The 69,710-nt window shown below is 51.4% G+C and overlaps 2 protein-coding genes across 2 annotated transcripts; both read left to right on the plus strand.

Moving 5' to 3' along the window:
• Nucleotides 1–4,147: 4,147 nt before the first annotated feature.
• Rnf114 (ring finger protein 114) lies at nucleotides 4,148–17,848 on the plus strand. Its single transcript, XM_052184353.1, has 6 exons — nucleotides 4,148–4,328; nucleotides 7,898–8,048; nucleotides 11,838–11,944; nucleotides 12,181–12,295; nucleotides 13,875–13,982; nucleotides 16,339–17,848. The coding sequence occupies exons 1-6, from the start codon at nucleotides 4,186–4,188 to the stop codon at nucleotides 16,402–16,404; spliced, it is 690 nt and encodes a 229-aa protein (XP_052040313.1). The 5' UTR covers nucleotides 4,148–4,185; the 3' UTR covers nucleotides 16,405–17,848.
• A 16,285-nt stretch (nucleotides 17,849–34,133) lies between these two features.
• Snai1 (snail family transcriptional repressor 1) lies at nucleotides 34,134–38,762 on the plus strand. Its single transcript, XM_052184354.1, has 3 exons — nucleotides 34,134–34,326; nucleotides 34,614–35,141; nucleotides 37,852–38,762. The coding sequence occupies exons 1-3, from the start codon at nucleotides 34,245–34,247 to the stop codon at nucleotides 38,034–38,036; spliced, it is 795 nt and encodes a 264-aa protein (XP_052040314.1). The 5' UTR covers nucleotides 34,134–34,244; the 3' UTR covers nucleotides 38,037–38,762.
• The last annotated feature ends 30,948 nt before the right edge of the window (nucleotides 38,763–69,710 follow it).

Consider the following 69,710-nt stretch of genomic DNA (forward strand, 5'->3'; position numbering starts at 1 on the left):
AGCGGCTCTCAGCCTGTGCATCCTGACCCCTCTGCTAGCCTGCCTATCAGATATTTACATTACCACTCAGCACAGTAGCAAAATTTATAAAGGAGCAACGAACTGGTTCTATGGTTGGGGTCAGTACAGCATAAGGGGCTGTATTAAAGGGCTGCAGCCGTTAGGATGGTTGGAACCACTGGCCTCTGGTCACGTCCACAACCACTGCTTCTTACAGTCCCTTTTCCTTTATGATTTCTTCAGAGTTTTACACTGTGACCAAGATTGAATACTCGCTATGTAGCACCATGCTGTCCCTGAACTCAAAGCGATTCTCCTGCTTCGGCCTGCTTAGACTGTAGGTGTGAGTCCTGAAATCTGACCATCCCTTTGGATTGAATGAAATATCTCTGACACATCTTTCAAGGGCCCTCTTTCCTTCTGGCCAGTAAGCCTTTGTTTGTTTGTTTGTTTGTTGTTTTTCTTTAAAACTATATTTGTTTGTTTTTTCTGTGTTTTGCATGCATGTATTTATGTGTACTGTGTGTGAGCTTGGTGCCCATGGAAGCCAGAAGAGTGCATTGGAACTGGAGTTAATGGAAAGTTGTAAGTCAGCATGTTGGTGCCAGGAATTGAACCTGGGTCCTTTACACGAGCAGTCATAGCTCCTCTGAGCCATCTCTCCAACCCCTAAATTTTAAAAAAGGATTTAATTTTATGTGTATAGGTGTTTTGCCTGCATGTACTCTGTCCATCACATTTGTGACCAGTGCCCACAGAGGACAGAGATGGGGTTCGGGTCCCCTAAAGCTGGAGTTAAAGTTGATTGGGAGCTGCCGAATGTGTGTGCTAGGACCCCAACTCAGGCCCTCTAGAAGAGCAGGAAATGCTACCTGTCTTTTTTTTGTTTGTTTGTTTTTTGTTTTTTGTTTTGTTTTGTTTTGTTTTGAGACATGGGGTTTCTCTGTGTAGCCCTAGATGTCCTGGAACTCACCCTGTAGACCAGGCTGGCCTCAAACTCAGAGAGCCACCTGCCTCTGCCTCCCATGCTAGGATTAAAGGTGTGCGCCACCACTGCCCAGCTTTGTTTTATTGTTGCTGTTGGTTGCTTGGCTTGGTTTGGGTTTTTGAGACAGGATCTTTTTGGGTTGCCCCCTGACAGTCCTGAAACTCACTTTGTAGACCAGGCTGGCCTCAGACTCACAGAGATCCACCTGCCTCTGTCTCCAGGGTGCTGGGATCAAGGGCGTGTGCTACCACAGCCCAGCATATTGAGTCTATTTCTAAAATTTTATTTATGTATTTATTATATGTAAGTACACTGTAGCTGTCATCAGGCACCTACAGAAGAGGACATCAGATCTCATTACAGATGGTCATGAGCCACCATGTGGTTGCTGAGAAGTGAACTTAGGACCTTCGGAAGAGCAGTCAGTGCTCTTAGCCGCTGAGCCATCTCTCCAGCCTGAGCGCCTATTTCTTCCTCTTGCTCTTCCTCTTCCTCTTCCTCTTCCTCTTCCTCTTTCTCCTCCTCCTCTTCCTCCTCCTTCTCCTCCTCCTCTTCTTTCTCCCGGAGACAGGGTTTCTCTGTGTAGCCCTGGCTGTCCTGAAACTCACTCTGGAGACCAGGCTGGCCTCGAACTCAGAAATCCGCCTGCCTCTGCCTCCCAAGTGCTGGGATTAAAGGCGTGCACCACCACCGCCTGGCCCCAAGCCTATTTCTAACTGTATGTTTGTAGTTTGTCTCACGTTTGTGAGTGTATGCTTCAAGTCAGACTGCCTGTGGAATCATCTCCCCAAACCTCGGCTACTTGACCTACATTCACAATTCCCCCCTTAAGGTTATCTTGATTTAGTTTGATTTACTTCATTGTTGGAGATGGTGTCATGCTTGTGTTAACAAGCTCACAAGAATCCTTGGGCTGGTGAGATGGCTCAGCAGTTAAGAGCACTGACTGCTCTTAACATGGTAATGGGATCAGATGCCCTGGGTCACGTGAGCTAGGCAAGTACTTCTCAAACTGAGCCGCCTTCCAGCCTGCAGTTTATCCCGCCTGCTGGAAGAGATACCAGGAGGAAAGAGGCTCACCTGAGCCTTACAGGGAGCGAGTCTGAGTCTACAGCAGGTTTTGCCCTGGAGGCATCCTGTCCTAGCACAGCCTGGATTCTCTGGAGGCTAAGGAGGCCACCTAGTTCCTAGAGTGAACGCTCACTGTCACCCCCAAAGCAGGCACACATGTTCTCTGACTCCTTCACAATACATAATCCACAATCCACCATCTTTCCCCTTCCTCCCTATAGAAACCCAACCCCAGTGCTTCAGAGTCCTCTTGGCAAACCACAAGTTCAAAGGTAACTACTGGGTAAGAGCTGTTATTACCGAGGCTCCACCTTGCCCAACCCACCTCCAAGGAGACATAGCTCCCAGGGTTGGATCGTGATCTCACCTGGGTGGCATTTAATTGCTCCGAAAACAGTTCCCAGAGGTCATGGCTCTTAGTTTTGAAGCATGGGGCTTCAAAGGGTCATTTGCAGAAAGTATCTTTGCTCTTTAAAGCAAGCAAGGAAAAGTCACGCGCCAAGTCTTGTTAACATCCCAGCATCCCTTGGCAGGAAGAAAACCATAGCAGAGGTTAGGGAGATGACTCAGTGTCAGGAACACTTTCTGCTGAGGACTAGATCTCAGTACCCTCATGGGGTGCCTCAAAACTGCCAGTGATTCCAACACCAGGTGATACAACACCTTTTTCTGGTCTCTGAAAGTACCTGCAGACACAAGTGCATATATACACATGTATGAATAAAAAAAAAGGAAAAAAGGAAAAGGAAGGAAAGGAGACAGGCACAATAAAAGCACAGTAGGCTCTGGATTCTTCATGAGCCAGGTGTCTTGTTTTCCAAAGCCGATGTCAAACGCAGGGCTACCAGCACACTGAACTGTATAGCCTGTCACACCCAGGGCCACCATCATGCTGAGTTACAGGCTCATACCAAAGTGCAACTTTTTTATTTTAAAGATTTTATTTAAAGATTTATTTTAAAGATATTTATTTAATAGAGGAGTACCTTGTTTTCAGACGCACCAGAAGACATCATCAGATCCCATTACAGATGGTTGTGAGCCACCACATGATTGCTGGGAATTGAACTCAGGACCTCTGGAAGAGCAGCCCGTGCTCCTGACAGTAAGCTATCTCTCGAGTACCCTGAAGTGCAACTTTTTAGAAGCCCCTTCTTTGTTTGTTGCTTTGTTTTTTGAGAAACGTCTCTCCATGCAATCCAGGCTGGCCTCAAAGCTCAAAACGTTCTGAGTTTTACAGGTGAGTATACCATCCTGTAGCCCAGGCTAGCCTCAAACTCACTATGTGGCCCAGAATAGCCCTGAACTTCTGATCTTCCTGCCTTCACTTCTCAAGTGCTGGGGATTCAGAGTGTGTACTACCATATACATATACATATACATATACACACTACTAGGGATGGAACCCAGGAACCCACGTGCAATGCTAGACTTGAACTCTATCCTATGTGGCCACACCCCACGCTGGACACAGTACTTTCCAGATAATCAACTCCTTGTTGATCTTGGAATCAATCACTGCCAGTACGCAACCAGAACTCTTGGCATCTACAAGATATTGGCTGATGGTTCATAGTCCAATGTCTTCCTGATATACTATACTTCCTTCACTCCATGCCTTTGTCCTATTTTGTTATTATTTTTCCAGGCCACGTAGAATCCATAGGGAAAGGGCAATAAATGTGTCTAGGAAACTGGGAAGATTAACGGAGGTGGTATCCACCTACAAGCCAGGGGGAGTCTGTGAGATACACTTGTACCCGCTTAGAGGTGCAGGCGGGAAACCCTTGAGAAATCAGATAAAATCATCTGGCCACACCTGGTGGTGCAGACTGTACCGTCGACTACTTGGTCGGCTGAGGCAGGAGGATGGAAAGTACAAAGCTCACCTGGTCAAGTCGGTGAACTAGCTAAGGTCCACTGTAATAACAATACACACTCATGGTCTGGGTTCCTGCGGGTGAGAGGCGTGGCTGCCATCCACACACCTGGTGGGCGGAGGCTTTCGAAAGCTCCGGGGATCGTGGACTCCGCCCACCTGAGGCCCTTGCGCGTGCGCAAACGACGGCGGCCCCGCCCCCCTCGGCGGCTCTTTCTCCCTCGGCGCGGCGCTCCTCAGCGGCAAGATGGCGGCGGCGCAGCCGGAGTCCCGCGACGGAGCGGCGCAGTCGGCGAAGCCGGCGACCGAGACTGACCCCCTCAGCCGCTTCACGTGTCCCGTGTGCCTGGAAGTGTTCGAGAAGCCGGTGCAGGTGCCCTGCGGACACGTGTGAGTGGCGGGCGCCCGCCGGGGAGGGGGCGCGGTGCGCGGGCGGGCGACCGGCGGCGTCTGACGCGGGAGCGCGACGGGACCCTCGAGCCTCGGCGTCGCGCCTCACCGGGCCTCCGGCTGCGCGTCCGAAGTGCGCGGGAGGCCGCCGGGTCTAGCCTGGAATAAAAGGGAAGTGCGGGGAGGCTCGGCCGTCCTCGCGGACGGGGTGTGGGGCGCTCGCGGAGGCGCGCTTCCCTCGGGTTGAATGAAGCCCGGTGTCACGGGTGTCGCAGCCGCTTAAGGAGTTGGGCGAGCGCGGCCTGGGCTTCACGGGTGTGTGACCGTGGAGCGAGCGGGACTTGAACTCCATTCTCGGCGCGTTGCAAACACCTCTCAGCTGAAGAGCCTGGGGATGCTCGACCACTTCCCTGGTGTCCTCGGCGGCCCCGCCCACTGACGGTTGCCTAGCGATCGCTCTTCCCGACTCCCCAACTCCAGCATCCTTTTTGGACGCACAGGCATCCCCTCCGCGGTCCTGGAAGTGCCAGCCTTCTCCCGGGTGAATCAACCTGCAAGCGTCAAGGCTCGCCCACTCGGGGCAGCCTCACCTCCCAGGCCATCGCAGGTGCGACGCCGGGGTCTGGGTTGGTCAGAGACGCTGCCCGTGCAGGGCAAGGCAGGGCCGTCCCAGCACCGGGGGATGCTTGCTACTTCCAGGACGCCGAGCTCCTGCCGGCTTGGGTTCGGGGACAGGTAGCCTGGACCATCGCCTGCTGCCACTACTACATGTCCTGACGTAGATGACCTCCCTCACTTCTCTCCTGGCTCTGCTTTTTCAAAAATTACACAGAGCAACATGCAGGGACACAAGGAGAGCTATGCCTTCTCTGCCCGTTAATGTAAACCAGGGTTCGGCACCGTGACCATCCCACAGTCAGTTTACTGGAGTGCCTGCTTGGCCTCTGGGGGCTGCTTTGGGATAGAGTTAAGAAGGCAATTTGACCCTCGGGTTTACAGCTCAGGAACTTGATGGTAAGTAGTGCCCAGTGAGGTGGCTCAGAAGCTGAAGGCTCTTGTCACCAAACATGATGACTTCACTTCGCTCCTGACGAGCCACACGGTAGAATTGACTCCCACAAACTGTCCTCTGATTTCCAGCTGTCCTCAGTGGGAACACATTCTTATGCACGTACACATTAATATTTTGTAAAGGAAATACAATGACTGTTCAAACTATGGTGTATGCAGTCGGCGAACATGTGGGGGCTGTTAACATTTGTGAAGAAACATGAGATTGAGACGTTTGAGGCTTCCTTGACCTTTTCCTTCGTCAGAGGGCAAGAAGCAGTACTGTCATAAGCAAACATTACCAGCCTCAGTATTCAGCAGATTGGTGTTGTTTGAAGTCAGACACACCTTGGTGAGGGTAGCTGATGACTCTGAACCTCCTTCAAGTGCTTTGGGCTACCTAGTGGATTTTTAATGTTTGCTTTTGAAGCTGGAGAGTCCTACAGCTGCGGCTGGAGCATTTGATTTTATGAAATTCAGGTCAAGCCTTGTGGCTACACCCTTTTGAGTCTGGTGGAGCAAAGATAGCTAGATGCTAAAAAGCGCTGACAGGCTGAACTAGTTGATGCCCATTTCTAGGAAGTAGAAACTGAAAGTCAGTTCCAGACATAGGCAGCTAAATGCTGCCTCCTTGTAAGGGGTAACTCAGGCACATGAGCTTGTAAGCATCTGGTAGACTGTTAAAATCAACTGCTTTGATCTGTGTGCTGGCTTGGATTCCTCAGTTGTCTTGAGTTATTCTTGGGATGTGCTATTATAAAGGGCCTGCCTGGAGCTGGAGAGATGTCTCAGTGGTTAAGAGCACCGACTGCTCTTCCCAAGGTCCTGAGTTCAAATCCCAGCAACCACATAATGGCTCACAACCATCTGTAATGAAATCTGACGCCCTTTTCTGGTGTGTCTGAAGACAGCAACAGTGTACTCACACAAATAAACAAATCTTTAACAAATAAATAAATAAATAATAAAGGGCCTGCCCACCCTGCCTTGCCTTTTCTGTGTGAGATCTGCCACATCACTGCCCCAAAGGCCTTCCTTGCAGTACTTGGCACACTCCTTGCTGTTTGGTGTCATCTCAGAGGCACTCCCTGTGCTCTACCTGCTAGGCTGTCTGTTGTTATCCTTACTCTTCTTCACCTGTGGAATCACTGTTTTCTTCAAATACAGCATCATGTTGGGTGGTAGTGGTGCACACCTTTATAATCCCTATGCTCAGGAGACAGAGGCAGGCAGATCTCTTGAGTTAAGACCAGCCTAGTCTAGAGCAAGTTCTAGGACAGCCAGAGCCAACAAACATGTCAAAAAAAAGAGAGAGAGAGAGAGAGAGAGCGCGTATAGAATTATAAGGATAGGGCCTTTATGTCTCCTTTGCCCTCAGGTAAATAAGTAGTTGTCTCCCAGCCTATACTAGAATTTTTGCCTATTAGAAATGATAAAGATTTCTTTAAAGATAATAAAAGAGGGGGTGTGTCAGTTCTGACACACACACAGTCACATACATGGACACACACATATCCTGGGCTTTTCCAGCAGATATTGTTATTGTAACCATAAGATCTGTCAAAGTGGGTAAGTAGTTTGGTAGTTTGGTGTCCTGTGCATTAGTAGCCTTCTTGTGCTGTGAGCCAGCAGGTGCCACCTCTGCCTCTGGATCCTGGTGATTGAACTTTTTGAATAGATGAGACTCTTAAGCCTGAGTGCCTTCCCTCTCTCCCTCAGTAGCTTTTGACCTGCATGATCTGCACTGTTTAATTTGCCTGCCTGTGAGTCAAGTTCCCTTGACACTTTTGAATTTGGGGTTTAGTGTTTGTTTGCTTTGCTTTTTGAGATAAGTCCCTCTGTGTAGTTGCAGCTATCCTGGAACTTGCTATGTAAACCAGGTTGGCCTGGAACTCAGAGAACCTCCTACCTCTGCTCCCTAAATGTTGGGATTAAAGTCCTGCACAACCATGCACAGACTGAACTTTTAATTTGAGGACATGGAATATTCTCTCCTTGTCTGCCCTCAAGGTTGATCCAGAGGCTGCCTCTGAGGTCTGACCAGCACTGTTCTTGGGTTCTAACTAGCTCCACTGGGTTTGTGTGTTTTCACATTGCTTTGCTCCTCTAATAGTAACATCCTACCTGATGTTTCATAAGTGCCAGGCACCCAAGTGTTTGCAGTAGTCTCCAGCAATCCTCCAGATGGGTGTGAAGATCTTCCTTTAACACACGAGAAACGGGGCTCAGGAAAGCCTACACAGACTCCCTAGTGACAGGAACTAAGCTTTGATGGCTCAAACACCATCCTTGCTCCAAATAGCAGGTGTGTGTGTGTGTGTGTATGTGTGTGTCCTCCATAATGTCCCGAACCCCAGGTCCAGTTTTTTTTCAGTTGTGGAAGGGCATGGTATTTTATTTGAAAAAGAGCGGGAAATCGCTGTCCCGGTTCATTATTCATTTGTGTCTTTTAACAGTTGATCCACTTTTGTTGTCTTGTCTCTTTGCATGACACAAGTTCTCTGTATGTCTTGTTCTAGCTTTTGCTCTGCATGCCTGCAGGAATGTCTGAAGCCGAAGAAACCTGTCTGTGGGGTGTGTCGCAGCGCTCTGGCACCTGGCGTCCGAGCTGTGGAGCTCGAGCGGCAGATCGAGAGCATAGAGACTTCTTGCCATGGCTGCCGTAAGAATGTATGTGGACTCAACATGGAGAGCCCTTGTCTTTTGATGAGATGGTAAAAGAGCTAGAGCCAGTGTCTGAAGTTAGAGCCTGAATACTGGCCAACAGCACCAGTGCATGCCTGCTGTGTGTGCCGTGGCTGCCCTGCTGGGGGCGGGGGACTGGGATGTTGGTAGGGTTTTGTTTGTTTTGTTTTTGCTTGTTTCACCTTGCTGGGTTTTGTTTTTTCATGAGTTGGTTTAGCGATTTATACATTTTATTTTTGAAATCCATAGAAGTAAACCCCCCAACCCCCATAAAAGGCCATCTTCAGCTGGGGAGTGGTGCACACCTCTAATCTAAGCACTTAGGGATAGAAGCAGCAAAGCTAGGAGCCCTAAGCCAGCCTGGGCTACTGAAGACCTACTTCAGAAAGTATTACTCTCATGTGTGTTTTCTGTTTATATTAGAATAGAAGGGTAGTGCATGATTTCTAAGTTATATATAAATGAACATCCTTCAGTATAGAGTGCTTGCCTAGCATGCAAGAAGCCCTGGGTTCCATCCCCAGCACCTTTCAACCAGACACTCTGTGTGGTTGCAGGAGGATCTAAAATTCAGGGGCGTGTGGTGGTGGCGCACGCCTGTAATCCCAGCACTCTGGGAGGCAGAGGCAGGCGGATTTCTGAGTTCAGGCCAGCCTGGTCTACAGAGTGAGTTCCAGGACAGCCAAGGCTATACAGAGAAACCTTGTCTCGAAAAATCCAAATCAAAAAACAAACAAACAAAATTCAGGGCCAACCTGGTATGCAGGAGGCTGTCTCTAAGAGAGGGGAGGGGAGGGGAGGGGAGAGGAGGGGAGAGGAGAAGAGAGGAGAAAAAGAAAAAGAGCACTCTGCCCTGAACTCAAAGGAAACTTCATAGTCTGCCACTAGAGTCATACAATTTACTCTTGTGTTTTAGCCCTTGAGAGAGTCTGGAGTGTGAGGCAGAGGCTGCAGCAGTGCCTCCCTACCAGGGGATGTGCCCTCCAATGCTCACACCTGGCTATGTTGCATGTCTACACTGCCTACTGCCGCTGGGAGCACAGATAACTAGTGCTTTATCTTCCTTAGTGGTTTTGAAATCATTACAATTTTTATTCCAGACAGTAAAAAGGTATAAACTACCACTGTGTTTTCCTCCACACATCTGTCTGGAAAGGCTGGGTCAGGTTTCTGTGTGGTGTTGCACATTGGTGACCCTGGCACTTGGGCTGTGGGGGAGGGTAGCTTTCCATTTAGAAGGTTGCTCAGCAGCCGGGCATGGTGGCTCATGCCTGTAATCCCAGCACTTGGGAGGCAGAGGCAGGTGGATTTCTGAGTTCGAGGCCAGCCTGGTCTACAGAGTGAGTTCCAGGACAGCCAGGGCTACACAGAGAAACCCTGACTCAAAAAAACAAAAACAAAAAAAAAACCCCAAAAAAACAAAAAAAAAGAAAGAAAGTTGCTCAGCACTTTCTACTTTGAGGCAAATGTCTCTGCAAATGTTCCCACACACAGAAAAGGCACCTGCTACTTACTGTGTTCTTCCCCCCCCCCCCTTTTTGGGGGGTTTTGTTTTGCTTTAAAGATTTATGAGTACATTGTAGCTGTCTTCAGACACACCAGAAGAGGGCATCAGACCCCATTACAGATGGTTGTGAGCCACCATGTGGTTGCTGGGAATTGAACTCAGGGCCTTTGGAAGAGCAGTCAGTGCTCTTAACTGCTGAGCCATCTCTCCAGTCCACCCTTTCCTCTTTTTTTATACTTATGTGTCTTTGTTATTTTGTTTTAGTTTTGTTTGTGTTTAGAAAAGTTTCACTGTAGACCAGGCTGGCCTTGAACTCAGAGTTCTACCTGGCTCTGCTCCCAAGCACTGTCTTTACAGGCATGAGTTACCACAGCTGAGACTCTGCTTATCCCTGCCTGACTTGTTGGGTTTGTTTGGGGTTTTTTGTTTTTGTTTTTTGAGACAAAGTTTTTCTGTGTGGTCCTGATTGTCCTGGAACCTGATACCAGGACTCTAGCTAGATCCACCTGCCTGGACCTCCCAAGTGCTGAGATCAAAGGCCTGGGCCAGAACCCAACCTGGTGCTACAACAACAAAAACCCAAAAAACAAACAATAGGATCTCTTACTGTTAAGACTAGCTTTGAACTAATCCTCCTGCTTCCACCTCTGAAGTGCTGGATTATAGATGTGAGTGATGATGCCTGGTAGGTTCCTTGCTCTCCCCTGCCCCTTGTATTTATTTTTTTAATATTTTTAATATTTATTTTTATATGCATTAGTGGTTTGCCTGCATGTATGTCAGTGTGAAGGTGTCAGATCCCCTGTTTGTAACTAACTACAGACAATAGTGAGCTGCCATGTGGGTGCTGGGAATTGAACCTGGGTCCTCTGGAGGAGCAGTCAGTGCTCATAATTGCTGAGTCATCTCCCAGCCCCACTTTTTGTTGTTTACTCAGGGTCTCCTGTGCACTCAGCTGGCCTCAGACTCAGCAAGTCTAGAGTGTCTTTGGATTCTGAATTCTGACCATCATAATGTAGATGGCTGTAAAATGGCTATATCTCTTCCCTCAATCCTTTCAGAGGGTTTAATAGCAGAGTACACAGTAAGGCTTTGACAGTCTGTACAGGTTTGTTCCGACATTTAAATTCAGGCTAAGTGGATAGCTGAGTCCATGCCCTGGGCTGCCTTCTGGTATCAGCCGACTGCCTCCTTCCTCTCTCACTTTTTTTCATTTCAAATCACAACAAACTAGCCTCAATCTTTGTCGTCTTTCATGGAGGATTTTCCCCTCTGTGTGCTTTAGTTGTCTCCATTTCCAAGGTTAGCAAAGCTGTGTGTTACTGGCACTGGGAAGGTGGAGGCAGGGGTAAAGGTTCAAAGCCAGCCTGGGCGATATGAGACCTGTCACAAAACAATAAAAATTGGTGGTTGAATGGTAGGCATGCCCCGTATAATCTCCCTCCTCCTTTCTTCAATTTGTATATTTTTTCCCCATTGATCTATTCGCTTTACATCCTAATCAAAGGTCCCCCTCACACAGCCTGCTCCCCTTACATAATCCTGTAAGAGCTCCCAGCCAGGTGTGTTAGTGTGTACCTGTAGTCTCTACTGGGGAGGCTGAGACAGGATTTCTTCAGGCCAGTAGGGGTAATAAATCAAGACCCTTTCACAAAACAAAAATGCAGCTGGAGGCAGACCATAATACTACTCAGTTTCTGTGTAGGCTTGAAACTCTGGTGGCTCTTCTGCCTCACCCTCCCAGAGTCCTTGAGCTTGCAGACGTGTGCCACCATGCGCAAATAAGAGACAAATTCAGATGTGAGTATAGGGCCACCAAGATGGCTTTGTAGGCTTTGCTGCCTAATCCTGAGGACCTAAGACCTGAGCTCAGAACCTGTGGGTAGATGGGTGCTGTAGCAGAAGCTATGGCCTGGCTTACCTCTTAGTGAAAGTTCTTGTCTCAGACAAGGTAGAAAAATAAGGACAGCAGCTTGGGGTGTCCTTGGCTTATACACATGCAAGTCACATACACATGCACAAAATAGATAAGAGTGTGGTGTGCTTTTAAAAATAGCACTGGGGAAATGTCAGTAAGCAGAGAGCAGATGGTAGGGAGGGCGACCTCACAGTGGAAGCGAACTGTAGCCTGGCCCCTGCCTGCTGGCACAGTCGGGAGGGGCTCGATTGTTGAGCACAGTGTGGGAGGTCCAGTTTTCTTGCCCTCGGCTTGGGGTCACCTCTTAAGGATTTCTTACTAATTATTGGTCCTGCTCTTTCTATTCAAGTTCATCCTATCTAAGATCCGGGCCCACGTGGCTTCATGTTCCAAATACCAGAATTATATCATGGAAGGTGTGAAGGCCACCACCAAGGATGCATCCCTTCAGCCGAGGTACTGACCTACTCCCCAGAGAGACGTGGGGTGTGTGTGGTGTTGGAGGGTTTAGGTATGTGGGTTTGGAGAACAGGGGGTGTCACTGGAGCTGGCTGCGGTTGACAGGGTCCGGGGTAGGGATTGTTCATGTCAGGCTGTGCTCCTGATTTGCAAGCACTGAGTTGTTGCTTCTTTGGAGTGTGCAGTGATTGAGGCAGTGTGGAAAAGCTCTCAGGTGCTCTTCTCACCCCCAGAAACGTCCCAAACCGGTACACCTTTCCCTGTCCATACTGTCCCGAGAAGAACTTCGATCAGGAAGGGCTCGTGGAGCACTGCAAGCTCACTCACAGCACGGATACCAAGTCTGTGGTAAGAACCGGCTCGTCTTTGACTAGGTAAAAAGTCAGCCTTAGGAGAATGACCAGGCTGTGCAGTCAAGTTTTACCCTTCGCCTAACTTAACATTTTGCCTAAATTGCTTACCTGTGTTCTATGTATGTATGATTTTTTTTGATGAGCCATTTAGGAAGAGCTTACAGATACTATGACCTTTTCCCCTCCGAATATTTCAGTGTGTGTCTTAAGTTTTTCTTTAAAAATCACTTAGCCTGGCAGTAGTGCAGCACGCCTGTAATCCCAGCACTCTCGGAGGCAGAGGCAGGCGGATTTCTGAGTTCGAGGCCAGGCAGGTCTACAGAGTGAGTTCCAGAATAGCCAGGGCTACACAGAGAAACCCTGTCTCGGGAAAAAAAAAAAAATCCAAAAAACCGGAAAAAAAGAAAAAAATCCGAAAAACCAAAAAAAAAAAAAAAAAAAAATCACTTAGACAAAAACAACAATGTCCTGTAGGCTGGGCTGGCTCAGACTCACCATGTAGCAGGGGTGAACTTGAACCTGGTCCTCCTCCTTCACCTCCTAAGCCAGGATCGAGATCACAGGCCCGAGCCTCCACGCACAGTTGCAGATGTTCTTTTCATGGTTTTATGCAGGCGTTGAACCCAGGGTCTTACCTGTTTTACCTGTTTTAAGTCATGCACCAGCCGTGAAGCTGTTAGGACAGTGTGAGTGCGGTTAGAATGTGTGGGTAGTTCAAACTCCAGCTGCCTTCAAGACTGGGCGCTTTCTCTCATTCACAGGCCAGTCATAAGGGTGCAGATGCTGCTGCGGCCTTGTCTAGCTAGGTTCACAGCTCAATCTCAGGAGTGTCTTCAGGTTCCGAAGTGAAAGGTGACTTCTAAAAGGCCCAGAACTCACGTGGCCACAGCCTGAGTTGAGCAGGGAGCATGTGAGCTTGGAGAGCTGAGATGACTTGGAGCTAGGGAGGCGGACTGGAGCTTTTTGAGTTCAAGGAAGCTGTGTTTCCCTCCTAGCCGCAGGAGGCGGCTGGGCTTGTCTGCAGCTGAGGTAGGCTGCTGCCTACTGAGACCAGCAACTGAGCAGAGCAGGGGATCAAAGGGGGAGTGAGGACTTGTGCCACCTGAGCTACCCAAGCGCTGCCTCGCTCTCTGGTGAGCCAGGGCAGCCTGTGCTCTAGGGCCTGCTCTGCCATTGCCCTCAAGTCACTCCTATAGCCAGGCTAGCCTTGATTCTCTGCCTCCTTCTCCTGCCTCCCTGGTGCTGAGGTTACAGACATGCACTCTGCCCCATGCCTATTCAGATTGCTTTTTGTGTACACACTTTTGGTCTCATCCCTGTCATCTGGTCCTTCACTTTGTTATCATGTGTCCAGCTGGGTTTGACCTTCATATTAGCACGTGCCCATTCTCATATGTCATTTGAATCAAATAGACCAGTTTTTTCTGTGTTGCTTTGTGTTTATGGAGCAGAGTGACCACGCCTGTACCTGGGCTTGTCAGTAGAGCTGTCCTATCCGGAAGGGGCTGAGCAGAGGTTATAGAGGGTTGGGCCTGCTCAGGTCCCGAGTGCAGCACCGTGCTTCCTCCCGACAGGTCTGCCCCATATGCGCCTCGATGCCCTGGGGAGACCCCAGCTACCGCAGCGCCAACTTCATGGAGCACATCCAGCGCCGCCACCGCTTCTCCTACGACACTTTTGTGGTGAGTCTGCACCACCCGGAGACAGCACTGCTGCTCAGGTTTCTGGAAGGGGATCCCTGGGACCCTACTCTGGGTTGAGGAACTCTCCGTGCCAGAGGGAAGCTGCTCAGTGTCTTTGTGGGTGGGTGGGTGGGTGCAGAGTGAGACGTCAGACGCCCTGGCGGATTCCTCTGCCTTCTAGCTTTGCCCATTTGTGCTGGGTGTGATATCCCCTTTGGAGAACTCAGTTGGAGTCCACTCGGTCAGCTGCCTGGGAAGGTAAGGCAGTGATGGAAATGGCCCTCAGAGCTTGACAAGCTGACAGGGTGTGCATGCAGCCCCAACTGATGGTTGTACCTGCAAATACAGTGTGGCTTAGAGGGAGAGCCTCTGCCCCCATGCAGGTCATGCTGGGTTCTATCCCCAGCAATGTAAAGACAGTAACACAAACCAGGGTCAGGCTAGAGAACAGCAGGAGTGAAGGACACATAGTATGTGTGCAGAGGACCCAAGGTCAACTCCAGCTCTGGAGATCTAGCACCCTCTTGTGGATTCTATAGGCACCTGCATTCTCCACTCCACACACAGGCACATAAATATATTATAAAAATAAGTTGTTTTGTAAAGATTTCTTTATTTTTATGAGTACAGTGTTGCTGTCTTAAGAGCTCACACCAGAAGAGGACATCAGATCCCAAGACGGATGGTTGTGAGCCACCATGTGGTTGCTGGGAATTGAACTCAGGCCCTGTGGAAGAGCAGTCAGTGCTCTTAACCGCTGAGCCATCTCTCCAGCCCCCAAAATAAGTCTTTTTAAAAGGTAGTCACACCTTAGCTTGCGAACACACTCTTGTTCTTGGGAAGTGGGGACCGGAGGATCAGGAACTCAAGACCAGCCCAGGCTACCTGAGACTTGTTTCAGAGCAGAAAAAACAAACATTTACTCTCAGTCTGGTAGCATTTGGAGCAGATGTCCAAGACTCACTTTTCACTGACTATAAAGGTAACATCTTCCTTAAAACTGCCCAAGCAGAGAGATTTGTCTCAAGGATTGAGTGATTGTGTGACTGTCGTGTCCACTGTACCTCTTCACTTTCTTTCTTTCTTTCTTTCTTTCTTTCTTTCTTTCTTTCTTTCTTTCTTTCTTTCTTTCTTTCTTTCTTTCTTTCTTTCTTTTTTTTGGTTTTGGTTTTTTTTCAAGACAGGGTTTCTCTGTGTAGCCCTGGCTGTGCTGGAACTCACTCTGTAGACCAGGCTGGCCTCGAACTCAGAAATCTGCCTGCCTTTGCCTCCCAGAGTGCTGCGATTACAGGCGTGTGCCACCACCGTCCGGCCTTTTTTTTTTTTTTTTTAAGATTTATTTATTTATTATATGTAAGTACACTGTAGCTGTCTTCAGACACACCAGCAGAGGGCATCAGATCCCATTACAGATGGTTGTGAGCCACCATGTGGTTGCTGGGATTTGAACTCAGGACCTCTGGAAGAGCAGTCGGTGCTCTTATAGAACAGCATCTCAGTTGGGTTGTGTTTGCATGTGTTTGTTTCTGCACCACTGAGCTGAAGTCAGCATTTGAGTATTTGGTCTGTGCCAGGGGTATGTACTGTCTTCACTTTCCATTAAGGACGGAATTTTGTTTTGATTTGGTAGTGTCTGTCTATCTGTATGGTGTGTGAGCATGTACATCTACCCATTTGGATGCAGTCTGCATGCATGGACAGAGCTGGGTATCAGCAGCAGATGTCTTATCACTCTCACCCTGTTCTTTGAAATAGGGCACCTCCACCTGGACTGGCTAGTGGGGCAAGCCTCGGACTCGTGTCTCTGTGTAGAGCACTGAGATCACAGGCGTGCACCTCAGTTCCCTCTTCTTACGTGGGTGGTGGAGAGTTAAGCTCAGGGTCTTGTGCTTAACATAGATAGCAAGTATTTTACCAGCTCAGTCATCTCTGCAGCCCCAAGAATAGTTACTTTTTATTTTTTAGACATATTTTTTATTTTACAGGTGTTTACCTGAATGTGTGTTTGTATACCACATGTGTACCAAGCCTGCCAGTGGCCAATCTTGACTCCCCTGGGACTGGAGTTAGGTGGTTATGATCTAACATGGGTGATGGGATTTGAACCTGGCTCCTCTGGAAAAGCAATTAGTTCTCTTAACCACTGAGCTGTCTCTTCAGCCCTAGCTGTTATTATTATTTAATGATGGAGACAGCAAAGATACTGAGAGATGAGTCACTTTTCTCAGTTCCACAGCAACTGGACAGGGCTCCCGGGGTCCTTAGCAGCCCTCTCCAGACCCTCTGGGAGGCCCCTGTGAAGGTGATTCTTCTGGGTGTGAGCGGCTACTTAGACTGCTGTCTGTTCTGTCCTCAGGATTATGATGTTGATGAAGATGACATGATAAACCAGGTGTTGCAACGCTCCATCATCGACCAGTGAGCCGGGTCCTGGCTGTCCACCTCACTCTAGAGCTTCCATTATGCATTAGGTGTGAGCCCTGACTCTTGTACCTCACATGCAATGCAGATCTGGAATTGAGCCATGGCACCAGACAGGGTCACTTCCTCGAGGGTCATGGGGCGCTAGGGCAGAGAGAACCCCGTTTCCTCTGGGCTCTTGCCAGCATTGTCTTCCCCACCCGTAACCTTGTTTGTCCTATGGTCTGCTTCCACCGCACCTCAGCTACTGCCTGCTTTAAGAAGAGTCCAGCTTCTTCTCCCACGGTATCTTACTCATCCTATTGTCCAGTGTTCATCTCTCAGGTCCTCCCAGCCAGCCAGGACCTTCCCTGGGCTGTGAATAGAATAGCACAATAAAGCAGGGCCTCCTTTTGTTGGCCTTGAGGTGCCTTGGTTCTGCAGTTTGCTGGGCCAGGTCTCTACTCTTCTCCTGGCTGATGTCGCAGTCTGATGGTGGAAGTTTTGGTTCCTGCAGTTTCCCCACACCTGCACATCTGTACACCTGATGGCTTTTGTCTTAAACGCCTGAAGGTGCCTTTTTAGGATAACGTATCACCATAGAATTGTAGTGAAAATGTTGAGTAGCAAAGATGGGGTGTGCTCATCAGTAAGTAGGGAGGTGTAGGGGTGTGTGGCTTTTTGTTTAATGGTGATGAGTATTCTCAGGTGGCTGGGTCCTGTGCCCTTCTGTTGAGTATCTGCTGACATTCTTTCTCTGAAGAGCGTATTGGAGGGAGGCACCGACTGCTGTGTGCTGCTTGGTAACTCGATGAACCTGAGCAGTATTGCTGCCTCCCTGTGCAAGTAAATGTTTTAAACCCTTTTGGTGTGGAGACAGAGGTGAAGCCAGGGGTCCTACCCCTGGGAAATTAAGAGTCAGGCCCTGCGCAGTCGGTCGAGGGAGGTGGTGTGTCTGCTGGAGGCTTTCTTGAGCACAGCAGCTCTAAAAGCTGGGAACCCAGCACATTTTACAAAGGACTAGGAAGAGCACCACCCCTCCATTCCACAGAACAGACCCTCTGACAGACTCAGGCTTTGGGGTAAGTCTGCTTTCCAGTCATACGGCTCCGATCCATCTGAGACTGCATGCAGCATTGTGCTTCTGACATTACACCTCCACGGTGGTGCCTCTGCATGCCAGGGCACAGCCACCTCAGATGCCAGCAGGGCCGGACAGGATCGGTTCCCAGCGTTACTGCTTCTTCACTGTACCCTCTGGAAAGGTTTGCTCAGGAGATGTGTGGAGGGAGGTTCGACAAGACCTTGCCCTGAGGAACTGAGAAAGGCACAGCTGTGCCGCAGTGCAGCAGGGACCTCCTGTCCTGCATCACACTCTGTTTCTAATATGACTTTCCAGAAAGTATGTGTGGTTATGTTCTGGCTTTTTGAAGGTGAAATATAAATAAATTTCATAATTTATCCAACCAGCAAGCTGCAGTGTTTTCATTTAAACAACTTTTTCTAAGTATGGGCCCAGCAGCCTCTAGAAGTTGTTACTCCAAGGGAGCGCTCTTGTCTGTCCCTGAGTCAGCCTGGCTTCGAGTGGAGTCTGAGACTTCAGCAGCTGAGCCTCTGAGGCTAGCCTCCTAGGCTTCCCATAGGGACCTGAATAAAGCCCAGAGATCTCAGCAATTCCTGTCTCAACCCTGACTGTGGACATGTTAGTATGAGACGTTCTGTTTATTCCGTCCTGGAGAGGACAAGAAGAAATACCTAGTTCAGATGTCTGAAAATGGCTGGTTCATTCCAACATCTCCAAGGGGCTCGATTTGCATTTCAATTGAGTCCTGGACTCCAGTTGAGTCTGACACTGGAAATAGATCCCTTGTAATACTGGAACAGGTCCAAAACTAACATATGCTTAGGCATAGTGGCGTTCACCCTTAATCCCAGAGGCAGAGGCAAGCAGATGGGTCTGAGTTCGAGGCCAGCCAGGGCTACATAGTAAGACTGTCTCCAAGATTTGAGCTGAGACCTGAGGTAACAGCATGTAATTTACCCATGAGGCACCGGCTGGGAGGATGGAGGGAGCAGGACTCTGTGGGGTCAATGGAGGAGACTGAGCATAGGTAGAAAGCAGGGTGGAGGGTCGGTTGGCTGAGACCAGAGAGCATCAGGGATTCTGATGGACGTGGCTCAGCTTAGCCCCAAGTGAGGTGCCTTGGACACGGAGAAGACCAGGAGGCAACCACTGAGGTGGTCATAATGCTGTCTGGCACCTAGAGTAGTCTTGTTGGGTCAGGTGGAAGGTGCACTATGAAGAGAAGCAGAGAGAGCGACCCCATGGCTGGCCTGTGAAGGCCAGATGAGTAGAAGTGTGGGGCTTGAGGCCCAGCTAGAATCAGGAAAGAAATCAGTCCTGTTTATTATTGCTCTTCTGGGTTTTGTTTGGTGTGTTGAGAGAATCTCACCTTGCAGTCCAGACTGCCCCTAATTCTCAGCAACCTACTGGCCTCAGCCTCCTGAGTGATAGTGTCACCCATGCCCTTCCCCACCCACCCCTGCACCACTCTACCCTTGGTCTGAGGAGCAGCCCTGTATCCGTGGTCCTCGACTGACTGCCACACATCACGGCCAGTCTTGCCAGCCTCCAGCTAGATATCCCCCACTGCATCTCAGTTCTGTTCCGGTCTGCTATCCAGTTGTCGAGGAATTCACCTGAGCATCCACTTGAGCTCTTGTTAATAGAACTTCTGCTTCTGAGCAGAATATCTTTCTCCCATGCCAACTGTCTTCCTGTATCTTAGAATACCCCAATCTCATCGGCCACCCTCAAATGCCACAGACCCTCTCTCCATGACTGACTCAGCTCAAAGGGTCCTCCTGGAATCCACCTCAGAGCCAGCACTGGCCTTGAACTCCACATGAAGCAGAGAGTGCTTATGAACTCAGTGTTCTGCCCTTGACTCCCAAGGGTGGGAATTACAGACAGAGGTCTCTACACCCAATTTGGCTTTAGTTTGATTACTGGAGACCAAACCCAGGTGCTCATTCTTTAACATTCTGTGCCCCCTCTCCCCTACCCCTGCCTTTTCTTTGAGATTATCCCATGGTATAGACCAGGCTGGCCTCAAAACCAGGATCCTTCTGTCTCAACTTCTATCATGCATGGCCATATTTGGCCTTGAGTAGGCTTGATAAAAATGCATACAGTAGGGCTGGAGAGTTGGCTCAGCAGTGAAGAACACTGGCTGCTCTTCCAGAGATCCTGAGTTCAATTCCCAGCAACCACATGGTGGCTCAAACCATCTATAATCTGTAATGACATCTGATGCCCTCTTCTGGCGTGCACGAAGACAGAGTACTCATATATAAAATAAATCTTTAAAAAAAAAAATTCTAGCCAGGTGGTGGTGGCGCAGGCCTTTAATCCCAGCACTTGGGAGGCAGAGGCAGGAGGATTTCTGAGTTCAAGGCCAGCCTGGTCTACAGAGTGAGTTCCAGGACAGCCAGGGCTACACAGAGAAACCTTGTCTCGGGAAAAAAAAATTCTAGAGTTGAAATTAACTGCTTCTCTACAACGGCTATTCCATCCTGGGTGAAACTAGGCATAGCTGCAGGGGTGGCGCTGCCCCAGGCCTCCTGGGCAGAGAGCTATCCTTGTCCTATAGCAGCACTGAGGCCGGTGGGTTGCTGCCAAGTGGGACTTGTCTACCCAGAGCCTCCTTATGGATTGCCTCTGACCTGTGTTAGTGCTGGCACTTTACTGACTTTATTCACACATTCCCCTTACACAGGAGCTCAGATGAGACCAGGTCTCCAACAGGCCCTCCCTCCCCACCCCACCCCCACCTTCAACAGCGAAGTCTTTGCTCTTCCATTTCCCAACCTGATGAAGGAGATCCTCAACTGACTTCCTTCTAGATGTGTAGGAATCTGCTGGGGTAACCCACACAAAGAACATGACACACCCCTGGGACTCTAGCACTCAGGGGAAGACTGGAAGATTGGGGGCCAAGGACATAGTTAGCTACATTGAAAGTTCCAGGCCAATCTGGGCTACATGAGACCTGTCTCAAACATCCCTCCCGTCTCAATTGTTTTTTTTTGTTTGTTTTTTTTTCCTTTTGAGACATGGCCCTCTCTATTACATAACTCTGGATGTTCTGAAACTCACTACCTGGAGTTGATGCTTTGATCCACCTGCCTCTGCCTCTCCCGGGATTAAAGGCACTCCCCACCACACCCAGCCAGGCTCCTGGTTTGCTATTTTTAGACAGGGTCTCAGGTGTCCAGGGTTGATCTAAGTAGCTGAGGATGATCTTGAACTTGGAGTCCATGCCTCAAACCCGAGTACTGAGGCCGTAGGTGTGCACCACTCGGACGGACGGACAGACAGACGTGTATGTGGGGCCAGAGAGCAAACCCTGGGCATCAGTTACACCAGGCAAGCACTCCACCGGCTGAGTTATGTCCCCAGCCCTTTGTCCTTCTGTCCTGCCTCTTGTGTACTGGATCATGTATCCCAGGATCCTCCTGTCTCTACCTCCCAACTGATTGGATCTCAGACATGTCACTCTACCTGGTTCTGAGGCTTTAGCTTTGATGGCTGCACAGCTGCATGACACTTCTGGGTACAGATGGAGTCTACTTGACTCTAAGCTCTCTGTGTGTGTGGTGAGCTCTGCAAGGCACACCGCCACATGCTGCATGTTTGCCCTCTCTTCTGTCTGCCGCATCAGTGGGAGAGAGACTAGGACAGTGAGAGGGAGAGGGAGCAACAGAAACATGGGGCAGAGAATGACTGAGCACAAGAGGGAAAGAGGAGAGGTACCAGGGGGTACCTCCACCAGGGGGACCCCAACAGCAGGAATCCAAGCAGGAGAGCGATTTGTATTTATTTTACTGGCATTGCTGTTTTGCCTGCATGTTTGTCTGTATGATGGTGTCAGGAGTTACAGACCGTTGTGAGCTGCCAGGTGGGTGCTGGGAATTAAACCCGGGTCCTCTGGAAGAGCAGCCAGTGCTCTTCACTGCTGAGCCATCTCTCCAGCCTGTGACTCAGAGATTTTTAGGAACACATCCTGCAGACGACTGTAGATGGGCCGGAGTCTTCAGAGCAAAGGTTCTCATGAGAGCCTGTTCCTGGAGAGCAAAGTGGGGCTCGGTCATGGCTGCCGAGAGGCTGGTGGGCTCCCGAGGGTCTGTGCTTGTGTACGTGTATGTGTGTGTGAGTATCTGTGTAGACGCGCGTGTGCACGTGTGTGTATGGTAGTTAAATACGGGTACAGGTGCTGAAGTGGATGTCATAGGACAGCTTGCCGCCAATTCTCTCCTTCAGTTCTAGAAATCAAATCAGGTAGTTAGGCATATATAGATTAATGCTTTTCTTCTGCTAGTTTGATTGCTTTGAAGATCTGGAGCCCAAACTGGCCCTGATTTCCTACCTCTACCTTCTAAATTCTAAGGTTACAAGTATCAAAATTACTCTGTTTTTCTGTCTCTGTCTTCTCTCTGTCTCTCTCTGTGTCTCTGTCTCTCTCAAAACAAGATCTCACTCTATAGCCTAGCCTAGCCTAGAACTCACTGTGTACCCTAGGCTGGGCCCCTACCTCTACCTCCCAAGAGCTGTGATTACAGGTGTAAGCCACAACACCGGATTGGAATCGGTTTCTAAACCAATTTCAAGATTTAGCAGATGAAGCTGTGGGAGGCCAGTTAAATGTGAGTTCCAGCGAAGGTGTTCTGTAGAACTTCCTCATTATCTACAGGAAATTCCAAATCAGCCTGTGCATCTCGCTGTATCTGGCAAATCCATAGGTTAAGTGATGGAAGGATGAAATTAGCATAGTGTTCCTTCTGGTGAGGGAAGTAACACCCCCGGGTGACCCCCCGAAGCTACACCCCCCAAACTATACCTCCCCCCAGTGGCACAGCCCTAACATGCATTTTAGGCCCATATCTCAGAGCTGGTTCTACCCCCACCACTGCATAAACTGGGGTGGAAGCTCTCGCACCTGTGATCCCCGCCCAGGCTGGGCCAGAAGTTCATGGTCATCCTTGATTGAGGAGCGAGATCTCAGAACTCAGGGCTCCCGAGCCTCTGCGCTCAGCCTCGTAGCCTTGCCCTCCAGAACACTGTCTTCTCAGGAACAGTCACCTGGCCCCAAGACCGTGCAGGCAGGCCACCTGCACACCTCAACGGGGCTAACCTGGTTTGTCACAGCACCCCAGCCCCTCAGCCAGGTTTGTGGCTTGGAGGTGACATTAGCATCTCTGAGCTGCATGCCCACTGGGAAGATCTGTAGGTCCAGCAGAGGCAAAGGGCTCAGAGCAGGATCCGAGCCAGCACCGACGACGACGACGACTGGTCTGGTGGCCTGTGCAGGGTTCTTATTGAGTCCAAAAGGAAGAGCTGAGACCTTGGAAAATCATTTCCTTCCCATGACAATCACCAGAGGAAGGAGACAAGAGAAGATAACAGACCAAAGAACATTTATATATGTTACACAAATTATATATGCATTTCATATACATGTATATGTATATATATATATATATGTGTGTGTGTGTGTACACACACACACACACACACATAGATAATGTGATTATAATACATTTTCACAAGCTATTATTTTCCCCATCTCCTTTCCTCCCTCCCTCACTTCATTCTAGGTTTTTCTTTAAGGAAGGGTTTTACTATGTAGCCCAGGTTAGCCTAGAACTTTGTCAAGCCTGCCTAAGCCTCTCTGTGTGGATTGCAACACCATGTTCAGCGTCATTTAAGAAAAAAAAACAATGTTTTTGTTTGGTTTTTGAGACAGGGTTTCTCTGTGCAGCCCTGGCTGTCCTGGAACTCACTCTGTAGACCAGGCTAGCTTTGAACTCACAGAGATCCCTCTACCTCTCCTTTCTGAGTGCTGGGATTAAAGGCATATACTACCATGGCTGGCCATTTAAAAAATGTTAAATTGTGTGCCTGTGTGTGGTATATATGTACATGAGTGCAAGTGCCCACAGAGCAGAGCCCAGGCTAGACCCTCGGGAGCTTGGGTTATAGGTGGTATATATATATATATATATATATATATATATATATATATATATATATTGCCAGACATGATTGCTGAGAAAAGAACTCTGGTCTTTCATCTCTCCACACATCCCCACCTTTGAGACAGGTGGGGTTCTGGCTGTTTTGCCCAGACTGATACCAAACTTTTAGGCACAAATACATTTCATGAATTTTTTTCCCACCATTGCCTTAGGGGGACAAAAGAGTTCAGGAATGATCTCAGGGACTTGTGCAAGGGAAGCTTAACCCCTTGCACATTCATCCTGCCTCCCTTGTGGACCAGTCCCCGCCCTCTGTGGTTCAGAGATCTAGAAAGCTAAGGGCCTGAGGAGAGGAAAGAAATCCTGCAGAGATTGAGTCTGCTCTCAGGAGAGCTTGGGAAGGCTCCACAGCCCAGGCTGAGGCCCAGAGGGCCCGTGAGCGTCTGAGAGAACATGCCTGAGCTGGTGCCCAGGAGAAAGCGGGGTTCAATCTCTCGGTGCCCCCAAAGACACACAAAAGAAAAAGTCTGTAAGCTAGACTGCTTTTTCCTCCCTCTCCTCCCTCCCCCTCCCTCCTGCTCTCCCCGCCTCTCTTTCCCACTCCCTCCCTCTTTCCCTCCCTCCCCCTCTCTCTCCCTCCCTTCCCCCCCAGGGGCTCCTAGGCCCCCCCCTTACTTTCACGCACCAGGCAGCCATTCACCTTGTGCATCTGTGCAGGACAGGCCCGCTTAGGGCAGTGTGGGGCTTCCTCTGTCCTTGTGGCCATGGGGTGGATGGTCAGCTGTGGATTTTTTGGTTGTTGTTGTTTTTGTTTTTTTGAGACAGGGTTTCTCTGTGTAGCCCTGGCTGTCCTGGAACTCACTCTGTAGACCAGGCTGGCCTCGAACTCAGAAATCCACCTGCCTCTGCCTCCCAGGTGCTCCCAAGTGGGATGCACCACCACTGCCTGGCTAAAGTAAAATAATTCTTTTTTTCCTCAAGACTTATTTATTTATTTATTATATGTAAGTACACTGTAGCTGTCTTCAGATACCCCAGAAGAGGGCATCGTTACTACGGATGGTTGTGAACCACCATGTGGTTGCTGGGATTTGAACTCAGGACCTTCGGAAGAGCAGTCACTCAGTGCTCTTAACCGATGAGCCATCTTTGCAGCCAATAAATGATTCTTTAAAAAAAAAAAAAGTAAGTAAGGCCCAGGAAGGGCCCATAGTCAGGCCTTAGGAAGGAGGAGGAGATGCCGGGCAGTGGTAGCGCATGTGTGTAATCACAGCACTTGGGGGGCAGAGGCGGGCGGATTTCTGAGTTCGAGGACAGTTCCAGGACAGCCAGGGCTGTACAGAGAAACCCTGTTTCAAAAAAAGAAGGAGGAAGAGGGAGGAAGAGGGAGGAAGAGGGAGGGGGAGGAGGAGGTGGAGTGTCAGTGCCAGGCCAGGCTACAGAGGGAGTTGGTGAGCCACAGGAGAGTCCTAGCTGCTCTGAGGATATATAGTGTCTCTGAGGCTGGAGCATACCAATAACAGGGACCTCGCGACCTGGGTGGGGTGGGGTGAATTCTGTACAGTCTTTTGTGCTTTGTTGGCTTTTCTGAGGGATGGAAATGGGTCAGTTTCTGCCCACAGGAAGGGTATCAAAGTTCGACAACTGGGAGCGCATCTGCCCACTGCTTGTTGCTTATTTGAAAACTGAAAACTGAAAATGTATATATTGTATTTATGTGTGGTGTGGGTGTTTGTGTGTGAGGTGTGTGCTGGTGTGAGAGATGTGTGCTGGTGTGTGAGGTGTGTGCTGGTGTGTGAGGTGTGTGCTCCACAGACCACGGCACTTGTGGAGACCACTGAACACTGGATTGTGGCGTCAGATCTTTCCTTTACGTGGGATCCAGGGATGGCACTCAGGTCATCAGGCAGCCAGTGCCTCTGTCTGCCAGGCAGCCGTTCACCAGACACTTCCTGGCCCACACTGTTGCTTTAACAAATCTGTGGTAGACTTCCCACTTCCAAATCAACATCTGGAAGGGCTAGAAAAGGGTCCAGGTGACCAGGGAATGAGCAGTTCTCACAGAGGATCCAAGTTTGGTTCCCGGTGCCCACACTGGGTGACTTACTGCCACCTGTGACTCCAGCTCAGGGGATGCACACACACACACACACACACACACACACACACACTCATATCCACATGCACCCTCCCACATACATACAGCCTCTCTTGAGGCTGAAGAGATGATGGCTCAGTGGTTAAGAGCACTGGCTGCTCTTGTAGAGCCCATGGGTTTAATTCCCAGCACCTACATGGTAGCTCAAAACCATGCATAACTCCAGCTCCAGGGCAACTGCCTTCTTCTGAACTCTGATCGCAGCAGGTGTGTACACGGTGCGCATGCCTATGTGCAGGGTGCAGGTAAAACACCCGTAAACATGACACAAATCAAAAATGATTCAGATAAGTAAGCCTTTTAAAAATGAGAGTAAATAGATAACATCATGAATATTTGCAAATGATAACCACAACAACAGGAAAACAAAAAAGACAGGCCGGGTGGCTGATGCAGTAGCTCGGAGGAGAAACTCTTGCGCAGCAAGCAGAGACTCCGGGTTCAACCTCCTCTGCTGCAGAAGTCAATTATACAACTTAAGACATGGGAAAGGAGGCTGGAGAGATGGCTCAGCGATTAAGAGCACTGACTGCTCTTCCAGAGGTCCTGAGTTCAAATCCCAGCAACCACATGGTGGCTCACAACCATCTGAAATGGGATCTGATGCCCTCTTCTGGTGTGTCTGAAGCTACAGTTTACTCACATACATAAAATAAATATAAAAAAAAAAAAAAAAGCATGGAAAGGCCTGCCTCTACTGCTGTCTGTACTGCTGCTGAGGACTAGCCCTCCAGCCTGCTTTCCCTCCCCAGAGAGGTTCCAGTCCCAGCAGGAAAGCTCTGTAGGTCTCTAAAGGCCTCAAGATTATGCCTTCTCATATGCAAATTATCCCCTTGTGCTGGAATCGGCTGTGCTAAGGTCCTGCTTCCTTCTGGAGTCTGGAACTCTTCTGCCCAGCTATAGGGCCTTAGAGTGGATGCCACTGGCCCTCTCGTGGGCATCTGGAGTGCTTGGTATCCAGGTCCCTAGCGGATGCTGCCTTGTTCGGATGACAAGACTGGAATGAGCCCCTTGCTCTGGGCCTGGTGTAAAGGACTTGGACCGTGACCCAAAAGTAGTTTGTATTCATGGCCAGTGACTCACTGGCTGGCTTTCAGGCAGGTGAGGAGGGTCTATTTTTCTTTTTTTTTTCTTTTCTTTTCTCTTCTCTTCTCTTCTTTTCTTTTCTTGTTGTTGTTTTGTTTGAAACAAGGTTACTCTGTGTTGCCCTGGCTATTCTGGAACTTGTTCTATAGACCAGGCTGACCTCAAACTGAGAGATCTACCTGCCTCTGCACTCCCCACCCTCCCCTCCCCGCCAGTGCTAGGATTAAAGGTGTGAGCTGCCACACCCAAGCCTCAGGAGAGTCTGTTTTCTAAAGATGGAGGTAGAAGCTGAGGCTGACCTCTGACCTCTCACTGTACCATTGTTCTTCTGGTCAAGGTCAGCTCTGCCCTCCACCTCCTCATCTAATCAATAGGCCAGGGAATTGGGCATTGGAAACTAGAAGTTCCTGGTCAGGCCCGGGTTATAGGGATAAGCCCTTCCCCCCCCCCCCCACTCTGAGGACTCCCCAGAGGCTGAAGCAGACGAGGGTCAAGGTTGCCCTGAGCAACTCAGAGATGAGAATGTTCCCATAATAAAAAGTAAGAGCAGGGAACCCTGGGAGCCAGACCAGCAGGTGATGGCGCTTGCTGCCCGGACACCCGAGTTCCTTCTCCAGCAGGAAGTAAATGTGGAAGGACATTGCTCTCTTACACACACACAGGCACACACACACACACACACACAGATACACAGGAAGTAAATGTGGAGGAAGGACACGGCACGTGGCAGGCAGGCATGTTGCTCACTTACACACACACATACACACACGTAAGCACACAGACACACAGAGGAAGTAAATGTGGAAGGACATTGTTCACTTACACACACAAGGACACGGCATGTGGCAGGCACGCTGCTTACTCTTACTTACACGCAAGCACACAGACAGAGACAGACACACGCACACATGCATGCGTGGCACGTGACATGCACACCAGAATAAAGGAAAGGGTTGGGAGTGTAAGTCACAGATGCCTAGTTTTAACTCCTAGTTCTTTGGGGGGGGGGGGGAATAAAATTTAAAATACAGAGTCTGGTCTTTCTGAGTTCTAAGCCATCCTGATCTACATATCAAGTTCTAAGTCAGCCAGGGCCACTTAGTGAGACCTTTTCTATACATAAATAAGAAGAAAAAAGAAGCCACCAACGTGATGACCAAGAGGACTTGACAAATAGTTTAGAATACAAAGAACAAGAATCAGCTCTGGACGTAAATGTCCAGAGCTGAATCCAGCTTGAATCAGACAAGCTGATTGTCCAGGCTGAATCAGACAATCCCCAAAAGAAGTAAAACTGACTGTGCACATTGCAAACGCCAGCCCAGAGGCCCTAATCTCAGGCAAGAGAGATAGAAGGGAAGGAGACAATAGCCGGTGTGGACCAAGTTTGCAAAGGAATCCTCCACTCCCTGCTGGAGGGGCCTCCCCGACTTAACCTTTCTGGAGGACATTCAGATAGATGGCAAGTTTTTATGGAGCACAGTGGCTATGCCTGCAGTAGCACCAGGTGGATGGGCCCAGCCAGTCCCTGAAATCGCCTGTTTATTTGTGGCAGGAGAAGAAAGCGCTGGGTGATGGTGGCACACACCCAGGAGGCAGAGGCAGTCCCATCTCTGTGAGTTCGAGGCCAGCCTGGTCTATAGAGTGTGTGTCAGGGCTGCACACAGAGAGCTCAGTCTTGAAAGACAGAAAAACATAGCCGGGCAGTGGTGGCGCACGCCTTTAATCCCAGCACTTGGGAGGCAGAGGCAGGTGGATTTCTGAATTCGAGGCCAGCCAGGTCTACAGAGTGAGTTCCAGGACAGCCAGGGCTACACAGAGAAACTCTGTCTCAGAAAAACAAAATAAAACAAAACAAAAAAACAACAACAGAAAAGGAAGAAGTTAAGAATCTGAAGTGGGCAGAACAAGCCCACTGCGATGACTCAGACCTACAATTCCCGCACTCAAGAGGGACAGGTGTTCAAAGCCAGCCTTGGCCTATGTTAGCTCCTATTTCAAACTGACAAACATGGGAATCATAGTGAGGCACTGTCTGGCATGGAGGTGGACATTCGTGGTGACAAAAGGATGCTGTGTTAGGCGTGGAAGGACATCTGAAGAAATGCAGCTATGTATTCAAAGCAACCCTCCTCCCTCTTGATTGCATTCAACCGTCCCAGGTTGCTCTCCTAGGACGGAGAGATGCAGGAAGGCATTTTAGCCAGCAGAGGGCGGAAGAGGACTGTGCTGCCATCGAGGGGCGGGGTAGCCAACGGGAGCTTTTTGAGAGATTATTACACATCCAAAGGATCTTTTGCAGTCCCTGCCCTGAAGAGGCTGAGCAGGAGGATAACTAGCATGAGACTAGCCTACTTATGAGACCTTGACTTAAAAACAAATGAAGTTGTCTGGCTACTGGGCCACACGTATTTAATCCTCCACTCCAGAGGGAGAGATAGGTGGATCCAACGCCAGCCTGGTCTACAGAGTCAAAAGCCACACAGAGAAACTCTGTCTCGAAAACAAAAAACAGCTGGGCAGTGGTGGCACACTCCTTTGATCCCAGCATTCGAGGGGCAGAGGCAGGTGGATCTCAGAGTTTGAGGCCAGCTTGGTCTACAGAGTGAGTTCCAGGAGAGCCAGGGCTATACAGAGAAACCCTGTCTCAAAAAAAACAAAAACAAAAACAAAAACGAAACAAAAAACAAACAAACAACGACAAAAAACCAAACCAAACCAAACAAAACAAAAACCCAAACAAACCAAAAAATCCAAAAAACCAAATGGGTTGCTGGGTGTGGCATCACAGGCCTTTAATCTCATCACTCTGGAAGTCGAGGCAGGTGGATGGATCTCGGCGGCAAGGGCAGCCTGATCTACAGAGGGAGTTCCAGGACAACCTGTTCTACACATAGAAACACAGTCTCAAAACTCTTCTTGCTTTGCAAGAAGATCCAGTCTGGCTCTTGCCTGCACCCCGAAGTCTGCCTGCACCCCAAAGTTGGTCCCTGTTACCTGGGCCTGACCCAGCGCTGGTCTCACGTCCTGGGGTGGGTTCTCCACTTCTCCAGCAAGGACTGTGAGAACTGCGGTGGGGACACCCAGGAAGAGCCACTCAGACTTAATGCCTGCCAGGGAAGGCCTGCTTCTCACCGTGCACTCTCTCTGGGGCTCAGATCCTCCAAGGCCTGGAGGAAAATGGGCAACCAGGTTCAGACAGCAGGGGCTCCTGCACCTGTTCTGACATCTTCAGGAGACAGCAGCCACCAGGGTCTCTTGTAGCCCAGGTTGGCCTTGGATGGGCCTATGTCTAGGAAAGGACTGATCTAATAGTTCTGCTTCCTCCTCCTCAGTGCTGGGATTATAGGCACACACAGCTACACCAGGCTAGCTACCCTGAGGCTGTTCGAAGCTAGGTAACTTCCACCCGGAGATGCTCACCTGGAGTTGTATTCCCTCAGCCAGCGCTAGCTAGATTCCTGCACCCAGTTATGACCACAAAAGGTGACTTTTGGGGGCTGGAGTACTGACTATTTGACCCAGAGCCTCCAGCATGTTACAGTTTCTTTTCTTCCTCTTTAAGATTTATTTAGTTCGTTTATGTGAGTACACTGTAGCTGTCTCAGACACACCAGAAGAGGGCATTGGATCCTGTTGCAGATGTTGGTGAGCCACCATGTGGTTGCTGGGAACTGAACTCAGGACCTTTGCATGAGCAGCCAGGGCTCTGAACACCTGCATTATCTCTGAATAGCATATTTTTTGTGTGTTAAATATGTCATCCCTAGGCTGGCTGGATGGACGGCTTATCTGACAAGAGCGTTCGCTTGCTGGGACAGGAAGCCGTGGCTTTGATTCCCAGTAAAGCATAAAACAGGGCGTAGTTGCACACACCTGTAATCCTAGAACGTAAGAGTCGACGCAGAAGAATTAGGAGCTCAAGACTGTTGCGGGCTACAGGGCAAGTTAGAGACAGCCTGGACTACATGATGCCTGTCCGGTATCAATCAGTCATACCAAAAGACTTTGAATTGTCTCTTTGAAGTTCAAAGACAACTTACAAAGATCTCCCCTTATCTAGGAAACAAGACTTCCTTCCATCTCCTTTGCCAGCTGAATACCTTTCCTTCAGGCGGTCTCTAGAGACCTGTGATGTCTGCTCCTGGAAAGGGGAGGATCAGATGTTTAGGGTCATCCTTGGTTACATAGTGAGTTTGAGATCAGCCTGGGCTAAAGACTCTCTCTTAAAAAAAAAAAAATCCAAAATAACAGGCAAAGAATTGGGGATGGGGCCGGGCAGTGGTGGTTCACACCTGTAATCCCAGCACTTGGGAGGCAGAGGCAGGTGGATTTCTGAGTTCGAGGCCAGCCTGGTCTATACAGAGAAACCCTGTCTCAAAAAAAAAAAAAAGTTGGGGGTGGGGCTCTGGATGTAGCTCATACTTGACCCTGGCTTTGATTTGTAGCACTACACACTCTGGGTTCCTGCATAAGATCTCAGCACTAGGGAGATGGAGGCAGAAGGACCTGGAATTCAAGGAAACACTGTAGTGGGGGTGGGGGTGGGGAGCCCTGGATCAATAGGTCAGCAGCTAAGAGCACTGGCTCTTACAGTGGACCTGAGTTTGTCTCCCAGCAGCTACAATGTGGCCCACACCCACCTATAACTCAAATGCCAGGGGGTCTGACCTCTGAGGGCATCTGCACATGTGATATGCACTCACACAGGCACATACACATAACTAGAATCATAAAACTATGGCCGGGCAGTGTTGGCACACACCTTTAATCCCAGCACTCAGGAGGCGGAGGCAGACAGTTCTCTAACCTGAGTTTGAGACTAACCTTGTTTACAGAGTGAGTTCCAGGATAGCCAGGGCTACAAAGTGATAATATGTCTCACAAACAACAGCAACTATAAATAAGTAAATACATGTTTTAAAAAGGAAAAAAAGGTTCTGCACTAAGCATCCCCCACCTTCATTCTGTAAGTCCAGGTGCATCAGAGTTGGATTCCACTCCTGCTTTGCGCGGCCACCGCTGACTGCACACAGGTTTCTGGCTCTTGCTCCTCACTGTGGGGCAGGAGTCATTCTGTTGTTGCACGGAACTGTACACACTACACAGCCTTCCTTCCTTCCTTTTCCTGACAGGCTCTCACTGTTTAGCAGAGGCTAACCTCAGAGCCCCAAGCTTTCTACCTCTGCCTCCAAAGTTGAAGAAATACAGATGTGTCCCCCAATCTTTGCTGTGGGTCTTCCGCTGTGGGTATGCTATCTGGTTAGCCTGTCTACTTTTGAGAGATAGTTGAGTGTTTTGTTTTGTTTGGCGTTTCTGGTCTTCTCTCTATCTCTATCTGTCTGTCTGTCTCTCTCCCTCTCTTCCTTTTTCTTTTTGATATTAAGAGCACAGGTGTCAGCCAGACAGTGGTGGCATACACCTTTAATCCCAGAACTTGGGAGGTGGAGCCAGGTGGATCTCTGAGTTCAAGGGCAGCCTGGTCTAAAAAGAAACCCTGTAGGGGGTGGGCTACAGGTGTCAGGGCTGACCTTTTGTTTGGTCTGGGTTTGAGGCTGGCCATGGGTTCTTAGCCCCACGTGCTCTTTAGAGGCATCCAGTCTTTTTGACGGTTAATTGCGGATGCCAACAGCCCCGCCCTAGATAATCAAATTAGGATGTGTCTGCCAGCGAGGGCAGAGCAGGCTTAGGTGTTTTCAGACACTCTTGAGGAAAAGCTTGGCTGAAAAAACCCTAGGTAGCAGTCGGCCTAGGAAGGAAGCTTCCTGGGCGGGGAGAGTCACCTGTCACCCGTTAGGGGCTGAGTCACACCTTTCCTAAGAGCAAGCCATGCCAGCCAGCATCCACCCATTTGGCCAAGTTTTACTTTCAGGCCTCTGGCAGGTGTGAGGGTGTGAACGGGCTTCCCCTGTGGGCTTCATTTACCTTTCCCTTTCCCTCTTACTAAGTAGGCTTGGGGGTGGGAGGTGGGGGGGCGGTGTTGGGGGGGGGCTGCTGCTGAAACAAAGGATGAAAGGGATGAAAGGAAGCGTAGCCAGGTGTGGATCTGGAAGAGAAAACAGGACAGGAAGAAGGCAGGTACCAAGCAAGGTCCGGTGGTAGGAAAGGCTGTTCACGGAGCATGGGGGATGGAGAAAAGTCCAGACCAAACCGGGCGGTGGTTGCGCACGCCTTTAATCCCAGAACTTGGGAGGCAAAGGTAGGCGGATTTCTGAGTTCGAGGCCAGGCAGGTCTACAGAGTGAGTTCCAGGACAGCCAGGGCTACACAGAGAAACCCTGTCTCGAAAAAAACCAAAAAAAAAAAAAAAAACAAAAAAAAAAAAACAAAAAAAAAAAAGGAAAAGAAAAGAAACGTCAAGACCTAGTCAGCTGACCTGTCCGTTGCCGGGGGTGGGGGGGGGGCGCTGTGTGCTCTCCCTCTGGACTCAAGGGGGAGAGAGTCATGGATGAACTAAGTCTACCCAGAGGGCAGTGTTCTGCACGATGGTTGTCTGTTGTTACCTCCAGTGCCTAGAGACGCACACTGCTAGCGTGAGGCCGCAGAGGTTTCCACAGCCCCTCCACTCTACAGGTGTTTATAACCCCATACTATGGGCTGTGGGCTTGTTTTCCCGAGGCTACCCTTCCTCCCTCTGACCCTTCCAATACGATTTTCAGGAAGTTGGGAGCCTTAGCCCTGTCTTCCCTACCTCTGCCTTGCACCTGTCCTCAGCGGTGTTTCCCAACGCAACGCTAAACACGTTCTGTCCACGGAAGCTGAAAGTCCTTCCGAGACTCCCCAGTGCCCGGAAGGCAAAGTCCAAATTCCTCCAAAGACCCGAGGCCAGAAAACCGGAGCCCTCGAGGTCTGCAAACACCAACCTCATCCTGGTAGCTGCTCTCAAAGGTTGAACGGGGGCAGAAGCTACCGACTCTTAACCTCGGGCCTTCCCCCTCCGTGCTTCTTCATTTCCTCTGGGAAGTCACAGACACCCTCTCCTGTCAGGTGACCGTCCACTGACAGTCACAGCTGTCTCTCCCCACCTCCTTTCATCAAATCACACCTTCCTTTAGCATTAAAATCTTCTGTTTATTCCGTCTGCCCCCCCAGCCCCCCGGCCGGGAAGCCGAGTTTGGGGTAAGGCACTGAGTATTTTGTTCAGGGCTGTATAGACAGTTCCAGGCACCGCACTTTCTGTCTCCCCGACGCCCAGAGGTCTGCAGTTGCGGGATACCGCGCTCGGCGGGGTGGGGGGGAGGCAGGCGCGACCACCAGGGGTCGCCCGAGGCGCTCGGACACCGCGCGGTCCGGCCCCGGGAGGAGCCCAAGCCGCAAGAATCTCAGCGCCACGCGGCGGGAGCCCCTGCAGTCTAGGCGCACCTGCTCGCATCTCGGTCTCCGGCCGCGCCGCCGCCTGCCATTGGCTGAGCCTTGACAAAGGGGCGTGGCCAACGCCGCGGCCACGCCCCCAGCCCTGGTACTTAAAGGAATTTGCTGCTCCGAGGGGAATCTTAGTGCGGCGGCCCGGCCTCGCGAGCAGAGTTGCCTACCGACCTTGCGCGACCTGGTGACCCGACTACCTAGGTCGTTCCGGCCACCATGCCGCGCTCCTTCCTAGTCAGGAAGCCGTCCGACCCCCGCCGGAAGCCCAACTATAGCGAACTGCAGGACGCGTGTGTGGGTGCGTGGCGGGGTGCGGGATGCGGGCGACTCCGGGGATCCCAAGGGCGCGACGGGGAGAATCGGGCTCTGCTGGCACGACAGGTGGATCCGGAGCTCCGGGTCTTGGCAGTTGGGGGTCCGCCAAGGGCGTCTGTGGCCCGGGACGGGAAGGCTCCGCCAGTGTAGACCCGAAGGCGGGCAGCCTTGCGGACTCCGGGTGGGGGAGGGGCGTGCGGGCGGGGAGCCCCCACAGGCGACCCGAGAAAGGGCTCAGCTGACTCCCTGCTGTCTCTTCTCTTCCCGCAGAGTTCACCTTTCAGCAGCCCTACGACCAGGCCCACCTGCTGGCTGCCATCCCACCGCCCGAGGTCCTCAACCCCGCCGCTTCGCTGCCCACCCTCATCTGGGACTCTCTGCTGGTGCCCCAAGTGCAGCCGGTTGCCTGGGCCACCCTCCCGCTGCGGGAGAGCCCCAGGGCGGCAGAGCTGACCTCGCTGTCGGATGAGGACAGCGGCAAAAGCTCCCAGCCGCCTAGCCCGCCCTCGCCGGCGCCGTCGTCCTTCTCTTCCACCTCGGCCTCATCTCTGGAGGCCGAGGCCTTCATCGCCTTCCCTGGCTTGGGCCAACTTCCCAAGCAGCTGGCCAGGCTCTCGGTGGCCAAGGACCCTCAGTCCCGGAAGGCCTTCAACTGCAAGTATTGTAACAAGGAGTACCTCAGCCTGGGCGCTCTGAAGATGCACATCCGAAGCCACACGCTGCCTTGTGTCTGCACGACCTGCGGAAAGGCCTTCTCTAGGCCCTGGCTGCTCCAGGGCCACGTCCGAACCCACACTGGTGAGTGTCCACAGCTGAGCGCTGAGTCTGGGCTGTTTGACCTCAGATTTTGGGGGACTCAACACTTACTCCCGACGCTGCCAAGCGGTGGCCAAAGTAGATGTTGGCTGGGGTTGTTCCGTGTCCTGCTCCTTGCTCTCCGGGCTGGGAATGAAGAGGTGCTCCTTCTCTCCGCTCATCTCGACCCACACCGTAGAAGCCAGATAGGATATTGCTAGACAGGATGTTCCCCACCTGGCCTTGAACCCTGGGTCGAGAACTTAACTCAGTTTCCCTATTTCTAAAATGTACCTAAGGACACTTTGTGGGGTTTTTGTACAGAGTGAAGTGCTAGGGGCAGGTGCCACTGAAAAATGACTTCCCAGTGACTGGAAAGATGGCTCAGTGGTTAAGAGTACTGGCTACTCTTCCAGAGGTCCTGAGGTCAATTCCCAGCAACCACATAGTAGCTCACAACTGCCTGTAGGTCCAGTTCCAGGGCATCTGACACTCTCACACAGACATATATGCAGGTGAAACACCAATCCATGTAGAACAAGAATAGAATAAAAACATTTTTTTTTTTTTTAAAGAAATCAGCTCTGCTGCCCACTCAGCCTTGGAAGCGTGGAAGGCTTCTAGAAGTGAGGGAAAGGCTTCGGGCAGTCTGGTGGAGGCTTCTGTTGGGGGAATCTTTGGGAAGTGTGTCAAGCTTTGGGGTGTGGGCTGGCCAGTAGGAGCTGTGCATCTCCCAGCCATGGCCAACATTGGGACAGAGGGGCCTGAGGGGAGTGGGGGTGGTGTTTTCAGGTCCCACTGACACCTTCATTACATGAATAAGACTATCTGTTTCTCATCCAGGCGTGGATTGCCTCAGATTTAAGCTATCATATAAAAGTGTAAATGGCTGTGGTTGGCCTTTCTCCTGCAGGGTTGCTAAGCTTTGGGGCTCTACTTTAGGGAAGAGCTGAAGCCCTCAGGGGTCCTAGGCTGCCTCCCATTCCCCCCAGGGACTTTGTTTTGAAGTAAAGGCACGGCTCAGACAAAACCCTCCTTGAAATGCACCACCCTGTTCTCTGGGAGTTCCATTGTGTGTCTTAATGGTGACCCAGGGGGTGGGGGCTGCAGGGTTAGAGCAGGTGCATGGGGCAGCACCTGTTCTGGCCGCAGCTGCCGGCTCATGCATGGCAGGCCCCTTTAATCCAGGGGGTATCACATGTACGGTGCCCCCCTCAGTGGCCTTTGTCCCAGCCGGCCTGGTGCCGATTTCACACTTGCCAGAAACACTATGAAGGCGTCTGGGGGTCGAGGATCTGTGGGGTGGTGGTGGTGGTGGTGGGGAGGGTGTGTACACTTCCTGTGCGAGCCCAGAGACTCCCAGCTCCGTCCCACTGCGTGTTATCCTAAAACCTCCCTTTTGTTAGGATTTACTTCACTTCTCCTCTCCCTGCTAAACTGACAGGTGGTGCTTCAGCCAGTCTTGGGAGGGGTCAGCGCCCCTAACTTGTAGGGACCTGCAGATTGCCGAGGTACGCCCTCGCACCGGGCTGCATTTCCCCCGCCCCATGGAGTCCCACCTGTGTACCTGAAGCCTTCTGTAGGCCTGTGCCCCCTGGGATGTCTGAAAGAGGCTCTGTTCGGCAAATACCTGCTGGGTGGGTGGGTCCCGCAGGAACCCTGCCGAGATTCCCTTGGTCCAGAGTCTCAGCACACCCAGGAGACCTTCTGCAGCCCTGAATTCCATCACTAAAATCTAACCAAAGGGCACCGCCTGTGGGCTATCAGGCTGGGAGGGGGAGGAGGGCTGCCTTGCCTTGTTTTGAAAATCCGTTTGGCATTACAGCCTCATGCTTGGCACATAGTAGGGGTGCAGCAGATTTTTTTTTTTTTTTTTTTTTGTCAGTATTTGTAAACCCAGGCCAGGCTGGGTTTAAACGAGAGACCCTCCTCCCTCTGTCTCTACCATGCTGAGTTACAAGTACTGACCACCGCGCTCAGGTCCCCCTCTTTTTAAAAAGCACACATAGTAATTCAGGTATTCACTGAACAGAGCCGCTTTCAGACATCCTAAGGGCCACAAACCCCCAGAAGTTTTCAACTACACAGCATTCATTAAGCACTTACTGGACACAGCCCACTCGTACTTGTAACCCTGGCTGGGCGGGGTGTGTCAGGGTCCCAGATGTCTGTAAGCCCCTGGGTTGGGGCTTGCAGTAAGTTAAGGAGAGAGGTTCCCTACTGGTTTGATGGGGGTGCAGCCAAGATCTGGCGTCGCAGTGTGGTGGGGCTGCTGGCAGGATGCGAAGGAGTGGCCTCACTGGCTCTGGGTTGGGGGTGGGGAGGCCTCTCCAGGCTGCCTGCGAGGCTTTGTCCCAGACAAGGTAAATCAAAGTCAATTCAAGGCTGGTAATCGGAAGACTAGCTGCAGCTCCCCTGCCTAAGGCAGTGGCTACAGCCAAGGTCTACTCCTGGTGGGTGACCTGGAACCTGCTTCTTACCTTCTGGGCCTCAGTTTCTCCACCTCTCATAGGACTGCAGACAGGCCAATCAGAAGTGCCTGCCAGGCGGGAAGGACTTGTTTCAGTTAGCCCCGCCTGGAAATTTGGAGACTCACAAGCCTGGTAGTGTTGAGAACTGCAGGGCAGGAAGCCCAGAGGCCCAGGCCTGGCTGTGGGTGGGCTGACCCGGGCCCTGTCCAGGCCTTCCTGACCCCCCTGGTCTCTCTCCCCAGGTGAGAAGCCCTTCTCTTGCTCCCACTGCAACCGTGCCTTTGCCGACCGCTCCAACCTGCGTGCTCATCTCCAGACCCACTCGGATGTGAAGAGATACCAGTGTCAGGCCTGCGCCCGCACCTTCTCCCGGATGTCCCTGCTCCACAAGCACCAAGAGTCTGGCTGCTCCGGAGGCCCTCGCTGAGCCTGCTTCCTCCCCATCCTGGCTGGCATCTCTCCGGTGCCCTGGGGCTGACCCTCCTCACTGCCGGGACTCCTTCCAGCCTTGGTCTGGGGACCTGTGGGGTCCACGTGTGGCCCTGGTCCCTGCTTGGCTCTCTTGGTGGCCTTTGCTGCAGATGGCCGACGGGAAGGAGTGCCTTTGACCCTCCCAGAGCCTCCTGCCCCCAGTATTCATGAGGTGTAGCCTCTGGACACAGCTGCTTCGAGCCACAGAGCTAAAGCCTCTGGCTTTAGCTGGCTGGGAAGCTTGAACCCCACTCAGGGGACCCCACTTCCCTACCTCCCCCAAGGACCCTTCAGGCCACCTTCCTCCAGGTACAACAGACTATGCAATAATCCCGCCGCCAGCTGCGTCCGAGCCTCAGCGGCGTGGTCACTGGACACATGTCCAGGTGCCCCTGGGCTGGGCAGCTGTTTCGGCCCTCGCCCCCATTTGTCCTGGCAACACCTGTTTCACAGCAGTTTAACTGTCTCAGAAGGGACCATGAATAATGGCCGTCACTTGTTAGGGGCCAAGTGGGGTGCTTCAGCCAGGCCAATGTGTCTCCCAGAACTATTTTGGGGCCCAACAGGTGGCCCCCGGGGAGAAAGATGTTTACATTTTAAAGGTATTTATATTGTAAGCAGCATTTTGTATAGTTAATATGTACAGTTTATTGATATTCAATAAAGCGGTTAATTTATATACTAAAAACTGCTCAAGTGTTGTGGAAGGGAACACCATAGAGGGACTTACAGGAGGGAGGGCGGGGCAGGGCCTTAAGTCTCCTGCTTTGGAGTTCTAACTAGAGTGTCCTGAGCTTTGGGCACTGGGCTGCCCGGCCTGGTGTCTGTCCCAATCCGGTACTGAGCAACACTTACTCGGGCTCTCTTGGGAAGCTATGGCGTGGGCTGTAAGCTCTGGCTCCACCACAGCAGGTCTTTGGGGGCAGAACAGGCTGCCCTCCCAGCTGAAGGAGGATGTCTTTCCTGTTCCCAAGCGCCTCCCTGTCAGGCAGGCCCACACCTCTGTCTGGCTGCTGGGTACCAAATGGCCTTTGATGCAAGGAAATGGGCTGGCTGGAGCCAGGAGGGTGAGAAGCCAGGCCAAAGGGTAGGGGTCATTCGGCTTCCTGCTTGGAGGGCCAGGGCTGGAGCAATTTACCTCAGGCTAGTTGGTGCTAGTGACCTCAACTCTGAGGGCCTCCTGGGGCTCCAGAGAAAATGAGTGTCCTTTCTAAGCACAAAAGGTGCTGAAGGTGCCAGTTTCCTGTGGGGAGCTGAGCAGGCGTCCGCCAGGCCCAGTCCGGCCTGGAGCTTCAGCCAGCCCAACTCCAACCGCCCTGGGGGTGGGGAGCTTCCAAAGGAGAGATGAGTCTTCTAAACAGGAAATGGTGACCCGCAGGCGGGAGCAGCCTAATGACTTACAGCCTTCCTCCCAAAAGGAAAAAAAAAGTCTCTAACAATCGCCAAATTGTGGCAGGCCTCCCTGAAGGGGAGGTTAGTGAGGTGGTACTGGGGGCTGGGCACCAACTGGCTGAAGGCCTACTGTGTCCCCAGGAGGTTTCTCCACATAGGTTGAACAGTGAGTGACTACACCCCGGGCCTGGAGGGATGGGATGGGCCTCCTGGACCAGACTCAGCGCTGAGGGCCTGGCCCCAGGTCCAGTGCCTAGGACTTGGTCAGCCTGGTTCTGAGCGTGCTGGGAGTCAGGTAGGCCTGGCTCCCGGCCCTGACTCTCACCCCTCTCGCTGTCAGAAGCAAGCAAGAGTCCCTCCGCTCTCACTCTCGCCCCCGGTTGGTTTCTGCCTCTAGAAATCTGAGGCAACAGTGCCTGTCTCTGGAGAGGCTGTGAGGAAACATTCCTTCAGTCATTCAGTGGGTACTGTGAGCAGGGGTGTGCCAGGCCCTGTGAGGAGTCGCTGTGCTCAGGGACTTCTGTTCTGGTGGGGAGAGACAGAAAACAAACAAGCAATTAAACATACTGCTGCTCTCCTGCGGCGGTGCCAGGATGGAATGAGAAGCCGGGAAGGCTTGAGAGCGCCAGCCAGGGTTCCCACCAAGGCATCCAGCGCCCTCAGGAGGGTTGACATTCCAGTGAGAGGGAGGAGGAGGATGAGAAGGATGGAGGTGGAGGAAGAGGGATGGGAGAGTCCTGGGAGATGGGGGAGGGGGAGTCGGCTGTGGGGCTGGGAGAAGCTGTCCTGAGAAAAACCATGTGGCTGGAGGCCTAGAAAGCCAGGAGGAGGGAAGGCCGGCCTCTGTGGAACCTCAGCCCCGGAATGCAGCCAAGGGGCTTCGAGACAGCAGCTGGGACCAAGGTCCCACAGGCTGCCTGGGAAGGCAGAGACTGGAGCTGGGGAAGAAAGAAGCCAGGGGAAGGACAGGGCTGGAGGTGACAAAGCAGGTGACAAAGGACGGACCAGGGCTTTGGTAGCTTAGTGCCCACCCAGCCCGGAGCCCTCACTTTCCTTGGGACAAGTAATGGACCCCAGTAAACGGGCGAGAGAGAGACAGACAGGACTGGCCCGGGAGGAGCCTCCCTGGGCCTGGCGTTGAACAGACAGACAGCCTTCTGTGGGAAGAGTCGGGTGGGGACGGCAAAGGGTTATTCACAGAAATGTGCAGTTTTTGACAACTCTGAGGAGAAAAGGCTGTCTCTAGGAGAAGGCAGGCAGCGAAACTAGCCAAGGAGAAATAAGAGGATGGGGGGCACATTCTTTGATTTTTTGATTCATTTGTTTTTTTGAGACAGGGTCTCCCTATGTAGTTCCAATTGTCCTGGAACAAACTAGACCAGACTGGCCTGGAACTCACAGAGATCCACCTGCCTCTGTGTCCCAAGTGCTGGGATTAAAGGCGTGTACCACCACCGCCAGCCTTTATTTTATTTACTTAAGCATTATTTTTGTTCGTTTGTTTTGTTTTGTTTTATTTCAAGACAGGGTTTCTCGGTGTAGCCCTAACTGCCCTGGAACTCACTCTGTAGACCAGGCTGGCCTCGAACTCAGAAATCCACCTGTCTCTGCCTCCCAAGTGCTGGGATTACAGGTGTGCACCACCACTGCCCGGCTTAAGTGTTATTTTTTGTTTGTTTTTTTGTTTTTCGAGACAGGGTTTCTCTGTGTAGCCCTGGCTGTCCTGGAACTCACTCTGTAGACCAGGCTGGCCTCAAACTCAGAAATCCACCTGCCTCTGCCTCCCAAGTGCTGGGATTAAAGGCGTGTGCCACCACTGCCTGGCTTAAGTGTTATTTTTGAAGCAGGCTTTTATGTAGCTCAGGCTAGCCACAAAGTCTTCATGTAGTAGTGGATTATGTTGAGTGATCCTCCTGCCTCCACTTCCCAAATGTTGGGATGACAAATGTATACAACTGTGTCTAGTTATGCTCTTCTGAGGATAGACACCACCCCCCAAAAACCTCATGTATTCCAGGCAAACATCCTACTGAATGAAGTTTCAATCTAAACCAACCTCACCCTTACTCCCTGCTTTGAAGAGAAGGTGTCACTGTGTAGACTAGGTTAGAGAGTCTACACAGGGGGGAGAGAGAGAAAAAAAAGAGAGAGAGGGAGAGAGAGAAGAAGGAGGAGGAGGAGGAGAAGAGAGAGACAGAGACAGAGAGAGAAAGAAAGAAGTCTTTGCCTTTTGTGAGAAGGCCTTAGAAGCACTGTGGGTTTTTGTGGTGCTGGAGTGAGAGCTCAGGCTCTCACAGACGCTCTGTTGCTGACTGCTGAGCTACAGCCCCAGTCTGTCATATTAGCATTTTTTAAAAGTGCGGGTCTCCTAGGCCTGGTGACCCAGCCCAGTACTCTGGAGGCTAAGGCAAAAAGATTGCTGGGTGGTCAAGGCCTGCCTGAACTACAGAGGAAGCTCTCTCTCTCAAAAAGAAAAACAAACAAACAACAAAATAAAAGCCAGGTATGATGGCAGGCAACTTTATTATTTTTTATTTTCTTTTCTTTTATTCGAGACAGGGTTTCTCTGTGTAGCCCTGGCTGTCCTGAAATCACTCTGTAGACCAGGCTGGCCTCGAATTCAGAAATCCATCTGCCTCTGCCTCCCAAGTGCTAGGATTAAAGGCGTGCACCACCACCGCCCAGCTGGCAGGCAACTTTAATGCCAGCTCTTGAGGGACAGAGGCAGGTGGATCCCTGTGAGTTCAAGACAAGCCTGATCTATAAAGTCGGTTTGTGTCGGCTAGCTTTATGTCAACTTGACACAAGCTGGAGTCATTTGGGAAGAGGGAGTCTCAATGGAGAAAGGGGCCCTTGTAAGATTTGCCTGTGAGCTAGCCTGTGGTGCATTTTCTTGATTGATGATTGATGTGGAAGGGTCCAGCCCACTGTAAGTGATGTCATCCCTGGGCAGGTGGGCCTGGGTTCTCTAAGAAAGCAGGCTGAGTAAGCCGTGGGGAGCAAGCCAGAAAGCAGCACCCGTCCATGGCCTCTGCAGCAGCTCCTGCCTCCAGGCCTTGAGTTTCTGAACTGACTTCCTTCCATGGCTGGGACTTGCCTCAGTCGGTCCAGCACTAGCACAGCACGAAGCTCTGGGCTTGGTCCCAGCACTGCGTACACCAGGCCGCATGGTGGGTGGTGCTTGCAGGTGATCCCAGTACTCTGAGTCAAGGAAGGAAGGAAGCACAGAAGTTCAAGGTCATCTGTAGCAACTTCCTAAGTCGGAGGCCAACCTGGGCTCCTGTCTCTGAAAACAAGACAAAGGACCCACTTGCTACAATTGTCCTAAAATGGAGCCCTCCAGCAGAGCCGTTCTTACTTCGCTGGACAGTTGGCTTCCTGCCTAAGAACAAGCCCCTGTCTCCACCAGAGCTCGAGCTGGGTCTGGGGAGAGGCTAGCAAGGGCTGCGGGATCTGGCCCGGCCATTAGCTCTTCCCTTGGGATTTTCTTTAAAATCATTCCAGGAAATAAACTGGCTGTAAAGCCACCCCCGGGTGAGTGTCCCAGCAGGCAGGTCTGGAGCCAGGGCCACCTCTGGGCACATCTGGGCCCTATTAGTGGCCTGGCAGCCGCTCAGAGGTATCCCCTAGACTGGGATGTGTGGGTCCCAGCAGGCAGGGATCTAGGACGACCTTTTTTTTCCTTTTGCTTTCCAATGGTCAGTCTCAAAATGTGATAAGAATTTATGTCTTCAATAAAACAAAAGAAAATAATAATAAAAAAAATCTGCTGCTTTAGGGATGGCCCAGCAGTTAAAGAGCGTTGGCTGTTCTTATAGAGGATCCAGGTTTGATTCCCAGCATCCACACGACAGCTTACGACTCTCTGTAACTACAGTTCCAGGGAATCCAATGCTGTTTTCTGAACTCTGCAGGCACCAGGCACGCACATGGTACATGTATCTATGTGCCGGCAAAAATATTCATACCCATAAATATGATCGGGGAGGGGAAGGGACAACAGAGCCTCAGCTGACCTGCTCCACCAGCTGACCCGCTCCATCACAGCTTTCCTGGGGCCTTTCTGTACCTAGGCCCCACGTCAGTGGAGAACTTATTTATATTCTCTCAATAAAAAAGCAAACAGGGCTGGGGGCGTGGCTCAGGGTGTCCCCCTTGCCTGGAGAGCACACAGGGCTCTGAACCATCCCAGAGGCACCCAAGCACAGTGGTTACTCACCCGTAATCCTAGCACTTCAGAGGTAGAGGCAGGAGGATCAGAAGTTCAAGGGTATCCTTGGTTACTTACGGAGTGTGAAGCTAACCTGGGCTACAGGAGATTTCCCATAGAAAAAAAAAAGGCAGTGATAAAATACACATAACAAATGTATCCGTTTCAGGGATGCGGACCAAGGGAAGCCTTCCGTGGCAGAGCAGCGCCTCTGCTCCTCACAGAAGCAGATGGACCTCTGAGACTTTGAGGCCAGGCTGATCTAGGCAGTGAGTTGCAGGCAAGCAAGAGCTACACGGTGAGGGAGACCTCATCTCAAGAAATAAATTAGCTGGGCACGGTGTGTATACACCTTTAATCCCGACACGTGGCATAGGCAGGCGGATCTGCATGCCCTCCAGGCTGCGCAGTGAGACCTTGCCTTAATAAACAAACAAACGATAAATAAATACTGGCTGGACCGCGGCTCACTGAAGAAACCCTTGCCTGCCCTGCACAAGGCACTGGGTTTTGTCCCCAATGTGGCAAAACCAAACTAGAACCAAGACTCCACTTCTTCTTGTCCCATGGGGCCTGCACGGCCCTGTCACCTCCACCTTTCCTGTCCCCTGGCTCTTTTCAGCTACTCCAGGTGAGTTTGTACCGTGTTCTCTCCGGCAGGAACACTCTGTGCAGGAGACAGGGGACCACAGGGTCGCCTCCCACTATCCCTCCCCTCTTTAGTCCACAGTCCTTCCTGCCTTGATCTGAAACACATACCTCCGTCTTCACCAGTCGCCCTTCACAGGTCCCCTGTTGACCCTCTTCCCACTTTCTGCTCTGTTCTCGGTCTCACCTGTTGCTTCTCTTTATCAAACTCTGAGATCAACGCAGCTCGCATTCACACCTGACCTAAGGAGTGGTCAACAGAGAGGGCGAGTGACTTGCCCGGAGCCACACAGCAGTGCCGTAGCAACCCTGAGATTTGAACCCTCGGTTCCTGTATTACTGTTTGCCCCTTTGCTTCTGAGTGTCTTCAATGACAACAAACTCAACTTGTGTCGTTCACACACTTGAGCTGGTCTCCTCGAATCCCTGCCCCAGGCCCAGCCTTCTGCCCTAGGTAACCAGAGTCATGGATGTTAGAGCATGGTAAGGACATCACAAACCTGTGGGCTGGCAGGGATCCTGTGACCGTGGTAGACCAGAAGCTTCCAGACCAAGACATGTGACTGACGGACGACCCGCCAATCTGACCTCTTCAGCGTGCTCACACGGGCTTTGTGTGTCTCCGGCCTTTCCACAGTTTCTCTGAAAACACTGTGACCTGGGCAGCTCGAAGCAGTAAGATTTCATCATTGACCAGAAACCCAAAGGAAGTGTGTCTTCAGGGTGAAGACTCTGAGGCCCAGGGGAGACGCCGACTGGAGTCTCTGTTCCAGGATGCTCCTCCTGTTGGTTCCTGCTAAACTCAAATCTGTTCGGCCACAAGCTATGTTTGGCTCTGCTGCTACATCTACAAAGAGCCTGTTGCAGATGGAACTTTGTTCCTGAGTTCCAAACTTGGGGCTAGAACTTGTCTTTATGGGGTGGATGTAGAGGGTATTGGGAATGGAATCCCACCACTTGCATGCTGGGAAGTGTTCTACCACTGAACTACACCCAGCTCCACTCGACGTGTGTGTGTGTGTGTGTGTGTGTGTGTGTGTGTGTATGTGTGTGCGCGCGCAGATTGTAGGAAGGTCCAGCCCACTGTGGGCAGCACCATTCCCTAGGCAGGGAATCCTTGGCTGGATAAGAAAGCTAGCTGGGCATGAGCCAACAAGCATTGTTTTATGAGTCAGAGTGTTTTGTGACAGCAACAGAATGTGAAGTTAGAACATAGGCTCTCTCTGTAGATCTGGCTGGCCTGGAACTCACTAGGTAAGACCAGGTTGGCCTCAAACTTACAAGCAATCTCTTGGCTCTGCCTCCCAAACGCTGGGATCACAGGTGTGTGTCACCATCCCCCAGCTTCTCAGGATATCTTTTTGTCTTGCTTTAAAATTTTTAAAAGTCTTACTTGTATTATTGTGGGATGGGGGGGGGGGCACATGAGTCATGGCTCCCACGTAGAGGTCAGAGGTCACAGGACGACTGCACAGAGTCAGCTCTCTTCTTTTACCTTTAGGACGATTAGGCTAGCTGGCTCATGCGGCAAGCACTTTTAGCCACCCAGCAAATCTTGCTGCTTGCTTCCCCGCCCTTCCCTTTCTGTTTTCCAGGCAAGGTCTCCTCAGTCAACCTTGAACTGAGTAGGTGAGGACGGCCTTGAACATGGATGGGTCTTTCCGGGTCAGCCTCATGAGTACCGGGGTTATGGCCCGGACCACTGCCTCTGTCTTAAAATTCAACCAGTTGCCAGGGGTTATTCAGGTCTTTTTAAAGTATCTGTGACCTTTTTGTAAGTTTTTAAAAAAGATTTATTTTATTTCATGTGAATAGGTGTTCTACCTGCATGTATGTCTGTGTACTACATATATGCCCAGGGCACATGGAGGTCAAAAGAGGGCTGGGATCCCCAGAAACTGGACTTTGAGGTGGTTGTGAGCCACCATGTGGGTGCTGGGAATTGGGCCTGGTTTTCTGAAAGAGCAGCCAGTGCTCCTAACCACTGAGCCACCTTTCCAGTTCCACCATGCGATTTTTACAATTCATACACCAAACCCTGTGAGAGGTCAGGCGGCCAGCCTGGGGAAGGAAGGAGGGAGGCGAGAAGATGGACTGAGTCAGAGCCTGCTGTGTAACTCCTGGGGAAGAGCAGCCTTAAGCAACACTCAACTGACCCTGGCCTCCGGGGTCACAGGGTGAGCAGGCACCAGGGTGTGGATGAGCATTTGCTGTGACTAGAATCAGGGTCTTGCAGGTGAAAGTATGACCTTGTCCTGGGATGCAGGGGGAGCCACGGGAGGGTGCGACTGAGGGAGAGGCGAGAGTTTACACTCTAGAGGGAGATCCTAAGCACAGGCTGTGGGGTCCGGGCCTGGCTGTCAGGCCATCTCTTGAAGAGGTGACCACAGCCTGCATCTTGGCACCAGAATGTTTAGACCCGAGCGATGAAAGGCAGAAGGGTAGCCCAGTATTCCCGGGTGGTCTGCAATCCCAGCATCTGGGAGACTGAAACAAGATACTCTCTGAGTTCAAGACCTGCCCATGCCATGGAGTGAGTTTGAGGCTAGCCTGGTGATGAGAAACCCAGTCTTTAAAACAAAACAAAAGGGGCAAGACAGATGGCTCAGCGGTAGAGAGCACTGTCTGAGGATCAGTGTTCTTCTAGAGGACCAGGGTTCAATTCCCAGCATCTACACGGCAGCTCACAACTGTCTGTTGTAACTCCTGTTCCAGGGGATCCAACACCCCCACACAGACATTCTTGAAATCAAAACACCAATGTGCATTAAATAAATAAATAACCGAATAAATACAAGAAAAACAACACCCATCAGGCAATAACACTAATACAATCAAATAGTATTGTGAACAGGCGATCACCTGTCTTCAAGAGATTGCCAATGGTCCTCAGCAAAAAGAGCATGATGCTAGACTGGCCGGATTCACGTTTCAGCATCATGGATGATCTGCTTGCTGTGTGTGTCACAGCAAGTGGCACAACCTGTCTCAAGTGTCAGCCTCCTCCTTCCCAGAGCGAACTACAGGTGTGGGCCTGCCTTAGGCCGGGCTGCTACCCTACCCATTGTATGGACCCAGGGAGAGCTTCTGACAACGCCGAGCCTTCCCGCTGCTGCCCACAGGGTAGTCTGTGTCTCACACTTTACTTATTCTGCACAGGCTGGAGCCTGAGCCTGCCTGTTCCCTCTCTAAGGCCTGTACTGGTGTGGAGACCCCCAGGGCTTCACAGCCCAGCTCTGTCCAAAAGAAAAACATCAATGTGGACAGAAACAACAGTACTAAGGAGAAATGAAACCCATGTCACTCTGGGACTGCTCGGGAGGGGATCCCCCAAGGAAACCCACCGTTACCCCAGGAAATAGCCCAGGCTGGGCAGGGGGCTTTCCTGGGGCCCTCAGTCGTGTTTTGAAGGGTGAGGTTGCTTTGTCTTCAAGATTGACAACCTGAGTTCGACCCCTGGGGTGTAAAAACAAGATTTTGGGGATTTTGTTTATTTGTTTGTTTGTTTTGTTTTGTTTTATATTTTGGTTTTTTGAGACAGGGTTTATGTGTCTAGCCCTGGCTGTCCTAGAACTCACTCTGTAGACCAGGCTGGCCTCAAACTCACAGAGATCTGCCTGCCTCTTGAGTTCTGGGATTAAAGGCATATACCACTGCACCTGGCTGGGTGAAAAGTAATAATAATATAATAATAATATTTAATTTAAATACTTTAACTTAACATATAAATTATATATAATCTATAATATATATAACAGATGACAGATAACATAACACAACATGTAAATAGAATAATAAATTATTTAATTTAGAATATATTGCATATGAAGGAGATCAGAGGAAGAAAAGCTGTGACCCTGGGCGAGCACTCAGCTGACATTCCTCGGGACCCCCAGTAACTCAGCACCCAGTGAACACATTCTGGTAGAAAGGAAGGGAGAGAAAGAAAGGAGGAAAGAGAAGGGGTGACCGTCGCCATGGTAATCCTGGGAGAGACTGTCCATTCTGTTGCACTCTGTTCCATCCGTGCCATCAGATGTTTCTGTGTGCATGCGGGTGACCATGCACCTGGGTGCCTGGGGCGTCTCCCTCAGTTGTTCCCCACCATTTTCTTTTTGAGGCAGGGTCTCTCAGTGAACCTGGAGCCCCTGATTCAGCCACACTCGCTGGCCAGGGAGCCCCCTCAAGGCTAGGATTACAGATGTCCCCGCCACATCTGGCTTTTTTTTTTTTTTTAATGTGAATGGGTTTGTGGAAGCAATGCAGGTCATCATTTTGAGGCAAGTGCCCGCCGTACTGTCTGAACCTTCTCCCATCCCAGTTTGACTTTCGAGATAAGGTTTCCTGGGCTGCGGTCCTCAGGCCTCTGCAGCTTTGAGATCAGGATACCCTCCTCTCCCCTCCCACAGGCTCGCAAAGAGCGGGGCAGCCCTAGCCGGTGAGTCACCCTCTGCTGGGGCTGAGGCTGGCTTGCGGGCAGTGACAGCCCCTTTGAGAAGTCAGGGACTGAGGTCTGAAGGGACAAAGGACTTGTCCAAGGACACAGCTGTCGGGGAAGTGGTGACAAGCTGGGGTTTTTAATGGCTTTCTAGGTAGGGCACGACGAGGCAGGTTCTCCCATGTTCCTCAGCTTGTGTCACCAGCCTGACTCTTCACCCCAGAACATTCCATCACCAGAAAACAAAATCCCAGACCTGGGGACGGGACGGTCCCTCCCCCTTCCCCGCCCCCCCCCTCCCCGCCCCCGCCCGCCTCCACTGAGCCGCATCTGCTTTGTGTCTGTGGCTTTGCCTGTTCAGGACATTTCTCATGCATGGAGTCATAAAGTAGGTCACACACATCGCATGCTCCGCTCTGCGTCTGGCCTTTCTCAGACCCTGTGCTTTCAAGGTTCAGCCAGGTGGGTTTGCTGCTGAGCCTTGTGTTTATTTGTTGCTTTTGTTTTTTTAAGGCTGAATAATATTCCCTGGGATGGACATATACCATCCTCCCTTTAGGGGGACTTGGGTTGTTTTCTCCTCTGCTCTTGGGGAAAACCCTGCTGGGAACATTCCTGTGTGTGTTTGTGGGGCCTGGAAGCCACCCAGGGGACATTTAACTGTCTTGAAGCCATCCTGGTCTTTATTGATGCATTGCTTTACTTATTATTTGTTGGACTAAAGATTGAAAGCAGGGTCATGTCACTGAGTGACAGTCCAGGCTGTCCCCTTTTCATTTGTTTGTTTGTTTGTGGGTTTTTTTGTTTTTTTTGTTTTTTTTTTTGTATTTTGAGACAGTGTTTCTCAGCATGGCCCTAGATGTCCTGGGCCTTACTCTATAGACCAGGCTGGCCTTGAACTCAGAGATCTGCTGTTTCTGCCTCCTTCTGGGATTAAAGGCTTACAGGCATGCACCACCACTGCTCAGTGCATTTTTCACGTCCTATTTATGTATTTATTTACTTACTTACTTACTTACTTACTTACTTTTTGTTTTTTTCGAGACAGGGTTTCTCTGTGTAGCCCTGGTTGTCCTGGAACTCACTCTGTAGACCAGGCTGGCCTCAAACTCAGAAATCTGCGGGCCTCTGCCTCCCAAGTGAGTGCTAGGATGATTACAGGCATGTGCCACCACGGCCCGGCATTTCACGTTTTATTTTTAAACTAATTTTTTTATTTGTTTGTTTTTCCGTTTTTTGAGACAGGGTTTCTCTGTGTAGCCCTGGCTGTCCTGGAATTCACTCTGTAGATCAGGGTGGCTTTGAACTCAGAAATCTGCCTGCCACTGCCTCCCGAGTGCTGGGATTAAAGGCGTGCACCACCATTGCCCGACTTTTAAATTAATTTTTAAAAGATGAAACAGGAGAGCTCTCATGTAGCTCAGGTTAGTCTCAGACTTGTGTAGCTGAAGACAGCCTTGAATTCTTGATATCTCTCTGCCTTTATTGTTATTAGAGGCGTGATCACCACGCCCCATACGAACAGATTTCTCATTGTATTTCTTTTGTCTTAATTTGTGTGTAGGAGCGTGTGCACACAGGTGTGCTCATGTGTGTCAGAGAACAGCTTGTGGGAACTGGTTTCTCCTCCTGCTAGGTGGGTCCTGGAGGATCTAATTCAGGCTGGATGGCAGGCACCATCCTGGGTGCCTTCTTTCCAGACACGTTTTATCTTAGAAACAGAGTGGCACTAGCATCCTCGGGTTGGCTGGGGATGGTGGTCCATGCCTTTAATCCCAGGGCTCAGGAGGCAGAGTCAGGTAGCTCTCTGTGAGGTGGAGGCCAGCCTGATCTACCTAACAAGCTTCAGGGTGGCTGGATCGGATCCACCTGCCTCTGCCCCTTCGGTCCTGGATGAAAAGTATGCATCACCACCGCCCAGCTGATTTTTATGATTTTGAGATTGTTCTCATGGAGGCCAGCCTAGCCTGGAACTTGCCATCCTCCTGCCTCAGCCTGATTGTCTGATCACCATACCTGACTAGTTTTCATTTCACCATTTGTTTGTTATTTGCAGTGTGAGGACAGAACCCAGGGCTCCTACAGGCTATGCAACTGCCTCAGAGCCCCATCTCAACCGATCATTCCATTGGGGGAATGAGTTTGTGGCTGTGAAGCCCTTCTCTCACGAAGTGAGGGATTCAGAACTGACTGTCCTGTGTCTCAAGTAAAATCTGGTCAGTGAGCCTCTCTTCCTCCTGGAGAGACATAGCTGTCACCATCCAGGCAGATCTGATCTGGCCTCTCCACCATGGCCTGGGGGGCTGGGGTAGGGGCGGGGCGGAGGACAGACTTGATGCCTGGGAAGGTGGGAGAGAGCCAGCACCTGGGTCCCATCTGGGGCTCTGCTCAGAACTGGGCACTGCTTGGTAGAGGCTGTAAGGCGCCAGATGTGAGCCACCTGGACTCCCTGCTGGTCTCACACAAACGACGTCACTGAGCTAGGTGCCATAAGCCAGCCTGGTTCTGGAACATAGGGTGGTCGTTGTGACACCGTGGGAAGTCTTGACTCACCCAAGCACCCCTGGGAACACAGGAAAGACACCAAGCAAGCAGAGTGGCCCGAAGGGAAATGATTTGGAGACCTTGAGCACAATGGCCCAGGGTGGCCAGAAACAGCCAGAAGGCGCAGGGGGTGTGGCTTGGTCAGCTGGGGTGTGGCTTGGTCAGCTGGGGGTGTGGCTTGGTCAGCTGAGGGTGTGGCTTGGTCAGCTGGGGTGTGGCTTGGTCAGCTGGGGGTGTGGCTTGGTCAGCAGGGCAGTATAAAGGCCTGGCTTCCGTGCCCAGCGTTTCCTAAAGCAGGCATGGAATCCTAGTGCTACAAAGGCAGAAGGAGATTCGGGAGTTTAAGACTTACTGATCCTACGTAGAGTTCAAGGCCAGTATGGGCTAAAGTCTCAAATATAAAATAAAATAAGGCCGTGGAGATGGCTCAGAATATAAAGTGCCTGCCACCAAGTCTGGTGACCTGAGTTTGATTCCAATGACCCAGATGGTGGAAGGAAGGAACCACTCTATGGTGAGTTGCCCTTTGACCCCCACAGGACGCTGTGGCCCTTGCGCCCACATACCTACCCATGATAAAATCTGAAATGAATAAAACTAAATAAATAAAAATAAAGCCAGGTGTGGCAGCACAGGCCTTCATTCCCAGCACTCAGCAGGCAGAGGCAGGTGGATCCCTGTTAGTGACAAGGCCAGCCTGGTCTGTGAAGAGACTTCCAGCCAGTCAAGGCTCTGTTTCAACAAACAAACAAAAACAAAGAAAATAAAAAAAATGTCAGGCAGTGAGTGTGACTGGGCAGGGCTGGACCTGTGGGCCGAAGGGTCGTGGTCCGGACGATTTTATTCTCAGCCGCAGGAAGCCACCAGGGGATTTTACTTAAAGGGGTGCCACAGTGCCTTAGGCGTCACATGGAAACCAGGCAGAGGCCATTGAGCCACAGAAAAGGAAGTGGAAGCTGACAGAGGCACCTGTGGGCTGAGTGCACTGAGCAGTCAGCTGAGGGAGGAGCAGGCCGGTGAGCCTCAGGTGTCTCTGGCTGGCTAGGGGACAGGGCCATGGCAGGGTGGGGCGGAGGCTTCTGGACTGATGGCGCCGCCCTGGGGTTGGGGGAGGAGAAACATCACCCCATTCCTTTCCCTTTCTCACACATTTTTCTTAGTTTTCAACTTTTTTGTTTGTTTTTTTGTTTTTTGAGACAGGGTTTCTCTCTGTAGCCCTGGCTGTCCTGGAACTCACATTGTAGACCAGGCTGGCCTCGAACTCAGAAATCTGCCTGCCTCTGCCTCCCAAGTGCTGGGATTAAAGGCATGTGCCACCACTGCCCGCTACTTCTCAACTTTTTAGTTTGCAGTTTTTATTGGTGTGTATGTTTGCGTGTGGGCACGTGTGTATGACACGTGTGTGCAGACTCAGGAGAACTTTGAGGACTGGTTCTCTCCATCCTTGGGAGGATCTGGGATCCAAACTCAGGTCTTCAGGGTCTTCAGTTTACCCCGCTGAGCCGTCCCTCGGACGCTCCTTTGATACCAAGCAAGCTTTGAGTTCTTCATGTGGTTTAAGACTACACCTGAATTCCTGATCCTCCTGCCTTCAAGTCCGAGGTGCTAGGATTGCAGGTGAGTCCCACCGTGCACAGCCAGGTTTTGTTATGCTCTCTCTCCCTCTTTCTCTCTCTTCCAGGCAGGGTTTCTCTGTGTAGCCCTGGCTGTCCTAGCATCTCACTATGTAGACCAGGCTGGCCTCAAACTCAGAGATCCTCCTGACTCACCTCCAGGGTGCTGGGACTAAAGTGTACTGCCGCCTAGCACAAGTCTCTCTTAAAAAATAAAGTATTTAGTTTTATGTAAATGTGTGTGAACGTGCGTTGGGTACACAAAGGATCCCACAAAGGCCAGAAGAAAGCTTCAGACACCCTGAAGTATAAGTTACACGCAGCTCTGAGCTACAGTGTGGGTGCTGGGAACCGAACCTGGATCCTCTGGAAGAACAGCCTGTGCGCTTAACCACCGAGTCATCTCTCTCAGACCCTGTGAATGAGATCCTTCATCAAAAGTCCTAAAAGGAGCCCGGTGTGCCAGCTCAGATTTATAATCCCAGGACTCGGGAGGCAGCAGGATCCTTAGTTCAAGGCCAGCCTGGACTATAAAGCAAGACCCAACATAAGAGCCAGGGCTGTGGCTGCAGCTGGGTGGGGGAACGTTTGTCTGACATGCTACATTCCGGTGAACCCCAAAAGCCTGCAGAAACGTGCCAGCTTGATCGGCCTTTGTTACCCGAGACAGCACCTCCTGTAGCCCAGGCTATCCTTGAATTTGTGATCCTCCTTCATCTACCCCTTGAGAGCAGTTCTGGCGCTGGGCAGGCACCCTCCCAAAGGAGCTACGGAGCCAGCCCCCCATTTCTAGGTCAGTCTTGGCACAGGTCTATATTTTTCACTTTTCTTGTGGAAATGTGAGGACCGATAGCTGGACTGAATACACTTCCCCAGCTCTTTAAATTATTTGTTTAGGGGTTTCAGTTGTTTTGAGGCAGGGTCTGTGTAACCCTGTCTGTCCTAGAACTCACCTTGTAGTCAAGGCTGGCCTTGGACTCACAGATAAAGCCACCTGCCCTGCCTTCCAAGTCCTGGAACTAAATTTGTGCGCCACCGGACCAACTTCAATTTTTTTATTTTTGAAAAATATTATATTTTAACTTTTGTTAAATGTGTTTGGACATCTTGACTGAATGTATGCCTCTGCACCATTATGTATGTACAACGCCCACAGAAACCAACGGAGTCTTCCAGGACTGCAGTGACAGGTACCTGCGGGCCACTGTGTGAAGCAAATCAGGACCTCTGGAGGAGCGGCCGTGCTCCTAACCACTGAGCCACCTCTCCAGCTCCTATCTCCTAACTTGCATTTCCTAGTGCCAGATAGTGTTTGATATCTTCCTATGGCTTAATTACAATACAATCCACCTATCTTAATTACTGAAAACAGATAATATTCAAATCTTAGGCTCACTTTAAGTTGACCTTATTGAATTTTTGAGGGCTTTGTTGGTTTGGTTTGAGACAGGATCTCAGGCAGCCTGGACCGCAAAGCAACACCCTTTCTGGTACCTCGAGGACCAGAAGTTCAAGGTCATCGTTGACTTGCACAGTGATTTTTGGATGCCATCTATAGGTACACGAGACCCTGGCTTGAAAAGAAAAAGAGAGGGGACTGGAGAGATGGCTCAGCGGTTAAGAGCACTGACTGCTCTTCCAGAGGTTCTAAGTTCAAATCCCAGCAACCACGTGGTGGCTCACAACCATCCCTAAAGAGATCTAATGCCCTCTTCTGGGGTGTCTGAAGATAGCTACAGTGTACTTACATATATTAATAAATAGATCTTTTACAAAAAAGAAAAGAGAAAAGGAGAGAGAGAGAGAGAGAGAATCAGAGAGGATGGTGTTCAGGCCCCAGTCTAGCTCCTCGCATGCTGAGGGACCTTCAGTAGACATCTTCCCTTCTCTGGGCAGCTGGATCTGCAGATGCCTGGACTAGCCGGAGAGAAGGCACCTAGGAGGTAGTACCTGTGGTTAAGGATAAAGGATATTTTTCTCACAGGTCTTTACTCAGACAGTTTTTATTTCCCAGAATGTTCTTCCTTTCCATGCCATCTACTTCCAACCCTCCCACAGTTGTCCCCGGAGCATTTTGGAGCTTTTCCGTGCCTGCAGCCCCCAGCCCCCAGCCTCCCAGCACCTTCACACCCCACCTCCTCCCACAGCACGGACTACCATCTGCCGCCGTGCTTAGGTGTTGATTTGCCAGTGTCTGACTCTCCCCTGGAAGGTGTCACCACAGGAGGCTAGGTGGTTTGTGCTCTGTTCCTGTGATATCCCAGTCTTTGATCATACCTGATGGAGAAGCTGTGCTAAGATGAAACGGGATTGCTGAATTCCCTCCTGGGTGACCTTGGATTTCTGCTTTCTTTTTCGTTCGTTCGTTCATTCATTCGTTCATTCGTTCGTTCGTTCATCTGTCTATCACATATGTGTGTATGTACACAGGATGTGTAGGTCAGGACACCAATGTGGAGGTCAGAGGATACTTTTCAGGAATCAGTTTTCTCCTTCCTGCATGTGGGTCCCAGCTCATCAGATTTGGGAATACGCACATTTACCTGAGCCATCTCAATCTCTCTCTGTTCCTGTGTCTGTCTGTCTCTTCTTCCCTCCGGTCCATCCCTTCCTATTCTTTTTGTTTGTTTTGAAACAATGTCTCCAGTAGCCCAGGCTGGCCTCAAAGTTGCAATGTATCCAAGCAGGTCTAGCCCCCTTGATCCTTCTCCACATCCCTAGAGTTGTCGACGGCCATCACTACCTACTTTGGGGCCACTTCGTTCAACCACAGGCTCGTCTAGGCCAGGGAAGGGAACGGGGTGGGGGGGGGGAGGCAGCGGCGGGGTCCCAGAGCGCGGCCCCCTCCAGCCCTGGCCGCCCGCGGCGCAGCGAGACGAATGAAGCACACGGCCGCCTTTATGGGCCGCAGACAGCGCGCCGCCAGCCTAACCCTGCGTGGAAAATTCGCAGGCGGGAGGCGGGGGTGTCGCCCGGCAGGTGGAGGCGGGAGGGGAGAGGGCTGCAGTCGGCAGGGTGGCCAGCCCCGCCGCCGCAGGCTCTCAGAGTGTCCCAGCAGCACATCCAGATTTCTTTCTTTAATTTTTGGTTTTTAGAGACAGCCCAGGCTGGCCTCTAAGTGGCTGTGTAGCAGAGGATAATCTTGAATTTCAGATCCTCCTGCCTCCACCTCCCATTTAACGTGTACAGCTAGATTTCAGGGTGACACACGCAGTCTTGGGAAGTTGAGCCAAACCTGACAGGGTGGCAGATGAAGGGGGCCACCGCCTGCCTGTGTGCCTGCTGCCATAGCAGGACTGAGGTCTGGATGGAGTTCAGTGCCTTGGTTGGTACCTGGGAGCTCCTGTGTAGTGGTGCTGGGCCAGGGCCATGCTAAGAGAAAGGAGAAGGGCTCACTAGCTCTGGACACTGGGGCCCCTTTGCAGGGTGTGTGGGGGTGTGCAGACCTATTCCACTTGCCTCTTCATTTGTTTGCACTGTTGGGACGGAGTGCCTGAGGCAGCGTTCTAGAGAAATCAAAGACTTGCTCAGTTCAGGATGCTGGTGGCCTCCACAGGAGGTCCTTGTGCTGGGTCACCACTGTGGAAGAACAAAAAGGAGGTGAAACCCCACCCCACTGACAGTGACAGGAACCCATTCACGGGACAGAGTCCTCCTCATCTAACCCTGCCCCTTAGGCTCCCCTCCCCAACACTTAGATCCACATTTAAACCTTAGCTCCTGGATACTGGGCCACACACCCAGGCTGGCCCGTGTGCCTTCCTGTACTGTTAACCACATTGGTGGGAGAATCAGTAGAACAGAGGACGAAGGGAAGGCAGGTAACCCCAGGAGTGACATCAAGACAACACCTCACCCCCAACAAAGCCTTGTCTCAGAATTGCACAGGAAGAAGGCAGAGAGTGAGGTAGGAGGGTCCCCGTGCTCAGAGAGGTTGGTCAGAACCACACAGAATGTTCTGGGTTAGCCTGGGCTACAGTGAAAGACCCTGTTCAACAAGTAAAATTATGTTTAAAAATAATCCCAACATAGCTAGGCGGTGGTGGCGCACGCCTTTAATCCCAGCACTTGGGAGGCAGAGGCAGGTGCATTTCTGAGTTCGAGACCAGCCTGGTCTACAGAGTGAGTTCCAGGACATCCAGGGCTACACAGAGAAACCCTGTCTTGGAAAAAAAATCCTAACAAGGTGGAGCACAGTGGGAAAGGCAGAGGCAGGCAGTGTTTGAGTGGCTCATTCTTTGTGCCTTACCCCTGCTGCCTCTGCAGTCTCTCCCCCCATTCCTCCACCCCTTCCTCCACCGTCTTGAGGGACAGGCTCAAAACACGTGTGCATTTTTCCACACCGCCCCAGCCTTTGCCTTTGCCCCAGTCTTTATTACATTATACACTTAAGATTTTAATTAATTGAAAAATCAATTAGTGAACAGTGGGGGATGGTGCTGGTGCTGCCTTCGTGTGGAGGTCAGAGCTTTTAGGGATCTAGTCCCTCTTTCTATCACGTGGGCTCTGGGGACTTGAACTTGGAGCATTGGGCTTGGTGGCACGGGCTCTTCCCCACTGAGCTATCTTGTCTGCCCTGTTTCTTAGATTTTGTTTTATTTATTTGTGTTTAATTTAATTTTTTTATTTAAAATTTTCTTTTTCTTTCTTTCTTTCTTTCTTTCTTTCTTTCTTTTTTTTTTTTTTAAGATTTATTTAGCTGGGCAGTGATGGCACACACCTTTAATCCCATCACTGGGAGGCAAAGGCAGGCAGATTTCTGAGTTCAAGGCCAGCTTGGGCTATACAGATAAACTCTGTCTCAAAAAAAAAAAAAAAAAAAAAACCTAACAAAAATCTCCCCAAAAACAAACAAACAAAAAACCCCCAAACAACAACAAAATAAAGATTGATTTATTTATTTTACGTATATGAGTGCACTGTAGCTGTACAGATGGTTCTAAGCCACCATGTGGTTGCTGGGGTTTGAACTCAGGACTTTTGGGAGAGCAGTCGGTGCTCTTACCCACTGAGCCATCTCTCCAGCTGTTAAATTTTCATTCTGAATAATTATGCATTGGTACGGGCATGTATGTTTGCAGGTGCCTTGAATCCCTCCCACAGGTGGGGTTTCAGTAGTTGTGAGCCTTATGATGTGGGGGCTGGGATTGGACTCTTTACTGCTAATCTCTCCAGCTCTGTTTGATTCTGTCTGTATGTGTGTTGGGGGTGATGGTGGTGATATGTGTTCATGTGTTTGGGCAGGGCTGATGTGTAAGGGACAGCATCAGACTTTGGTCCCTGTCTTTCTCTTTGTCTGAGACAGTGGATCCTCATTGTTCGATGCCTTTGGATGCCGTTAGCTTCTGGTGAATCTTCTCTCCTTTTCCCGTCTGCAGTCAGAGTAGTGTGTGGTTATACATATGATCGAATAGCATTTTGTGGGATCTGGGATTTGAACTCAGGTCTTGGAATGGTACAACCAACCATTTCTGCATTAAGCCACTTCTCCAGCCCTATTTTATTTATTTGTGTCGTTGTATCTCCAGCCCTATATGTCATTGGGGAGGTACATGACGATTTCTACTTTCATAGGGATAATGGGGGGATGAACTAAAGTCATTAGGCTTACTAAGTAAGTGGTATACACTCTAAGCTATCTTGACACCCTAGTGTTTTGAGGACAGAGTTTCATGTAGTCCAGGCTAGCCATGAACTCCTGTCTCCACCTTCCAGCTGCTGGTGTATCTCAGTTTGTTGTGTGACACCAAACAGACTCTTTGTTTTGAGACAAGGGCTCACTGTGTAGCGTAGGCTGAACTGGAGCTCACTGGTCCTGTCTGCTGTCCTGACTCTGCCTCACAGTGGGGCTATAGGCGTGCCACATCTCACCTGGTCATGTTATACACTATTTTGGTCACTAGCTTCCTGCCTGCCTCCTCTCCCTGCCTGAGGGTCAAGAAAGTGAAACTCTGTGCTAATGCACAGCCTCTGCACCCGCCCTAGCACACAGTAGGTGTTCATAGATGCAAAAAAGAAATTGATGAAGGAACAAAACCAGGGCGGACAGACACCAGAGCTTTTTCTTTCCCTCCTGGCTTCTTGGTTGGCAAGGGGCAGGTTTCCTGAGCTACAGACAGGCAGAGGGCCAGGTGGAGGGAGGGGCAGGGATGGAGGGAGGGAGGGCTAGGCTCTGCCAGCAAGGAAAGGCTGCAGGACCAGCACCCTGGCAGGGTGGGGGCCCGGAGCCAGAGCTGCCCTGCCTGCCGCCAGTGAGAATTCTCACACGTTGTAAAGGAGGCTCCAGCCCTCTTCTGGCGGGGCAGCTGGCTGGACTGTCTGGGCTAACCCAGAGATTCCCAGCTCCCAGCTTCGATGGCGTGTGTGGCAGAGCCTGCCGGCCCTGGAATTCTCTTCCAGGGGACAGGACACTGAGCTGAGATCCAGGCCACTTGGTTCACTGAGACACCACACACTGTCCCTTGAGCAGCTGCTTCAGCCCCATGGTGACTTGAAGCTGGGAGGATACATGCAGAGATACAGAAGAGGGGTCTGGAGCGGCCCGCCACGCCCCAGTCTGCCTCCAGTTGAAGTCTCTCTCCATGTCTGCTAAGAGCGGAGAGGATTCAGGGCCGATGTCTATCTTTCTTTTGGACTTGGTGGCTAATGCCGATAATCCCAGCACTGGGGAAGCTAAGGCAGGAGGATTGCCATGAGGTTAAGACCAACATGGTCTACATAGTTCTGAGCCAGTCTGGATTACCGTTTGAAATCTTAAAGACAGAGAGAGAGAGAGAGAGAGAGAGAGAGAGAGAGAGAGCCTGGAGCTAGGGTCATGTCTTGTGTGTGTATGTGGGGTGGGGAGCTCCTGAGGATGGTTAGAAAGCACCTGGTGCAGACACCACTGGGCCTGAGTTTGAGCCTGTCTCTGCTCACACTCCTGGGGCCAGCTCAGCATCCTTCATGTTTCTCCTGAAGGAGGAGAAGCCCCAGAGGTTGGGAAGGACTGGGGAAGCCCAAGAGGGTGTGACATGTGTCATGCAGGTGTGGGGCTCTGGGTTTTCCTAGCATTTCAGATTTGGGATGACACAGAAGATCAGGAGATACAGAAGCAAAAACAGTGGTGGGAGAGGGGGCCTCACATAGGCTCAGGACTTGGGGTTCCTCTGAGTTGGGCCTGTGCGAGAGTCACTATTTTGGAATTGAATTGGGTTGGCTTAGCGTGCATATGTTGGTGCAGAGAGATGTGTGTGGTGGGTGTGAATGAGGGGGCACATTTGTGTGTCACTGGGTGTGGGCATGTCTGTAGGTGCAGAGATGTATTCTGGGACTGAACCAGTGTAAGTGTGTGTGCATGTGTGCGTGTATGAGCTGGTGTGTCTGTGTGTGTGCATGTATGGGTGTATGAGTTGGTGTGTCTGAGGCAGAGGGTCTGTTGGGTTGCAGGCAGCCTCTGGTAGTGTGCAGTGAGAGTGGGAGATTCTTCAGGCGCTTCAGGGCATGTGAGGCTGAACTGACGTGTTCACATATAGCAAGGTAGGGGATGTCCAGTGTATGTCTGCATGTGTGTGTGTGGCCCTGTCACCGCCGGCTCCAAACCCGGCCACATAAACTTCACACTCCTGCAGGCGGGCTGTGGCAGCCCCTTGGCGGGTGCTGGGCAATGCAAAGCAGATGGGCCAGGATGTAGGCCATATGGGGCTGGGGGTGGGGTGCGCTCCTCCCTCCCAGCACCAGGAAACCCCCCTGCCTGCGGCCCCCCGTCGGGGTGGGGCCTGGAGCTGACACTATAGCAAATGTCCTGCAGCCAGTGTGGAGCCAACCGGGAGACAGCTTCAGCCTCAGAGGGGACTCTGGTGTGTGTGTGTGTGTGTGTGTGTGTGTGTGTGTGTGTGTGTATGTATGCGCATGCGTGGAGGTGCTGGGGCATGGGTGGTGGGGGTTGGGGTGTTCAGGCTGGGTGAGATGATTTTTGTCCTGAGAAACTATAGCTGGCCTCAAGATTGTGTACCACACAGACTCACTCTGTCCCTCAGTTTCCCCAGTGGTGTACTAAACAGGGTGGCTGTTTAGAATTGAATATAGAAGACTTTGGCCTACCCTGGGCAGATATTACCAGCCACAAGGCCAGTGATAACAAAGGCAGTTGGCCTTGGTTGTCTGCAGGGCCCTGGGGCACGGACCTAGGCTGTGCTCTGGGGCTAGGGTGTGGCTCAGTGATAGAGCCCTGTTCCCAGGATGAGCTCCCTGGAGTTGGTTCTACCCATCCTCACCTTGCCACTGTTGGCATTAAGGGCAACATCTCCAGGCCTGGGCTGGGAAGCCTGCTATACCACCTCTTCCTGTGCCTCAGTTTCCCCTCTGGAGAGTAGACTGATAATCCTGGGGCCTCCCTGTTTCTGGGTGGTGGTGAAACTGGCGTCTGGAGGCAGAAGTGTGTATCTCACTCACCTGGGTGTTCTTGGAAGCTTCTGGAAGCCGAGGAAGGAGCTCTGGAGTCCAGAGAGGCCTGTCCCCGCCCTCAGGATGGAGTTATCACAGCGATGAGGTCGGCAGAGTTAGGGCGGCTGCCGTGGCCTGGGTCCTCAAGGCTGTGCAAAGGTAGCGTGGTCTGGGACCTGAGTCTGTCTGACTTTCCCAGGCTCCACTGGTGAGTCCAGACATCTCCAGGGCCAGCACAAGTCCCTCCGTGGGGTCCCCACCTTCTGGCAGCGTTAGGGGACATGGTCAGTGGTGAGGAACTGGAGGCCAGCATTCAAACAAGCCTCCCCCGTTCATCTCTGTCTTTTTTTGTTGTATGAAGGCTGAGGTCAGAAGGGGGCTGGGTAAAAGGCCCAGTGCACAGAGGCCAGGGTGCAGGGGTCAGGGTACAGGTAGCACAGTGTGCAGGGTGCAGGACTACGGTGGCTCTGGTGGCCTTGGCATGGTCAACCATGTCCTCTGAGTCTGACTTCTTGGGAGGGATCTCCTGGGGAGAGTTAAACTTCAGTCAAGTGTCTGGAGCATGCTAGGTGCTCAACAAACACCAAGCTGCCTTCCCTTTGGTCCCGTCCCCGTGGCCTCTTGTGGGTATCTGATATTGATTTCTACCACCCCCCATCCCCCATTTCTCCCTTTTCTGGGTCTCAGTCCAAAGGTTTTGGGTTGCCCCCATCCCCCAAACTTAGGAGGGCCTGGGCTAACCAATCAGAGAACTCTATCCTCTCAGCCAATAACAGCACAGGACAGGACTTCCAGCTGGCCCTGTGAGGACTACTTTTTTTTTTTTAAACTAGGGTCACTTACCCCATCCTGGTGGAAGCTTGGATGTGGGGTTCCCCTGGCTTAGATACAGGGTTTACATTGCCTGGGGGGCGGGGGAGAGCGAGGGGCTTGGTGTGGGCTCTCAGAGGAGGCCTGGCGGCGAGATGAGAACGCCTCCAAGCCGACATGCCCCTGCTGTAGACGTGGCCCTGCTGTAACCTATCCTGTTGAGTGAGGGGCGCAGAGGCAGGCCGCGGCGGCGGAGGGGCTCACACCCAGGCCGACTGGCGCCAGCCGCAGCCCTCTCCAGCTCCAGGCGCTGCAGAACGGGGTGTAAATCCCTCCTGGCCGCGGCCTCCCGCCCCCAGCCTCGCTGCGCCGTGGAGCTCAGCTATTTCGGAGGTTCCCAGGGGACAACGTTTCCTGCCTCTGGCGGAAAAAATCTGCAGAAAATGAGAGCCCTGTGGTCTGGCTCCAGCGCAGCCTGAGCCTGTGACAGAGGAGAGTTCTTTTCTTAGTCTTCTCCTCTCTCCGTCTCTGTCGTCCCGTCTCTTTCTCTCCCTCTTTTATTTTGTATCTTGTGTTTTTGAGACAGGGTTTCACTCTGTAGCTTCAGGATGGCTTTGAACTCATGGTGATCCTCCTGCTTCAGCCTCCATAGTGCTGGGAGTGCAGGTATGAGCCATCACATCTCTGGCTTTCTTCGACTATCTGTTTGCTTACTTATTTTTCTTTCTATTTTCTTTTTCTTTCTTTCTTTCTTTCTTTCTTTCTTTCTTTCTTTCTTTCTTTCTTTCTAAGTCAGAGTTTCAGAGGTTTTTGGGGGAGGGAGGTTGTTTTGTTTTTTTCGAGACAGGGTTTCTCTGTGTAGCCCTGGCTATCCTGGAACTCACTCTGTAGACCAGGCTGGCCTCAGTCTCACAGAGATCCACCTGTCCACCTTCCAAGGTCTGAGGACTGTGTCCAGGTTGAGAGATGTATCTTGCTGGCAGGGTTGCTGCAGAGACCCAAGATGGAGCCAGGCATCTTACATGGTGTCTAGAGGCACATCTAAGAACTAAGACAGAGCTAGCCTATTCTACTATTGTACTGGTTATCTCTATCTATCTATCTATCTATCTATCTATCTATCTATCTATCTATCTATCTATCTGTCTATCTATCTAAAATCAAATTGAAACAAGCCAGAGTCATTTGAGAAGAAGGAACCTCAATTGGTAAAATGCCTCCATCAGATTGGCATGTGCCCCTCACCGCAGGGTTTCTCTTTGTAGCCTTGGTCGTCCTGGAACTCAGTCTGTAGACTGGGCCTGCCTCTGCCTCCAGAGTGCTGGTGGTTGATGTGGGAGCGCCCAGCCCAGTGTGGGCGACACGTGCCGGGGCCGGTGGTCCTCCGCTCTGTAAGGAAGCAGGCTGACAGAGGCCTGAGGAGCAAGCCAGTGAGCAGGTTTCCTGCATGGCCTCTGCTTCCTCTGTTCCTGCCTTGTGTTCCTGCCCTGACTCCCCTGGTGACAAGTGTGACTTGAGGGTGTCAGCTGGAATCAGCCCTTTCCTCCACAGGTTACTTTTGCTTGAGGTCTTTAACTGGACAACAGAAACCTAAGGAAGACAGTCCCGCGAAGCTGTCCATCTGCTCCGTGATGACTGAGGAGATGTGCCGAGTCCTCAGGCCCGTTTACCTCTTGCTCGGCTTGCCTGGTTTTGTGACAAGGTCTCGCCTGCTGCCCTTCAGCCCAGGGGCCTATAACCAGCTCTTCCTCTCTCCCTCCCAAGTGCTCGCATTATAGGCCCGAGCCACCTGTCTCAAAACATCTCTTCAAGATTCCACCTGGAGCCCGAGAGCTGGCTCAGCAGTGAGGAGGACTCATTGCTCTTCCAGAGGACATAGATTGGTTCCCAGCATCCACATGGTGGTTCACACGTCCCGTTACTCCAGGTCCAGGGGACCTGACGACCTCTTCCATGGCATCTGTAGGCACTACACACCTGACACACATTCTTTCACACAGACTCATTCATACACATACACATATTTTCTTAAAACAATTTTTTTTGGTAGGGGAGAAGGTTTTGAGATAAGGTTTCAATATAAAGCTCTGGCTGTCTTGGAACTCAGGAGATCCACCTGCCTCTGCCTCCCAAGAGCTGGGATAAAAGGCGTGTATCACTACGCTCAACTAACAGTCTTTAAAAACAAAACAAAACTATTTTATCGTTGTGGTGTGTGTGTGTGTGTGTGTGTACATGCTCATGTGTGCACCATAGCACATGTGTGGAGGTCAGAGGACAACTTTGTGGAGTCAGTTCTCTCCTTCCATCTTTACATGGGTTCCAGGGATCAAACTCAGGTCACCAGGCTCACACAGCAAGCTCCTTTACTTACTGTGCCCTTTCGCTGGCCCCTGTGCTGGATTTTATAAGGATCTGTTGAATGAATGATTTAACTCTGAGACAACTGCTTGCCTTTGAAGGGAACGTCAGTGTGGCTCCTTCTTCCTGGGTACCTGCTAAGCCTCGGAGGGGGAGGGGGGGAAGGGGGAGAGGAGAGGGGAGAGTGGGGGGGGGGGAGAAGAGGGGAGAGGAGGAGAGAGGGTACCCTGGCACCTCTCCTCCCTTTGTGATCCTACCACTTGGGATTGTCACAGACTCCACGTGAATGAGATGCCATCCTGGCCAGCCCAGCCCAGCATGTCCACCAGTGGCCATGTGCAGGGGGCTAGTCTTCCCGGAGTGACGTGTCTGTCTATGGGCTACACAGGGTATCCATCACACAATCAATGCAGAGGGGACACAAGGGTAGATGGTGAGCCTGTGACTGGGTCATTTTAAACACCATCTAACGCTCTTCTCCTAACTACCAATATTAACCGTGAGAGCCAGGAGCCTGGCCTAGCAGACCCTCCATGGATGTTTGTTGAATGACTGAATGAAATACAGCACTGGCTTCATTTCACACACTCAGTCAGCCCAATGTTTCTGGCATAAGTCCTGCCCGCCACCCGCTGTCTGCCAGCTCAGCCTCTGGATTTCCACATCTGCTGCTGTTGCCAGGAGTGACAGGCCCTGGGGGAGGTAGTTCCCGTCTTCAGAGCCAGGGACAAGCAGAGGCTGCCAGGACACGAACTTCCTTCACAGAGAGCCTGGCTGAGTTATTCTCTTGGCCTGGGCAGCGATGTCAGTCAAACTCCTGGGCTCTTGGGCAAGGGCCACATCCAGGAGCCGCTTCCTCTGCTCAACATGTCTCCTCAGCTGCCTGCCTCGCTCTCTCCACTGGAGGCTGGTCTGAGTTTGAAAGGAGTCGTGTGTAGAAATTGGAGTTGGTTTTGTCAGAGCAGAGGCCTGGAAGCATGGACCGGCTCAGCCCCAGCTGGAAACAGCCTGCAGGCCTTGGCTGAGTCATTTCCCGCCAGCCTCCTCGTCCCCCTAGAGGCTGCTGGGAGGCCAAGGTGGAATGTGCTGGGAAGCAGGGATTGTGAGCCAGAGGCAGACAATGCCGGTCCGGCTGCTTGTCCTGCCTGCTGTCTTAACCTGCTTGTCCTTTCCTCCTTCATTTATTCACTCGGCAGGCACGACATGTGATGGTGCTTTTGCTCGTTATGCTGTTGTTAATGTTTTGCTGAGAGAGGGTCTCACTCTATAGCCCAGGCTGGCTTCAAACCCAAAGTGATCCTCCTGCCTCGGGCTCCAGAGTCCTGTCCTGAGTTCACAGGTGGCTGCTACCTTGCATGCCTGTAACAGCAAACTCCTGCTGTCAGAATATCAGGAGGAACCTGTGGTAGCCACAGAAGCAAGAGGGATCTGGAGGGGTGGGACGCCCAGGGACACTGAGGCACGTGTCCTCGGGGACCTTGGGTAAATGCGTGGGCTTGGTCCCTTTGCTCTCTTCCTGGTTGAGTTTCAGAAGTTCAGCTGTCCTGGTACTGCCTGGCACCGTTCCACCTGGGTCTCTACCCTTACTTGTTGGTGAAAGCCCCTGCGGTGCACCTGAGTTAGATACTTGCCCAGCCAGGATGTGGCTGGAGAGCTGAGTGGTTAGACCTCCCAGGGAAGAAGTCACAGGTGGTCAGGCGTCCTCTAGGCTGCACTGGCCTCCTGCCAGCTCCTGGTCTTTAGTTAATGGGGACCTCTGCGGTGGTGCCTGGGATGACCTCTGTGTGTGTGTGTGTGTGTGTGTCCTTAAGGAGGCCTTAGCTCTCTCAGGGTCTAAGGCCTGTCCTCTATAGAATGAATAGCATTCATTCATTCATTCACTCATTTATTTGTGCCCACATTTATTAATCTCTGTCTGACTACATGCAGATGAGCAGCTACTGTGTGCAGGGTACGAGGTATTGGTAAGGAGGCAACCTCGCTCTCAGGAAACTGACGATCTCATGGGGCAGGGAGCGCAGAAAATAGACCCAGGTCCAAGATAATTTTGGGTGAAAAGTCCCAAGGTGACAGTGGGGGAGGGGATAGCAGCAAAGAACATAAAGTTCCCTTGGGACGGGGAGGCTAGGAGGCGATCCTTGAACAGAGATACAAAGAGCGAGAAGGGCCGGTTCAGAGGACACGTGCCTAGCACACCACAGCAAGTGCAAAGGCCCTGCAGCAAAGCCAACTGTGTGTGCTGGGTGTGGTCAGGATGGGGTGGGGGCGGGAATGTGCAGAATAGGGACAAACGGTGGCTGGAGGTGGGCAGACATGACAGACATCACACAGGGATGAACAAGTCCCAATTAGAGCCATCAGGTTTGTCCTGAGCTTTGTCATTCACAGCCACATGACACCTGAGTCCCTGGAAGTGGTGGCGATGGGGAATGTCCCTTTCCCTCCGTGTGGCACTGGGTACACAGCTGCGGAGCCAGCACAGCGCCCCTGAGGGTAACTAGAAAGAGCTTCACCTCCAGCCGTGCCTCACCCACGCTGACCCTGCAGCCAGGCGCTGCTCTGATTCCGTCCGTGATGACCAAGGCTAACTCTCCGAGCTGCTTGCTCTGCTGAGCTCTGGGGGAATGAGCCCTTTTTTCCGGGTGAGGTAAACGTGCGAGTGACCTCAGTCTCCACATCACTCACCTCCAGTTCCAGAATGTTCCCATCACCCTGAGAGGAAACCCTGACCTAAGAGAAGCCTCTCCACCCCCTCTCCCCGACCCCCCTGCCCCCGCACCCCATTGCTGTGGGTTTGTCTGGAACAGGCTCCAGTGCGGAGGCCTCTGAGGCTGGCAGCTTTTCCACCTTCGACTGTGCAGTGAGTTTGTGGTGATCTTTTCGCCTCAGCTTACCAAGTAGTTCAGCAGTTTTTAATCGAGGAATGTGCCATCTTACAGATAAACCACACTTGGTTTGCCCATGGGTTTGAGTCATACCCATAATTTGACCATTGAGAATGGATCATGGCACCGTTAGGAACATTGTGGACAAGTCTGTCTGTCTGTCTGTCTGTTTTGTTTCGTATTTTGAGACAGGGTTTCTCAACAGCCCTGGCTGTCCTGGAACTCACTCAGTAGACAAGGCTGGCCTCAAACTCAGAAATCTGTCTGCTTCAGCCTCCCAAGTGTTGGGATTAAAGGCATGTGCCACCACCGCCTGTCTGTCTGTTCTTTTTGTTGTTGTTGTTTTTGATTTTTTGGATATATTTTTTTTTGAGACAGGGTTTCTCTGTGTAGCCCTGGCTGTCCTGGAACTCACTCTGTAGACCAGGCTGGCCTCAAACTCAGAAATCTGCCTGCCTCTGCCTCCCAGAGTGCTGGGAACTACAGGCGTGTGCCACCACTGCCCGGTTGTATGTTTGTTCTTAAGACGGTATCCTTGAACTCCTAATTCTTCTGCCTTCCAAGTGGGGCCCACCATAGCCCGCTGTGTCAGGCTTGAGTTGACCCTCAGCCCCCTTCAGTTCTCTTCCAGGTCAGTGTGTAGCGGCAGTCACAGGGCCCGCCTGTCAGTTTTGACCTCAGGAACTGACAACCAACACAGTTAAGAGCAGCCATGACATCTATGTGTGTGATGACACATGCCCGAGCACTTGGGGGGCAGAGGCAGAGGCAGAGGCAGAGGCAGGAGGATCCCTGTGAATTCCAGGCCAGCCATTTCTATAAGGTGAGTTTCAGGACAGCCAGGGCTCCATAGAGAGACCCTGCCTCCAACAAAACAAGCAGTCTTGGCAGGGAGGGGGAAAGAGCTGGAGAGATGTCCCATGGTTAAGAGCACTGACTGCTCTTCCAGAGGTCCTGAGTTCAAATCCCAGCAACCACATGGTGGCTCATGACCATCTGTAATGGGATCTGATGTTCTCTCCATGTGTGTCTGAAGATAATGAGACTGTACTCACATATATTAAGATAAATTAACTTTTTTTTTTTTTTAAAAAGCAGCCATGGTCTTGGGATTCTCACAGCCAGATAATAAGGGAGCCTTGTGTTAACCCATTCACCAGAGGAGGAAACTAAGACCTCAGGGGTGGGACTCGCCTGTCCTACTGGTGATGAGAGAGCCTAAGGGCTGCTAGATTCCAAACAAACTAAAAGGCAGAAAAGATACGGAGAGGAAGGAGGAGGCTGGGAGGGGAGGGAGAGGGGGAGAGAGGAAGAGAAAGGGAAAGGTGTGGGGAGAGAAGGAAGTTTGTCTTTAGGCCAGGCTCCGCCTCCTCGTATGCCACCTGCAGAGGAAGCTTAGGTCAGAGGTGTAAGTGTCACAGGTCTTCACCTGTTCCGGGCCTCTTCTGTCCCTTCCTGGCTGAGTGACATGGGAAGCTAGTTCACCTCTCTGGCCCTCTGTCTACATCAAACAGTGGGGTCGTGTGTTTAACGGTTTATCCTTGAGACCGGGTCTCAGGTCGCCCAGTCCAGCCTTGAACTTCCGGTCCTTCTGAGCGCTAGGACTACAGGTGTCGTCGAGTCCAGCTTAGCAGACTCCTCCATGACCCAGGAGGAAGAGTGTCCCCCAACTCAGTGCTCTTGGTTTGGGTGGAGCTGGGGACAGAAAGGAGTCTGGAGGCCTCTGGAATCTCTCCATCTGAGTCTAGGATGGGCCGGTGCAGGCCGAGGGCTGTGAGGAATAGACTGTCCCATGGGAGGAAGTGACGCCCACCTTGGAAATTCCATACCCAGCTGCAGCTGGAGGTCCTGGATCTGAAGCGGGTGATGGCTTTCTCCAATCCTCTGGACTCCAGGTCGTTGAAAACCAAGGTGGCCGGGCCTGCAAGGTCCCCAGAGCCACTGTGTGCTTCAGCCAGAAATACTAACTGTGACCTCATCACAAGTGCACGCCCACGTTGGAACTATGGGAGGGACAGTGTGACCAGCAATGTGCCACAGGCAAGGCACAATGTGGTGACTGGGTGGAGTCCCCAAGCCTCGTGCGTGGCTGAGGGCTGGCACATCTAGGGCTCAGGGAGGACCGTGGGGATGGCTCTGAGCATTTGTTGTGTGCCAGGCTAGTGCAAAGCAATTTGGGAAGTGGTGCCCAGAGAGGTAGAGACACTTGCCAAGGTTTGCACAGCTAAGAAGCAACTGAGTGTGGCTCAGAACAAAAGTTATGTCACACCATTAGGTGTTGTGGTTGTGGTTGTGTTTTTGGTCATTG

Source organism: Apodemus sylvaticus, chromosome 5, assembly GCF_947179515.1.
Source record: "Apodemus sylvaticus chromosome 5, mApoSyl1.1, whole genome shotgun sequence".
Classification (NCBI taxonomy): domain Eukaryota; kingdom Metazoa; phylum Chordata; class Mammalia; order Rodentia; family Muridae; genus Apodemus; species Apodemus sylvaticus.

Excerpts from the sequence above, each read along its gene's own strand:
- Rnf114 (XM_052184353.1), top strand. The coding sequence starts at position 4,186 with ATGGCGGCGGCGCAGCCGGAGTCCCGCGACGGAGCGGCGCAGTCGGCG. Across the intron at positions 4,329-7,897 it reads CAGGTGCCCTGCGGACACGT|CTTTTGCTCTGCATGCCTGC; the intron begins GTGAGTGGCGGG and ends GTCTTGTTCTAG. Across the intron at positions 12,296-13,874 it reads GCACGGATACCAAGTCTGTG|GTCTGCCCCATATGCGCCTC; the intron begins GTAAGAACCGGC and ends TCCTCCCGACAG.
- Snai1 (XM_052184354.1), top strand. The coding sequence starts at position 34,245 with ATGCCGCGCTCCTTCCTAGTCAGGAAGCCGTCCGACCCCCGCCGGAAG. Across the intron at positions 34,327-34,613 it reads ACTGCAGGACGCGTGTGTGG|AGTTCACCTTTCAGCAGCCC; the intron begins GTGCGTGGCGGG and ends CTCTTCCCGCAG. Across the intron at positions 35,142-37,851 it reads CCACGTCCGAACCCACACTG|GTGAGAAGCCCTTCTCTTGC; the intron begins GTGAGTGTCCAC and ends CTCTCTCCCCAG.